This window comes from Olea europaea, unplaced genomic scaffold, assembly GCF_002742605.1.
Source record: "Olea europaea var. sylvestris unplaced genomic scaffold, O_europaea_v1 scaffold309, whole genome shotgun sequence".
NCBI classification, from domain to species: domain Eukaryota; kingdom Viridiplantae; phylum Streptophyta; class Magnoliopsida; order Lamiales; family Oleaceae; genus Olea; species Olea europaea.
Window position 1 is genome coordinate 252,125 of NW_019249636.1, and position 72,089 is coordinate 324,213.

General features: G+C 35.7%; 6 protein-coding genes across 6 annotated transcripts; 4 read left to right on the top strand and 2 right to left on the bottom strand.

Annotated features, from left to right (window-relative positions):
• Nucleotides 1-1,416: 1,416 nt before the first annotated feature.
• Nucleotides 1,417-4,482, top strand: LOC111385116 (zinc finger BED domain-containing protein RICESLEEPER 2-like). The gene is made up of 6 exons (XM_023009487.1): nt 1,417-1,459; nt 1,566-1,612; nt 2,011-2,762; nt 2,854-4,124; nt 4,199-4,266; nt 4,354-4,482. Exons 1-6 carry the CDS (start codon nt 1,417-1,419, stop codon nt 4,384-4,386), a joined length of 2,214 nt encoding a protein of 737 aa, XP_022865255.1. The 3' UTR covers nt 4,387-4,482.
• Nucleotides 4,483-7,356: 2,874 nt separating this feature from the next.
• On the top strand, nt 7,357-7,749 carry LOC111385117. Its single transcript, XM_023009488.1, has one exon. It carries the CDS (start codon nt 7,357-7,359, stop codon nt 7,747-7,749), a length of 393 nt encoding a protein of 130 aa, XP_022865256.1.
• Nucleotides 7,750-14,293: 6,544 nt separating this feature from the next.
• On the top strand, nt 14,294-14,788 carry LOC111385118 (cyclin-dependent protein kinase inhibitor SMR3-like). Its single transcript, XM_023009489.1, has one exon. The coding sequence runs from the start codon at nt 14,294-14,296 to the stop codon at nt 14,786-14,788; it is 495 nt and encodes a 164-aa protein (XP_022865257.1).
• A 1,565-nt stretch (nt 14,789-16,353) lies between these two features.
• On the bottom strand, nt 16,354-17,250 carry LOC111385119. Its single transcript, XM_023009491.1, has 3 exons — nt 16,837-17,250; nt 16,597-16,729; nt 16,354-16,511 (listed from the first exon to the last, which is right to left on the bottom strand). The coding sequence occupies exons 1-3, from the start codon at nt 17,248-17,250 to the stop codon at nt 16,354-16,356; spliced, it is 705 nt and encodes a 234-aa protein (XP_022865259.1).
• Nucleotides 17,251-25,023: 7,773 nt separating this feature from the next.
• Nucleotides 25,024-30,170, top strand: LOC111385120. Its single transcript, XM_023009492.1, has 3 exons — nt 25,024-25,652; nt 25,730-27,269; nt 27,351-30,170. Exons 1-3 carry the CDS (start codon nt 25,024-25,026, stop codon nt 30,168-30,170), a joined length of 4,989 nt encoding a protein of 1,662 aa, XP_022865260.1.
• A 24,829-nt stretch (nt 30,171-54,999) lies between these two features.
• On the bottom strand, nt 55,000-56,771 carry LOC111385134 (dof zinc finger protein DOF2.4-like). Its single transcript, XM_023009513.1, has 2 exons — nt 56,562-56,771; nt 55,000-56,385 (listed from the first exon to the last, which is right to left on the bottom strand). The coding sequence occupies exons 1-2, from the start codon at nt 56,682-56,684 to the stop codon at nt 55,435-55,437; spliced, it is 1,074 nt and encodes a 357-aa protein (XP_022865281.1). The 5' UTR covers nt 56,685-56,771; the 3' UTR covers nt 55,000-55,434.
• Nucleotides 56,772-72,089: the final 15,318 nt, after the last annotated feature.

Sequence of the window (72,089 nt, forward strand, 5' to 3'; positions counted from 1 at the left end):
AAAAAATTAATAATAATTATTGGATTTCCACTATTTTTATCCAGCCCAAAATAAAATTCTGCCCAGCCCAATACATTCACTATACCAGTCGTCCAGCCCAACTCCCCACAGCCCAGTTACCATAACCCAAAAGAAATTATAGAATCGGGTTCGGCCTATATGACTTATGAGAGTGTAATTGTAACCCTACTCCTTACCCTTAACCCTTACTTCACAAATCAGTGAAATCAAACAGACAAACACAGACCACACTCACGCAGCCGGCAACCACAGCTCCAGCCTCCACACCTGACGCCTCACTGCCTCCAGAGTCCAGACAGTTAACTACTTAACTTCACGACATCACCGGTTCAACGCACACAGCCACGGCTTCATTGCTCCTGCCTCCGACAGTCCGACAGTCCGACCACTATTTGAGGTAAATGAAATACCGAATCATCTTCTTCTGCTTTCGCTGTATTTGAGTTTTTCTATATTTGAAGGAACTAAAGTGCACGCCCATGTTGAAGTATGGATTTAATTCATTGCATTAGTATTATGGGACATTAGGGAAAATGGGTTTTGCAAAGAAAGTGTTTGATGAAAGGATTGAAAGAAGTTAGGCTTTGTTTTCTAAGTAGTTAACTAGTTTCTGTTGCATTTTATCTATGTAATTTTAGCCATTATATCATTTGGCTGAAAAGTCAGAAATGCTTTTGTTAATGTAGACAAAGGCATTGCAACTTTGGACTGATTAAAGCATTAAGGCAACTATATGTTCCTGACATTCAAGATTTAATTGATATGTCACGAATTCAATCCTTATTCCCCTGATTCTGCATGTATTTTTGCCTTGTAATGCAATTGAATTCTTAATAATATTGGATATAAACACACACACGTCCATTAGTTAAGACTTTCTTAATAATTGATATGGTTAAGACTTTCTTTATGGAACCAAGTCCATTAGTTGCTTCTTTAATTGGTTTGAATGGCCATATAATTTTGAATTGGTTTGGAGTGACTTGGTCAGCGTGGGACTGTATTAAGTTGCTGGGTTTGGAATGGCTGGGAAGGTGGTAGTGGAATACTGGAATTGGGTTCAAGAGGTGGCAACCGTGGCATCTTCATTTTGGAGGATTTTGGAAAGTCACGTTTGGGTGTGGCTTATTCACTTTTGGGATTTTGTTGTATTTCAATTATGTTAGTCTATAAATATGTATTCATTACGTGCGGGGGTGTTGTGTTAGCTCTCTTTAAGTTGGCTTATAGATAGGTAGAATTTCTGGTGCATATTGTCCTTTTTAACATATTATCCAAATGACTTTGCTGTGCTATGCAATTTATTATTATGTTTTGTATATGCCTGTCATATCATCTCAACCTTTATAACCTTATATTCCTATGCTCGATTCGAATTTTTGTGTTTTGGATTTGATGGTTTTGGATACGCTAGTGGATGCTCGTATGTATTTTAAAGGTAATTAATTTCATTATGGGTAGTGAATAGAATCAATTCATATTTTTTAATTTAAGTACTTTCAGTGGCTAGTCATTTGAGGATTTGTCTTTTGATGTTTTCTTAGTAACAAAGGAGGAGCTTTCTTATGATCTTTATGAAATTTATGACTTTGTTTCAATTTCACTTGCTTGATTTAAAAAATCTAGTGAATTTCTTGTCCAGAAATGTACAAGCATATTTCAAAATTCTCGTGGTCTTCAATTTATTATTATGTTTTTGTCATTATCTTGTGTTAGTCATTATCTATTGTTTATTTTTTTTATCCGAATTCTATTTACTGCTTTAAATATAAGTTGAAAGTCTAGAGGACAAAAAGTTGTTTTTGAACTAAAATAAAATAGCCTCCTCACATATAGTTTTAATATAATTATTGAGCCTTCTAATTTATATTGATATATAAGTTATTTCTCTATCGTTTAGCATTCCACTTTTGTAAATTTTTCACCTAATGAAATTGATGAATGCCTAAGTTTTTGAGTTTGTTGATTTTTTTTTTTTTTTGAAATTAGATGTCTTGCCAGGGGTCAGAATCTTCCGTTCCTACTCCCCCCGCTTCAATTGGAAGTGCTTCTGCTTCAATTCAAGTTGGAGATACATCAACAAGTACACCAGTTACTTCACAAAGTCCAAGTGAGGTAAATGCAAATCCTATTCATATAGATTTAGGTGATGATGAGGAGATGACTGTGGAAAATAGAAAAAGAAAATTAACCTCTTCAGTGTGGCAGCATTTTAAGCTACAGAGAATTAATAATGTGTCCAAAGCAATTTGCAGACAATGCAACAAACAGTTAGGGGGTGAGTCGAAAAATGGGACAAGTCATTTACATGCTCATTTAAATAGATGTCCTTTTCGAGGTCAGAAGGATGTCAAACAGATGTTTTTGAATCAATTTAAAGAACCTAGTGGTAGGATTGCAATGGGAGCATTTGATTTTGATCAAGAGAAAGGTAGGACAGAACTTGCAAATATGATCATCCTACACGAATATCCTCTGTCAATGGTTGAGCATACTGGGTTTAGAAAGTTTTGTAATACAATTCAACCATTATTTAAAGTTGTTTCTCGTAATACCATCAAGGCTGATATCTTGAAAATTTATGATTATGAGAGAACAAAAGTAATGGGCTTGTTAGAGAGGACCAATAGTAGAATAGCAGTCACCACTGATATGTGGACATCCAATCAAAAGAAGGGATTTATGGCTATCACTGCACATTACATAGATGATTCTTGGAGGCTTCAGAGCCGAATTTTGAGGTACAATAGTTTTATAAAATAGACTTTAAGCTACTATCGTATTTTCTGAAATTTTAAGTTATCTTACAAACTTTTTTTCATATCCATACAGATTTATATATGTCCCTTGTCCCCACACTGCTGAGTCACTGTCTACTGTGTTAATGGATTGTCTATTTGATTGGAATATTGATCAGAAATTGTCTACATTGACTGTTGATAATTGCACCACGAATGACGCTATGATTAACATTATGTTAGATAAGCTTTCTCTTGGTTCTTTATTGTTGAATGGTGAATTTTTCCACTTGCGGTGTTGTGCACACATATTGAACCTGATAGTAAAGGATGGTTTGGATGTCATTAGCCCGAGTGTTGAGAGAATTCGCGATAGTGTTTCATATTGGTCAGCAACACCAAAAAGAGTTGAAACTTTTGAGGCAGTTGCACGACAAATGAAAATCCCTTGTGGAAAAAAGTTATTATTAGATTGCAAGACTCGATGGAACTCTACGTATCTAATGATTCATACTGCTTTGCTTTACAAAGAACTTTTTCCTCGACTAAGGCAAAGAGAGCCTCATTACAGAAGTGTACCGAGTGAGAGCGATTGGGAATTGGCTACAGAGATTTGTGATAAGTTGGAGATATTTTATGAAGCGACCGAATTATTTTCAGGAACAAAATATCCTACTGCCAATTTGTACTTTCCCAATATTTGTGACATAAAGTTGGCAATCCGTGATTGGAGCACATCATCTTGCGATGAAGTCAAATGGATGGCGTCAAGCATGAAGGAAAAGTTTGATAAATATTGGAGTGGCATGCATGAAATTCTAGCTGTTGCAACTATATTGGATCCTAGATACAAGATGAAACTAGTTGAATACTATTTTCCTTTGATTTTTGGAGATGAAGCTCAGGAAGAGGCTGAAAAGATTAGAACATTTTGTCATAAGTTGCTCAAAGAGTACAAGAGACCACATCGTTCGACAGAAAATACATATTTGTTTCCATCATCTTCACAATCAGAGTCGTCTACTACTAGTGAACATTCTCGCATGGCTGGTTTTGACACATTTGTTAGCCTTTCTGTTACTGCTGATCATGTAAAAACAGAGTTCGATGTTTTTCTAGATGAGCCAGTATTGCCTAGGGTGGACAGTTTTGATCTATTGACATGGTGGAAAGCAAATTCAATAAAATATCAGACTTTACAGAAGGTTGCAAGAGATTTATTAGCCATTCCAGTATCTACTGTTGCATCCGAGTCAGCATTTAGTACAAGTGGTAGATTTGTGAGCCCACATAGAAATAGGCTTCACCCGAAGACTTTAGAAGCTTTAATGTGTGCTCGAGATTGGCTTTGGTCTGATATTCATGGTAGGATGTATTGTTTTATGTTTGTTATTTATGCACTTTCTTTTATTGCTAATTTTTTCCTCTTTTGTGTGTAGAAAATTCTGGTCCTTCATCATATTCCGGAGCTTGTGCAAAGTTTGATGACGAGGATGTTGACGAAGAGGTACATTTTTTTTGTTTAAATATTTAGTTAAAAACATTATGGATTATTGATTTATTACTCTACTTACATTTCTTATATACTATATAGGAATCGACTTTGAGTTTTGACGGATGCCAGTAAGAGTTGTGGAGAAGAATGAAGATTGAATATGAATTGAAGTTGAAGCTTTTTGAGTTATTGAATATTGTTTGTTAAATTTGGATTTTGCGTTTGAGAATTGGGATTTTTTTGCATTTTCATTTGGGATGTATTGTTGTTCGTTACATTAACTTAGTATCATATTTTTGTTTTTATTTTAATTCGACGGATGGACCAATTAAAAATAATTTATTTTCGTGGTTATTAACGACCCGAACCGAGCCGAACCGAGATACGAACCGAAACCGAACCGAACCGACTTTCGTGGTTATGGTGCGGTTATGGTATGACCAAAAAATTGATGGTTCGGTGATGGTTTTGGACGAACCGACCCCGAACCGAACCGTTGCCATCCCTAATACACACAAACATACGAATTGAAAGAGCTTCTTCTTTTTCATCATCTCCACTTCATCATCAACAAAGAAACAAGGAAAGTCATTGATCAATTTCAAAGGTGAGCTAGTAGAAAAAAATTCTTCTCATGTCATACTTGACTACTTTAAATGTTCAATACAACATGATCATATTTAAATGACCATTTTCAATCTTTTATTCATTGATGTGTTTTATTTTTGGTATATTTTAGAAAGAAAAATAATACCAATATTCTTTAGAAAATGTGAAGGATTCCATATTTAATTCCACATTTAATGAAGCATCGAGTGATACCTTCTTCATTCGTAGAAAGATACAGTGATGTTGTAGTTGAGAATTGATTATGGCCTTTAATGTTTTCAATAAAATCTTCAAACAGTGAAACACATGATATTTATCTTCCCCGAAATTTATGTCAGTTGAACTGTCGAGCAGTATTTTCGAAACTGTCGGGTTAGACATTTTAACTGTCGAACTCGACTTTTAGTGACCGTCGAGATAGAAAATTTGATTGTCAATTTCGACACCTGAAAACTGTTAACCTTTTATATCTTTGGTAGTAAATGGATGTAAGTATTCTCATGCGCTAATTTGATGTTATGAAATGTCGACATATGAATGTGCAGAATTCTTACTTTTGCAGTACCAACATTTCAGGTATGACTCATGATTTGAGATTCATCGTGTCGTATGGAGGAAGCTTCGTTCATTTGGATGATGAATGGAAGTGAAGAGGGGATAAAACCACTTCCATTTTAGCGTCGAGAAGTATTACCGTAGCAGAACTTGTGTTACGGTTGAAGGACAAACTTGGTATCGTTGAATCCCGCAATGAAATCAAATTGAAGTTCAAAGTCCCGAACTTGAATATACCTCTGGCAAAGATATGCGACGATGAGGACCTACAGTGGTACATATCTGTTCATAAGGAAACTGCACTCTCGTCACTATTTTGGAAACTAAGCTCTCGAGTGTTGATATGGCAATGGATGCAAACTGTACAAGGAACTTGTTCAGCCCAACGGAATGTCTGCAGAACGTACAACATGACGAGATCAATCATCAACACAGTGTGTCACACACCCAAGCACTCGCACCTCCAATTGACCGTATAGAGGCTGCAACATCCGATGAACACTCAGACAACCTATTACATGGTACAGATGGTGCTATTATTGCTAAAATTGACGAGACAATGTCATCAAATTCTGGAACTTCGTGCAAGGATGAGTGGATTACAGCTGCAAATACATCCGTTCTCGTCGAGAAGCAAATATTATTTAGCAAGAAACAGTTGTACTCGAAGTTTCGTGTACTTGCTTTGCAAGAGAAGTTCCAATTTCGGGTAAGTAGGTCAAGTTTGAAAATGTTAACAGTTGTCTGTGTGGACGATAATTGCAAGTGGATGCTACGTGCTTCTACTGTCAAGCAATCTGCAATCTTCATGATCCATAAATTCATTACAGTTCACACATGTTCCCTTGATTTTCGTCGTAATGCACATCGGCATGCCAATAGTTCTGTAATTGCGGAGCACATTTTGGGAAAATTGGATACTCCATACCGATCGTATCATCCTACTGATATTGCACGTGATATGGAACGTGAGTTTGGTGTGTAAATCAGTTATAGCAAAGCACGTAGGGGAAACTCCATGCCTTAAATATGCTACATGGTACACCGGGGGACAGTTTTCAGAAATTATCTTCGTACTGTCACGTCGTAGGAGAGAGTAACCCGGAGACCGTAACTCACATCAAAGTTGATTCTCTTCATAGGTTTCATTACTTTTTCGTAGATTTTGGTGCAAGCATTCGTAGTTACATACAGTACTTGAGACCCGTTATTTGTGTTGATGGCAGTCATTGAATGATCCATACAAAGGTACACTCCTAGTGACAACTGTCCAAGATGGTAACAAACAGATTTATCTGTTGGCATGGGGGATCGTGGATGCTAAAACCAATAAATCCTGGAAGTGGTTTATGTCAAACATGAAAGACCTTATAGGAGACTCCGAAGAACTCGTGTTTGTTTCGGATAGGAAAAAAGAGTATTAAGAAAGCTATTACTCAGTTGTTTCCGTTGTCTCACTATGGTTGTTGTATATGGCATATGGAAAAGAATTTAATACAGTGGTACAACAACGCAAGCCTAATATTTCTATTCAAACGAGCTACTACAACTTTTCGGGTCGAGAACTTCGAACGACTCATGGGACAGATTCGTAGAGTGAGCGAAAGAACACACGGGTACTTAGAGCGAGCGGGTTATTCATTTTGGTCCAGAGCACTATCTATTGGACACCGTTACAACTTTATGACAAACAACAACGCAGAGTCCTTGAATTCGATGTTGAGAGAAGCTCGATCGTTACCTATAACCTGCTTGGTTGAACACATTTAGAGTACTATGCAAAAGTGGTTTTACGAACGTCAAACAAATGCGGAAGAATGTAGTACCTTATTGACGCCGAGGATGGAAAACGAGTTACGAACGACGTTCGAAAATGGAACTAGGCTTCGAGCCCATGTCCTGACAAACAACTTAACGCAGGTTGGAATATCCAACGACATGGATATAGTTCACTTGTCCGAAGATACCTGCACATGTCGTGAGTTCCAACTAAACCATATGCCATGTGTTCATGCAATTCGTGCCGCTTGCTTTAGAGGGAAGTCTATGTACGAGCTTTGCTCCCCTTATTACACATCCAAATATTGGAGGGGTGCCTACAACGAAGCTATATATCCTGTTCTGAGGGAAGTAGATTGGGTTGTTCCGAGCTTAATTATATGTACTCCTACTTTGCCACTACTCGTACGTCGTCTTCCAGGTAGACCACCAACCCAATGTAAGCGTTCTAGGTACAAGTCTGCATGGTCTAACAGAAAATGTACTCGCTGTGGTGGAGTTGGTCATAACCGGACCACATGTTCAAACCCCCATGCATCACATATTCCTTAGAGATTTGCGGTGTAATAGACGTTGTATGTTCATTATTCCGTACTACATCAAACATTTTGAAGTTATGTTTTAAAGTTTGTGATAATTACTGTTCTTGTATGTTGCGCAGCCTTTCGTGCACATATAAATTTTAGACTCTGTTAAGCACCTACTGAACATCCCGCCCAATTAAATGTCGATCTCGACTGATGTGTTACTTATTCTCGACAATTAACGGAACCTTGCATTGCACTCACAGTCTGCTTCACAGATCTTGTAAACTGTACATGGGAACATAAAACAACATAACGGAACCGGTTGGACACTGTACATGTATTTTTGTTTTCCATCTAAAAACACAATCTTCAATCCCCAAGATATTTACTATCATTTGTATCATCGTAAATAGTGGACTAAAGTTAGTGCATGATAAACACCATTTCATAACACCCGTTCAACATATTGCAAAATACAGATCCATTTACAAACATATGATCCTTAATGCCCGACAGTTAATATGTCGTTCCCGACAGATAGCCTCAGTAATTCTCGACAGTTGGATTGGAACACACAAAATACACTACCTGGATTACATTTTAGGGACATGTTTACGTAAACTTTTTGGTTTTATCTTAACCAAAGTCATCCCTACAAAATACCTAACTATACAATACTTATTCATTACATTCCATGGGTGTCACTTCAGTCGTCGTCGACAACTGAACCATCTTCCCCGCTATCCTCACTTGATTCGTCCGACGAGATGATAATTACCTCGTTTGGTGCCTCGTACGCCATCCAGTCGTCTTCGTCGGAATCCCCCTTGTATCCTGCGTCGCGCTTGAACACCTCATCGAGCACACCGTTCGGTGATTGCTCACTCTCGTTGGAAACATCTTCTAAGTTGTGAAAAAGAACAAGAGAAATGGCTCTCCTACCAATACGAGGGTTAACTTCCTCATCATCTGACGAAATGTAGATTGAAAATAACGGAGATGAACCGAGAACTGGCAGTGGCTCGTTGATGTTCAACGGTTCGAAGCTTCCTGTGGAAGAACTCATTACGTGAACGTATTTTAGTATTGATGGAACGATAAGTGTCCGTGAGAAGTTGAATGTCTCACAATGCTTTTCAAGTAGCTTGTTTGTAAGTGAGAATGAACTCCCACAGTATTTATAAGCTACTTGAAGGAAAAGTAATTATGGTCTTTATCTACCCAACCATCAAGTCCAATTTCCTTGTAAATTTGAAAAGCAATTGGTGTGATGGTTGAATAAATGAAGTGTACCTTTATCGTTCATTTTCCCATATTTAGTACGATCTTAAACACTCTTTAATCATGTGTATAATTAAGGAAATATCCATACCAGTAACAGAAAAATTCCTCAATCAAATTGCTAGTTTTCAATTGCCATGCTTGTGATGGTATAGTTTCTCACACTTACGGGTCATCATCGCAACCCACAAGTAAGACGAAGAACGGGAAATTTTTTTCATATATATAAACTCAATTCATTTCCACTTAAAGGCCTACGAAGAAAGTAATTTGTCTCGACATAAAAATAAAAATAAACTAAAATAAGACATGATAAAGTCCCCGATTTTGTATGAGCAGGGAGCATCTAGTGATGGCTTATTCTTCTTCTTTTTTTTTTTTTTTTCAATCATTGCTTTGCTTTTTTAACAAACTCGAGTGGATTGGAGTCGCATTTATTACAGTGAATCGGAAAGAGAAGCATCCCGAATTTGTTAGCCCACCGTTTTTCCCAAGTATTCATTAGCTTAGATATATCATGACATGAATGAACCACCCATTTGACATCAAGCAAGAAAAGTGCACTTCAGTTATCAAGAAGATTTTCTATTTTGCCCAAAATTGAAAAACTAATGAACCTGCAAGTTATCGTCTTAATTTGACCGTAGCAATGCTTGTGAATCGAAAACCTTCTCGTAAAGCTTGGGGGAAAAAAATAATAAACAAATAAATAGAGGAAATGCATTGACTTTTCATCATATCAGATTAATATTCCAAACTTAAATTTCAGTGACCAAAAGATACAATTAACTTTACATTTTGGTGATTTGATTTGTAAATATCTTGAAAGCGCACATGACACTACCTGGAAAGGAACATCATTAATGGTCCACATATGAATTTGGATTTATCTATAATATATTAAAGTATTACATCAAGGAAGAATAATTTTTTGGACGATTTCATAAACGACAACAATTATGTAGTATTTATTTAATTTTTTTGGACGATTTTAGGAGTTAGGATTAAGCTTTTGAAGTTTGTAATGTGCTCCTTTTAATTGTGGATTTCGACAGTAATTAATATGATCTTTAATTTCTAATTTAAGAATAATTTAAGAGGGTGGTTGGTGGGATTAAAATTAGAATTTTTTAGTAGATTATGATAAAAAAATTTGAAATGTGTGATTAAAAAGTTGTAGTACACATGAAAGATGTGGTTAATATTGCTTATTTGATTTTGACTTAGATTAAAATTAGGTTTTAATCCAAACCAAATATCTTTTACAATGATTTTTCAAAAAAGTTACCGATTTTAAGTGTATTTGTGTAATTACCCCAACAGTAAATGGGTTTGGGCAGGTTTGAACTTTTCTTACTGGGGTTATAATCCCATTCTATGTGACTCTAATGTGGTTAATGAAGATAAATAGCACTATTCTATTTAATTCTACCCTATTTGATTTAACTAAAAAATTGATAAAATTTTAAGTTAAAGTCAATAATTAGCCCTTATTTGAGCTTCATTATTTGGAAAACTCATTTTTACAAAATTCATTTTCAACAACACATTTTCCAATAAAATGATTTTATACGTAAATCGAGAACTTTATTTTACTTTTTAATCACATATTCTCCAAAAATATCACTGTTCAAAAATACTTTTTTGACTAAAATGAGGTTCAAATGAGGGCTTAATTTTAATCCCACATTGCATAGAACCTATAACTTTTACCAACTTTTCGATCTCACATTTCATCAACTTGTAACAAAATTTACTAAAAAACTATTCTTTTGTTAAAACAAATAGATGCTCTATGTTATTTTGAGAATGTCATCAACTTATGCAAAAAAACTCATTAACTTGCACAAAGTATCAAGAATTTAGATTGACCAACCTTGAAACTCAACCAATCATATACAATTCAACAACTAATTCTAACTAGATAATTATGTAAACTAACTTTCTAAGATATCAAACTTAACAAGCTAAACTACTCTTACCGTCGAGAAATTAAAGAAAAGATCCACTTAACATCTATGAACAATGGAATTTTATCTCGATCATGAATGCTCATGCTCATGACTCACAGTTTTGCAGGTAAACTATTTTCAAGATTTAGTTTTCACTTGAAAAGTAAGGTCAACTATTCAATTATGACGACCAAATTAGGTCAATGTTTCAGTTATACCTCAAATTGATTTTGATTTCTAAAAATCATGCAGTGATGCAATCATATGTCAAACAAATGTGATAACCATTCACAAATCTCATCTTTCCAACAATATGTTATATTCTAAGAAGATGACAATAATTGTATAACTCATAGATAAGTTTAGAAAGTATGCAAATCAAAAGGCTTTTCCATTTTCAGTTTGGTCACTAACCCTGAATTTAAGTGTTGTCCACTTATTAATATGCAATTAGGTACACAAAGATGCCCAGGTGTCTAAGTAAGGTCAACTAATATTTCCACTATGAATATGTGTTAATTTATTTGGAAAATTGAGCGAGGGCACGTTAAGAAGTGATAAGGGCCACAATGTACCAAATATATAGTGCATGGACCATTTTTAATTAAATGGTTTATTCATTGCATTTAAATTAGCATTTAATGTGACAGTCACTAGCTAGCCTCTTTTTTGTTGAGACATTTGAAGTTTGAACCAACCATTACAATTTTTCGCTCGATAATTTAAATAGAGAAAATTGAATATTCAATCGACAAGTCTCTTACTATTTCATTTGACTTGTTAAATCTCCTCGACCCTTGGATTCTCGAAATTTTAACCAACTGCATTTTTGATAATTCTATTCCTTTCAAATGTACGACTTCTCCAAATTCTTACCTAGACATCATCTTTTGGTCAAAGTTGCTCTGAGAAGTAGCTAATAAAAAATAAATAATACGTTGTATCACTCACAAAAGACGTGTATTCACAGGCAATTGGATATCCATTTTCAAACAAATTATTTGACTTAATTGAACCATATAGTTCTTTAAAAATATTTCAAGTAAAAGATCCTTATAACAACTTGTTTGACTTAATTGTACCATATATTTTTAAAGGGAAATTTATAAAATACATCCTGTATATAGAATATAATTACTCTCATATACCGTATTTTACAAACTTACATTTTACATAATGGTTACAAAAAAAAAAAAAAAAAAAAAAACACCATTTACTAATGTGCCGTTAAAAATAGTTAAACGTACTCTTAATTACACCATATAATGCATATTAATTATTGATTTTTTATTAAATATTTTTCTTTAAAAGATTTTTTTTAATAAAATATATAAGGTTTGTTATCTTCTTTCCTAAACACTAACTTCAAATCAATAAAAATTAATGTTAGTAAGTTAATAAAATAATTTTAGAAAATACTTCATTGGAGTCTAATTTCTACATTTCCATAACAAACAAAAATTCGTAATTGCTATATTCTTATTAAAAGAAATTTGTTCGATGAATAATAATTAAACACAATCAATTTAAAATTTTTTTTACATTATTTGTTATTTTATAACTAAAATTTATTTTCTTATTCAATTTAATCTGGGGTAATTTTGCACCTTAAAAATTGTTAAAAATGCATACGTAATTTTGTTGATATCCATTGCTGATGAATTTTTTCTTTTATGTGAAAAAATTTCATAGAAGAGAAGAATCTATAAATAGAGCTAGTAAATGTGTATAATTTTGGGTGAAAAATCTACATGAAGAAAAATCAATAATTTTAGATAAAATTAAATAGTAATTGAATTTTTTGAGAATAAAATAATTGATATGTAAAGTGTTATACATTATGATGTAAAGTGTTATACATTATGGTGATCACATTTTGATAAACACTACCGAAACATGCTATTAATTTTATACATTTTGGTGGCCACATTTTGATAGCAAATAGAAACTTATAGTGTGATATATTAATGAGAAGTAACGTGTTGAGTCATTAATGACAAACGGCTCTCAATGTAATGACAGAGAATAAGGGATTGCTTGATAAAGATTTTTAGATTTAGAATATTTTGATAAAAGTTAGTGTTAATATTCTGATTGAAAGTTAATAAAAATTATGGTCCCTCCGAAATATGTAGTTAAAATTATTGCTTAACAAATTGATACTCCCATCGTCCCAAATATAGAGGCTGTCTTTTCTTATTTGCTTGTTCCAATTATATAGTTTTGTCTATTTATTGATAATTTTTGTTTTGTTCGTTTATTTATATATTATCATTTAATTTGTTTAGTTATAATCAATTTTTCCTATTTAATCTTGAAATTGTATAAATATAAACAAGGGTAGATTAGGAAGTTTTTGACAAAAAAATGATAAACAAAATCAGTTTATATAAATGGGACGAATGGAGTATATCTTAGATGATTTTTATGAAACAAGCACTAAAATTTAGTTCTTAGCACTTGAATAAGCCCCTGTTTGAGCCCTTTTTTTTCATTTTTTTTCATTACTTTTTATACAGTACTCATTTTTAATCACACATTCTTCATAAAATAATATTACATGTAAATAAAAAAAATTCGTTCTTTTTGAATCACACATTTTTCATCAATTTACTATTCCATAATACGGCCTCGTTTGTTTTCCATTTTTGTGAGAATGAGAATGAAAAATATAATCGTTATGGGCCCCATACAAGAGATAGATAATCAAATTTTGTGGCTTAATGTGATGAATAACAGTTATATTTTTCATTTTAATAGGGAAAGAATGAAAAATAAACAGAGGCTACGTTACAAGAAATTAATGGGATCAAAGAGGAACTAAATGTAGTTGCTTGCAACATAAACTAAGCAGGTGATAAAATAGTTGAAAAGATGTGAAGAGAAATTAAAGATTTGTCGATGGGCCCCATTTATCAACCACGTGCATAGGTTGCATCAAAGTGCGTAGAGATTAATCAGAAAACAGGAAAAGCTGCTTATTTTCATTAAACAGAATATAAGTACTACCACGAGAGTTTGTGCGCATTGGATCCTTCTAAAGATACTGTTTTAAACCTCCTCTACCGTCATTACTAACATTTCTCTTTCTCTCTCTATCTTTCTCTCTCCACTTCTTGCTTCAAAAGCATAGAGAAAAACGCCAAATATCTAAAGAAACACAGTGAAAATAATCAATTAAAGGAAAACAAAAGATGGTGATCTTGACGATTATATTTCATGTAGGAATTCTCTAACAACCCACCATTTTCTCTTCTTGACTCCCTCAAACCCCCACCCCACCCACCGTCCTTTCATTTCATGTGCTCAGAGGTTGAGCAGTCTTCATACGTGAGAATGTCAAGTGCAGAGTATTTTCTCGTCAAAGAAGAGCCAAAGGAGATTAAACTCGACATTATTTCAGAATCTAAGGTGGACGATCCAGATTATTCACAGGATATTGTGTCAGATGGTGGTCAAGTTAATGTAACAAAACAAGATGATCAAGATACTCATCACAAAGATGAAGAAGAAGATGAAGAAGAAGAGGTTAAGGCAATATTTTCTTCTCGAGAATCTAAAAAGCCATGTTTAGCACAGTCCGAGGTAGAAGAATATGATAAAGGGTTCAAAACGCCGACGTCTTCGGATCACAAAATCCCAGTGGTCAAGCAGTGCCCGCCAGCACCAAGAAAAACCAGATCATCTACGAAAAGAAAATTATCGCCATCAAGAATTCGTAGGCGCCTCCAGCTTGATGTGTCGGCCGAGATCGAATCAATGTTCCCTCCAAGGCCTCGAGATGATAATGAACACAAAATCAAGAAAGCTCGAAGCAATGATGATGAATAAATGTTTACGACACCTCTCTCTCTATACAGTAAGATTATTTATTCTAAAAAATAATGAGGTTCTTTTTCTTAATGTTCATGGTTTTCTTGACTATATATATTGAAAATATAAACATATTTTTACTTCAAAGAATTCATTTAACTTAGTTTTCTTGTAGTTATATCTGGAAATTTTCGAAGCGGGATTAATATTTTAGTAAATTTTTATTTTATTTCAACTATGAAGATAACAGTTTTAAAAAATTAGAGGTTAGACTTGCCAGTACAGACTATGGAGTAAAGGAGAGAATTTATTGCTTCCATTTCTTTTGTAATCAAGGTGTTATGTTTGTGAAAAGAAGAGAAGGTACTTTCAGTTACAAGGATTTTTCCTTTATTTATTTATTTTTTTTCCATTTGGAATTGAATGTGGAATAAAAATATTTGTGTATAATTTACTTTCTTCATTTTTTTTTAATCAAAATTAGAGATGTTAAAAGCCACTGGCCTCAACCTTATTCCTATCAACCCAAAAAAAAAAAAAAAAAAAAAAAAAAAAAAAAAGGGAAGAGAGAGAGACACTGCCTTCTTAATTTAATCCATGCATTTGTTTTATATTTTTGGCTTTTTAGCAAGTTCCCTTGAAGTCATGAACTGCTGAGAATTGAAAATATATAAGGGTGCGTTTAATTGCAAGTAGGAAAATTGCATGGAAAGAAAATATTTTTCAGGTAATTCAATTGCCTGGAAATTATTTATATGGAAAATGTTAATTACATGTGTGTGATTGACTTAAATTTCAACCTAGAAAATGTTGCAATTTTCCAACTTTTGATATTTGATAGCCATTATTTTCCATGGAAATAATCATTTTTTCCAACTTTATCTGTTTGACAACCACTATTTTCCATGGAAATTGTCACTTTTTCCATGAAAAATAGTAGTTTTTTCCCATGAAAATTTGTCAATGAATGATTCAAATCTTAAACAAATTATAGACATAAATGCAGCCAAATCCTAATCAATCATAATTAATATAGCAGTTAATTTGTGGATAAAAATATGTCAAGATTCGGTACGAAAGATGCATAAACACTGTTGAGATGAAATAATTATCCCTAACAATTCAGATTTCTACCATTTACATATTCTTCTTTGCAGTCAAAAATAATAATAAGATAATCAATTCAATAAATAATGATGAAATTTCGTCCAATGTATTACATAAAACGAAAATGAAAAAACCCGAAAAATCTCTATCATAAGAAAATAGCAAATAAAATCAACATAAATGTCATACTTCCACATATGTTTGTTAAATTATCCAAGCAAGTCATCTTAAAATAGTGGAGGCGGATCACGGCCTAGATTCTCAAATACTAAATCACGCACGAATTCTTCATCAATCAAACTCATAAATACTCTAGCCAGACTCTCATCCGATCGAAATATTTTAATTACTTGCATTATGTCACGCTTTTCTATCTCATGCCTTGTAATTTTTCTAGAACCAACTACCAATTGATGTGGTTTAGCGTATCTAATGTTGCTTGAGTCTCCATAGCATTAGCAATTTTTTTTAGATGATTAGGCAATGCTTGATAGGGCAACGAGACTCTCATCATTAGGTTGGGTACGGCGACGGTGAACTTTGTTAGCTCCTCCTTCTGCATTACGCTTAGGAGCGCGAATGGGGCTTGGATCCGTATCCTCATTTTGACTATCAACTTCATGCACATTTTCATCTAAAAAAATAATAAAATAAGAATTTGTTAGAATCTCTAATATAATACGAATTATATAAATTTTTATGTACAATCTAGTACGTACCATGATCGGGGGATAAAATGTCATTGTCGGTTATAGCGCGATCTCCTGTAGCATAATCATTTCCAAAGATAGCCTCCAAATCATCATAACGAGAACAAAATTTGGTCCTCCACTTTTCAAATTCTGGTTTGCTCTACAAGAAAAAGAGTGAAATATGTTTTACGCTAGTCAGTGGGCAAAATAAATTATATTAGTAATATTTAAGGAATAATACTTTCATTGGTCAATGAAATTTTGTACCTTCAACAACTCCTCCCAAGCTAGTACATTGGTTGTGACACGTCCAGTGTGAGGATCTAACCCAAAACCACTCATGCTTAACAACTGACGAACTTCAACATATTCTTTTTTCAGAGTTTTCAATCGCGCCCTCACATTCTTATCAAACACCATGACTCTGCATCCATTGTGCACGCTCTTGATTGCTTTGGACAAATGATATGATGAAAAGCCATTGTCACTTCTTTTGTGACTAGACAACACTTCATGCAGTAGTGCAGTTATCATACAACCGTCCATTGCATCACTCCAACGTATTTGACGATTCCTAGAATTAGGATCCACTTGGGTTGAGCTTATTTCCTCCACATTTGAATGGAGGGTTGGTCTAGGAACTCGAAAAGGTGCCGCAGAGCTTTGTCGAATATTTGCCATGAATTGTATAGTGCAAGATTAACTGTTTATGGTCAACCAATAAATAAGAACATTTAAGAAAATTGCATGTCAACAATGTCTCCGATAATAGCAATTCCAATTACAATATTTAAAATTCTAACAATTTTATGTCAACTATTATAGGACATGGAAAAAAAAAAACAAAAAATCTGCTTAATGTCAATACGTCTTCAATTCAAGCAATTACTACATATGAAAATCTAGTAAGTTTATATGCATTACATAAACGAAAAACAAATAAAAAATAAAAAACAAGATGAAAAAGAAAAAAAATCAGATTTCAATCGAAATCAATTCCCGCATTCTGATTGGGAAGATAATCAGCCCACATTAAATCAGCAATCACATTCCTCTTATTAGACCACACTTCCTGATTTGTGAAAGATATGTGAGCATTTAGAGTTTCATCTTCAGGTACATCAACATGCGTAGGGTTAACGTCATCATCATTACTATCTAAGTCGTCCTTCTCACAAACATCTTCAACGTCATCAATCCTCAAGAAGCCGTGGATGGCAGAACAGGCAAGGACTATCTTTGCTTGTGTGTCAATGTCATGATATGATTGATGTCTTAAATATGCAAATCTTTTTTCAACAAACCAATTGTATGCTCAATAACATTACGTAGAGATGAATGTCAAAAATTGAACAACTCCTTTCAGGACGTTGACCTTCAATGTCTTTATGATGATAACGAGTCCTACGGTATGGTGCAAGAAAACCCGAAACCGATGGGAAGCCAGCATCAACAAGGTAATATTTACCTAGAAAAGAGTCGTTCATAAGATGGTAGTTAGGTAATTATTATAACTTATATGGGGAAGAAATGTTTTCAAAATAGTGACACAACTTACCAACAGGAATTGTTAGCTTATGTCCTTGGCATAATATTGCACTCCGTAACAATCGACCATCTTGTGCGAATCCCTCCCAACTGGCAAGCACGTACGTAAATTTCATATCAAATGTGCAAGCTACTAAAACATTTTGGGAAATCACTTGCTTTCTATTGCGATATTTACCTATTTCCTCTAAAGGCACATATGCAGCTATATGTGTACCATCGATTGCTCCTACGGCATCCTTTAAAAAACATTACTTTTCAAAATAAATGTGAATATTGAAGTTTGAAGAAATATGATGAAATAACTACAAACCACTAACCTGAAAAAAGGAGTATCATGGCTGTACATTTTCTTTTTCGTATGGTGAGTTATGAGGAGTGGCATTAATCACAACATCTCTATATATTCCAAAACAAGTGTGTAAGACTCTGTAAAAGTAAAAGCTCACTGTTTGACCAGAGCGAAAGAAAGTAAAATGTCCAGCGCGATTACATTGGTCATGCCCGACTGTATACCAAAAAATTGTGACTTGTTCCTCAATTCGAACGTATTTACTGTCAACCAATCCATAAGTTCGCAAACGAGCACATAATCTTTGAAATGGACCTATTTTCATCCTAAGGAGATCACGACATATTGTATCACTCATGCCAAATATTCGTGTAAGTGTTATTTCTCTTTCAGAATTTCAATTTGTATGAGGAGCTCTTGGAAGATGTTGTGCATGATGCCTAAGTTCGTTATATATCACAATCGCTTGTATGACCATCGCCCAAACTAAGCCTAAATGTTGTCGTTGGCATCAACATTGATTTGTTGTTGTAGCCATGTTATAAACTACCACAGTAAATAAAAATTCAATAAAAATTGGTTTAGAAAGAATAACTTAAAAGTATTACAGAATAAAAAGTTAACTGTAGCTACAAGGAAATAAGCACAATGGACAACGGTTAAATTATTGTGCATTATATTGGTAATAGATCCATAGATACACACACCCAAGCCAATCAAAACACTAGCGTTAACACACACATATGTAGACGTATTAACACATGCATTAAACAATTGTTTCAATAGGGCATTTAATGAGAGAAGAGTAAGTCTTTCATATGGTTTTTCTCATACTTCAGTTACAATTTAATTTCACCCTTCCACGAAAAAAGAGGTGTAAAAGCAAATCAACTCCATTGCAAGTTGATTGAAGACAGTGACTCTCCTTGCCGCCTTGACATCCATTATAATACTATACACACAGCAAATCATGGGTTAGTCAAAGCAGGCGCTTGCTTCCATTCAGACAAATCTTGCCAAGATAGGAAATCCAAATGCAAAATTACAATTCAGTATATCCATCAAATTCAAATTTCTGATCTCCAAATACAATTCCTCTATTGCATGCCACAAAGAAACAAGTATCCAAATGTGCAAAAATTGAGCTTCGAAATCCAACCACTTGGATACCATCTGAGGCTGTCTCAACCAATATCTGAGATTCTACTAACAAGTACTAGATACCAGCGGTTGAAAAGAACATATAAAAACCTGTAAATCATAACCATATTCGAGAGGCAACAATAATCAAACTTCACTATAGCCAGAAATTTCCTAGAATACCCTCAGAAAACCTACTTTTCATGTAGCAGAAACCTTATATTTCTGATTCTGTAAAACCAAAGATAAGTCCAAAAAACCCACCTATTGTTGAAGATCCTACTTATTGACCGATTAAAAAACTAAAGACTTAGATTCCAAAATGGGAAATAACAATTAACAAATCTTCTCTAAAAAAACTATAGACTTAGATTCCTAAAAACTACATCACTCTAGACGCACCGCTACATGTAATCAATGTGCATTTGTATCAAAACACCATAATTCCAATACTTCAAATGGAGCCAACAGCTTTAGGCACTTTCATGATGTAATTTACACATTGTATTAGCAAGAGTTAGATTTCAATCTAGGCTGGTTGGTTATTAATAGAAGTTTACAAAATTTGAAGACTTGCAATCCTTACAAATGGCATTAAATACAAACACAAAAAAAGCAGAGAAGCACGGGGTAGCTGTATAAATGGACCGCATTTGTTTTTTAGGCATTAAACTGGACCACATCTAACACTGAAGATTGAAGATTGATATGTTTGACCTACTTCAAAATCTTCAACTATCCCTCGACCAGATCACTGCCTAGATTCTATTAGCAGCTCCACCTCCACCTTGCAGAACCCATCACAGAAACATAATTGGGGGTCATTACAGATGAGAAAAATTATGGAATCCGTGTTCGCATATAATCATGTGGAATCTCAAAATCAAGAAAATCAAAAACAAATTCTGGAATCCGTGTTCACTTTGTACCCAGTTTAATTAATAATTAAACATATAGAAATCAAATATTGTGGTTTGATTGTTAAACTAACCTCAATCTATGCAGTCACCGTCTCGTTGCCAACCTTTTGCAGTGATTTCCCCGGAGGTAGATCTGGAAGCAGAGAAGGGTCGTCGATTTCTTCTTCCTAGTCGGTTGAATCGATGAGAGAGATGCCTTCTTGGTTGGTCGATTTCTTCTTCCTGCTTCAGTTGAATCGATGAGAGAGACGCCTTCCTGTTTGGTTGAATCGATGAGAGAGACGGTAGTGATTTGTACGTAGGTGGATAGATATGAGAGAGAGAGAGATATTCACGTGGTTGGTTACCTAGAATTTTTGGAAAGGTTAAATTCCATAGAAAATAAAATCCACCTTCCCCCAAGGAAAATATTTTCCTTGTTTTCAAGGAAAATGTGGTCACATGACCAAAACAAGGAAAATATTTTCCTTGGAATAAATTATCAATCAAATAAGACAAAAGTAGGAAATTAGGTGGAAAAAAATCATTTTCCATGGAAAATGTGTGCAATCAAACACACCCTAAATGTTTCGTAAGTTGAATTGAAATGAAATGCAGGACAAAAACTTCCTATCGTTGACATGACAAGAAACCGTTTTGGCATAGTAAAGCTGTCTCTCTTTTTTTCTATTTTTTTGTTTTTTGAAGGTTATAGCATATAGCATTGAACAATGTGCAGAAGTTCTGTATGGAAAATATATCCCAATCAAACAGAGACTAGAGAGAATTGGAAAGGTCCCATTTTTGTTTGTCTCAAAGACGAGTAGTGAAGGAAAATGAAAGAGAAATAAGGCCCTGTTTGATAGGCCTTATTTTCCATGGAAAATGGAAATTATATCACCATTTTCCAAGTTTTAGCCTGTTTGATAGGTAATATCTTCCTGGCAATTGTTTTTCTCACGTTCACTCACGTGACACTCCATTCCACGAAAATGAGGAATTTCAATTCCCATGGGTGAGCTGATTTTTCATCTTCTTGGCAATTGAAAGTGAAACATACCCAAATAGACATGCCAAACCCTATTTCTCTTTTTCTTTCTTCTCACACCACTCCCCCATCCCATTTCTCACGCAGAACCACCCCACTTCTGGAATACCGACGATGTCGACCTAAAAAATCTCCACATAATCCATACCAACAATACACGCTCTTTGATTTTGATCTTATCTCTCCGTCTCTCTCTATTTTCCCCTTTGAAATCTCGAATTATGTATGTACTGCATAAACATAATATTTGCAAGTGTATACGTTCCTCTCCCCCCTGCCCCTGGAAGTTGAAGGGTTGGGTAAATGCTTGTAATTTGCTTTGGTTTTCCAAAAAGCTAAACACAAGTGAGTGAATATGCGTTATTTTTTTGTTATGAATTTCAAGATTTTTTATTTCTACTATTTGCTGTTGACGCTTTTTTGGCCTAAAACGTTGTTGAAGAGATGGTTATACGTCAAGAGCAAATCGAGTAATTAATGTTATCACATTCATTTCTTTAAATAATAAAAAACTGAATCATTTGCTTCTATATTAATTATTAGGATTTAGATTAAAATATAGATTAAGCAATTATTGTTGCCCTTTTGACTTAATCAGGAACAATTTTGTGTATGTCTGGATCAATTCTCTTGATTAACCTACTTTTCATATATGTTTGTGTATGTCATTTTGAGCATTGAAATATCATTGTCTGTTTCAACAGTTGTATTTTTTAGCCTTTTAGGGCCAAAATTGCATCATTTCAAACCAAGTATCTTAGTCCAAAATAATGTGCACGGTCTTTGAAATGTAATTATGCTTAGACTTAGTCAAGTTATTTCCCTCAAAAAAATTTAATCGAGCTAATCACATGTAAAACAATTTGAGGGTCCGTTTGGAAGAATTATTTTACCTCTGTTTTCTACAATTGTTCCGTAAAATTATTATTTAGTTGTGGGCTATCCTTCTAGGAAATACATTGAAAATTAAAATCAACCAATAATTGCAAGAAAATATACAATTATAAATTTATACTAAAATATTAATGTAAATATACCTACCATTTTAGGAACATCTACAATATTAATTCATACTTCCAATAATTGCATTGAATGTATACACCTTGATATTACTTTTGAAGAGCCATTTTGAGTTGATAACTATATGTGTATTAGCTCATTCGTACTTGTATTTTCACGTTGACCATATATGTTTTCATTTTTTGTTCATTGTCAACAATAATTTACATTATATTAACACCTTTTAGATGTTGTTCTAAGTACCATGGCTATCACAAGGAACCAACGTCGTCGCTAAAGACAACAATTAGGACTATTTTGGATGGTAGTTATGCAAGCAATTGTAATATATAATACCGTCACGCGTCGTAATCAACAACTTCCTAGAGCTCCACATAGAAACTGAGATTCTGAAAGAGAAATGACACTTACATGAATGTTCGGTATGAGTGGTAGGATTTGTCATGATCTACTGAGGATAAAGATAGTTCAGTTTCAGAGGTTATGTGCTCGTTTACGAACGTATGGCTTGGTAGACAGTAGATCTGTCAAAGTAGAGAAACGAATGGCTATATTTCTCAACACCATTGGACATGACCACCATAATTGAATTGGAAGTTTTACTTTCTTCAAGTCTAGACAAACAGTGAGTTAGTATTTTCATAGAGTTTTACAGGCTTGCCTTGAATTGTATAGAGACATCGTGAACAATGCCACTATTCATAACTCACCATACGAGAAGGATAAGGTGAAACCATGGTTCCAATATTTTTAGGTAGGGTGGTAATATTTAACTTCGTACATTTTTCCTTCACTGTCAGTATTCCTTTTGTAACCAAACTTTTTGGTTTTCATGTCAGGATTCTGTGGGAGCAATTGATTTCTCTAATATGGTATTTACGTCGATACATGATGAGTATGATGATCCACAATCCTTTCGAATTCCAAGTGAACGGTTTGTGGAGAAAAGAAGCTGTAAATGCTAAGATAGACAAGAAGGGAGATAAGTAACATTTCAACTACAATGTAAAAATAATAGTATTTATATTTACACGAGATATATTGTAGATACAATAAACATCAAAGATTATATAGCAATGAATATATGTATAATATGAGAATAGTTGGAATATGATGTTACTTAAATTTTTCTTGGAATATTGTCGTGCTATAAAACTAGCAAAACTTTTCGAGGAAAATTTTTAAAAATTACTTTTAAACACGGTCAAACTTTTTTTGTCAAACGTGTTGGATTGAGTAGTCTATGTGGTGAGCTAATATGGGCTATCTATGAACTTAGCATGACGTGCATTTCTTGGAGGCCCATCTTGAAAATGGGAGCTCGATTAGGTCATTGGTATAGTATTTCCATTTGGTCTTTCTTTTGTTAAGTCTACTTCAAAATATATAAATAAAAAAGTAAAATATTGTCTCTAGGTGAGCCCTGGGTCAAGCTGAATACAGGGCGGATAGCCTCGCCTATTCGACACCTGTAACTCAATAGCATCTGTACCTTGTCGCTTTGTTATTAAACTAATCCATAATTTAAAAGATTCAAGTTTGTGTAACATGCACATTACAATGCTTGAAGCTGAGATTGGTAGTTACGATGATGTTTGGAGGGGTGTGGTGGGGAAGATTGTGCAATTTTGAAAACATGGTGGCAACATTGATTGTTGGAGGTAGATCTGTGGCCTTCCACGTCAGCATTGTGATAAAATGTTCATAACCTTACACATTATCTCAAACTTTTATTTCATTTTTATTTTATTTTCCAATTAACATAAATTGTTCATGATTATGATTTTTCTCCAAAGTTTTCATTAAAATAGGGTAAAAAAAACTCATTTGCTCATTATATTTTTAAATAAGCAAACAAATAAAAAATAAAAATATGTATTAATATATTCAACACTCATTTTAAAGCATGTTAACAACATTTTTGGACGAATACTAAGTGATGATTCCAGATCTCGTTATTATTGAACCCTGACCACTTGACCCCGATCACATCCTCCAACCCTGACCTTATCATCATCTAAAAACACCAAAACCAGCTCGGGTATTTTAGGTCGGGGTAGATGTGTTGACTCGTCAACTTCCATATGTGACCTATGGAAGCACTAATCCTACCTTGAACACAATCCCTACCTTCTTAGACTCCTTCTTTGACTCAAACAGTGATTTGAATACATGAGGTGAAACACCAACTCCTTTTCCTACGAGGACAAGGATTGTGGCAGAATCAGTCATCCTAGGACTCAACCACTAACACCTATAAATACACAACCTGTGCTCATTCCAAAGGTACGTTCTTCATTATTATCCTCAGTTTATAGCCTCACGCATAAAATTTCCTATCTGACTTAAGCATCGGAGAGGCGACGAGCACACACCTCGTTACCTTTGTTTCAGGTACTGGAAGGCGCAGTTCGTGTTCCATCCCAGTCATCAAGCTCGAGATTTTCAGGTGATATTTTTTGGTAGCATCATTGGCGCCGTCTGTGAGAACTTCGCTACCAAAAGCCATGGTCAATACACGTTCAGGTCTTCCTCCAGTAAGCTCATCCATCCCGGATAACCCTCCACCTCCTGTGGAACACCATATTCCTCAAGAAGAGTCGTCGGAGATGCTAGCACCTCCTCAAGCTATTGTTTTCGCCGGAGCTTTTGAGGAACTTCGCCAGCAGGTGGTTGCATTGACCCAACTGCTAAGTCAGAGAAATTCGCATCCATCTCACACCCCAACACCTGAAGGTAGCTTTATGACAGATGTCCGGACTCGAGTTCATCATGCAACCCATGATGACAGTGGGGTTGGAACCTTAGGGGTACCACAAGTTGCATCAGGTTCAAGGTCCGTTGCAATAGACTCCGCCGAACTTGCAAGAATTATTGAAGAAGGGATAGCAGCGGGCATGCAACAAAATACTCGGGCAGCAACAGGGTTCACCCCCAATACACCATTCACTCCAGAAGTCCTCTCGTACCTCCTTCCCGATAGGTTCAAGTATCCTCGGATAAAGGAGTACGACGGGACAACCGACCCCATCAACCATCTCAATGTATACACGGATATCATGAACTTACAAGTTGCACCAGATGCGGTAATGTGCAAGGCATTCCCTCAAACCCTCACGAATGCGGCTAGAGATTGGTTTTCCACATTGGAACGAACTCCATCACCTCCTTTTTAGATTTGGCTGACAAGTTCTCCACTTTCTTTGCGAGCAGCAAAAGAATCAGAAAGACAGCTGTATCGCTCATGCAGATACATCAAGGACCCAACGAAACACTGCGCAGTTTCATGACCAGGTTCAACAAAGAAAGGCTTCAGATCCTCGATCTACATATCACAGCTGCAGTCTCAGCTCTGACTTACGCCATTAAGTGCGAAGCGTTCAAAATGTCCTTATCTAAAACCCCGTCGAAGTCAGTAACCGAGCTACTCACACGGGCTAAGAAATACATCAATATGGAAGAAACCATGGCCCCAAAAAGGGAAGTTACCTCATCAGGGAGGTTGGATCAGAAAAGGCCACATGAGTCCAGCTTAAGACAAGAGATACCTAGGGTCAAACCAAGAAAGGATCCACCTTCAACGGCTTTCACCCACCTGAACACTTCGAGGTCCAACATCCTGATGGAAATCAAGGACTCTAGGGAACTGAAATGGCCTCCCCGATTGCGGTCTCCCCCCCCCGATACTCGTGACAAGAGCAAATACTGTGATTTTCATAGAGATCACGGCTATACCACAGAAGATTGTCTGGCCTTAAAGCGGGAAATCGAAGCTCTTATAAGAAGAGGATTTCTGAGCTCTTACATTAACAATGACAAACGCCCGAGGAATAACCAGAATGGGGGAAAAGGCCCAGAGGATCGAGGAAACAAGCAATCAACTGCAAGCACTATCAATATCATTGTTGGAGGAACAACCTCGAGAGGAGACTCTAGCAGTGGGCGAAAAGAGTATGCCAGACAGCCACCGATCATCTCAAGACAAGATCTTGGTCGTACAGAGGACATCAGTTTTGGGATGGATGACTTGGAAGGCATAGCATTCCCCCATGATGATGCTCTTGTCATATCGGCCATCATCGCCAACTTTGAAGTCAAGAGAATTCTGGTAGATAACGGAAGTGCAGCAAACGTATTGTCTCACGAAGCTTTTGTTCAAATGGGGATCTCGTCAGAACAACTAAAGCCAGTGAAAACACCCCTGCAAGGGTTTGGAGGTGGGGTCATCACCCCGGAAGGTATCGTCGGGTTACCCTTAACATTGGGAACCGAAGGTAAGCAGGTAACACAGATCACTACCTTTGAAGTCGTTCGTACGTCGATGGCTTACAACGCCATATTGGGAAGACCAATGCTCAACAGAATTCGAGCTATTGTCTCAACTTTTCACCTGGCTATGAAATTCCCTACTCCTAATGGCATCGGGGTAGTCCGAGACAACCAAACGGTGGCCCGACAGTGTTATGTAACCAGCGTTCGAAAAATCAAAAATGACATCATGCAAGTTACAGAGCTCGAGCTCGAGCATGAAAATTACGAAAGGCTGGCTCCGGTAGAAGGATTGGAGGAGGTCGAGATCAAGTCCGAAAGAAAAGTGACAGTTGGTCGAGGGTTAGATGCAGAGATCATGGCTGAACTTTTAAGCTGTCTCTCCCGGAACATTGATGTGTTCGCTTGGAATGTTGAGGACATGCCTGGAATTGACCCAGAGGTTGTAGTACATAGACTTAACGTGAACCCAAAAGCAAGACCTGTGAAGCAAAGGAAGAGACAGTTTGCACCGAAAAGATGAGAAGTCATAAAAGAGGAGATTACCAAACTCCTTAATGCACAGTTCGTTCAAGAGGTACAATACCCCGAATGGCTTGCCAATGTGGTTCTTGTCAAGAAAGCTAATGGAAAGTGGCGAGTTTGCATTGACTTCACATATTTGAATAAAGCATGCCCCAAAGACAGTTATCCACTGCCCAGAATTGATAATCTCGTAGATAGCACGTCAGGTCATATGCTGTACAGCTTCTTGGATGCTTTCTCGGGGTATCACCAAATTCTTATGGCAGAAGAAGATCAAGAGAAGACCTCGTTCATGGCAGATTCAGCCATCTACTGCTATAGGGTCATGCCCTTCGGTCTGAAGAATGCTGGAGCAACATATCAAAGGTTAGTGAACAAAATCTTCGCCAAGCTAATTGGGAAAACAGTCGAAGCGTATGTGGATGATATGGTGGTCAAGAGCAAACAGTCGAGTAGCCATGTTTCTAATCTAGAGGAAGTGTTTGCTACGTTAAGGAGGTACAGCATAAAGCTCAACCCGGCAAAATATGCATTTGGGGAGGCATCTGGAAAATCCCTGGGTTTTATGATCACGCACAGAGGAATAGAGGCAAATCCCGATAAAATTCAAGCTCTGATAAGTATGGAGGCCCCTAAATGCAAAAGGGACATTCAGAAGTTGACAGGTCGCATAGCAGCACTAAACAGGTTTGTTTCCCGGGCAGCTGACAGGTGCTCCCTCTTTTTCAAACTACTTAGGGGAAATAAAGGGTTCGACTGGAACGAGGAATGCAACTTAGCCTTTCAGGAGCTTAAACAGACATTATCAACACCTCCAGTCCTTACTAAACCTGAACTCGGTGACACGCTGCTATTATACTTGGCAATTTCTCAGAACGCAGTAAGCGGTGTCTTGGTAAAGGAAAAAGGAAGAGTTCAGCAACCTATCTACTATGTTAGTAAAGTGCTCCTTGATGCAGAAACACGATACATACTTGCGGAACAGCTCGCCCTTGCTTTAGTAGTGGCTGCTAGAAAACTACGGCCATACTTCCAGTCACATCCAATTGTTGTGCTCACCAACCAACCTCTCAGACATATACTTCAGAAGCCGGACGTCTCAGGAAGACTACTGAAATGGGCAATTGAACTCGGCGAATTTGGCATAGAATTCAAGCCACGGCCTGCAATCAAGGCCCAAGCTTTGGCCGACTTCATAGCAGAGCTCACTCTGAGATCCTCAGAAACACCAGCAGAGAGCCTGAACTCGACCTCAGGAATATGGGAAATTTTTGTTGACGGAGCATCCAATAGCTCGGGCTCGGGCTCGGGGGCCGGCATTATTATTACAAGTCCGGACAAGATTACGGAGATACAATGCGCTCTCAAATTTGATTTCCAGGCTACCAATAACAAAGCAGAGTACGAAGCCATTGTTATTGCCCTAGAACTCGCGAAAAATCTTGAGTGCGACCACGTCAAGGTTTTCAGTGACTCACAGCTAGTGGTCGGGCAAATCGAGGGGTCTTTCGAAAGAAAGGATGAAAAAATGAGCTTATATTGTTTGAAAGTAAATGACCTCCAGAGGCAGTTCATAAGTTGTGAAATTCGAAAGGTAGCCAGAGCCGAAAATGCCAAAGCCGATGCATTATTCAGACTCGTCTTCATAGGTGTTGACGGGCTTGATAGAACCGTGCACATCAAGATGGTTGCAGAACCAAGTATAGCCCAGAAACCAAGTATCATGGACATTGACCTTGAGCCCTCCTGGATGGATCCAATAGTTGATTACATAAGTAATGGCAACATTCCTGTAGACCCTCGGCTCGCCCGAAGCATTCGGTATAGAGTTGCTAGATATTGCATAATCGAAGGAGTTCTGTTTCGCAGAAGTCTCACACTCCCTTATCTAAGGTGTCTCAGACCCTCCGAGTCCCATCAAGCAATAACTGAAATTCACGAAGGCATTTGTGAGAATCACCAAGGAGCCCGAGCTCTGGCATATAAGTTGATAAGGTATGAATACTACTGGCCAAGTCTAAAGAAAGATGCCACAGATTACGTCCGGAAGTGCGACAAGTGCCAAAGGTTTGGCAACATCATACATACTCCTGCTGAGGAACTGACATCCATTTACTACTCAGCTCCCTTCGAGCAATGGGGAGTTGATATTCTTGGGCCTTTTCCCTTGGCCCGAAGACAATTAAAATTTGTAGCTGTGGCGGTGGAGTATTTTACGAAGTGGGTAGAAGCCGAACCTCTAGCAACAATTTCAGAACCGAAGCTCAGATCATTTATATGGAAGTCCATCATATGCAGATTCGGGATACCAAGAGTCCTCATCACAGATAATGGAAGACAATTCGACAATCCCCAGTTCAAGAACTTCTGCGCCAGCAATGGGATTGATCATCGCCTGACTTCGGTCTCACACCCACAAAGTAATGGGTTAGCCAAAGTAACTAATCGGATCATATTGCAGGACCTCCGAAGAAGGATAGGGGACGCCAAAGGTGATTGGTCTGACATGCTGCCTTCGATACTGTGGGCATATAGGACTTCACACAAGACAGCAATTGGTGAAACACCATTTATGCTAGCTTTTGGACTTGAGGCTAGCATTCCAATTGAGGTTAGCCTCCCCACAATAAGAAAGCTCGAGACAAATAAGAAGACACAGACTACCGAACATCTCGACTTACTTGAGGAGGTAAGGGAGCAAGCTTCCCTTAGGACTGCAAGTTACCAAAACAGAACGGCAAAGCACTTCAATAAGAAGAGCCGGCGATCTTGTCCAAAGGAAAGCAGAAGCCGTCGGGCACCAACCAGGGAGACTTGGGCCAACATGGGAAGGACCCTACGAGGTCATAAGAAAACTTAGAGGGGGAGCTTATAGCTGATAAGTGTGTTTTTGCACACTTATTTAGGTCACAAACATGACTTAATAATGAGAAAAATGATTGAATTGTGACTTAATCTCGTCATATTTGTGAATTGTAGGGAACACCGATGAACATGGTGAAATTCAGAAGAAAAGAGCCGAAAAAAGACTAAAATGGAGCAAAGTGATAGTTCGAGGACCAAGTTGCAAATAATTCATAGATGAGACGGGAAATGGAATGAAGATTCAAGAGTGTTAGAGGTTAATCGGATGAGGAAAGGAGTCAAGAGGTGAAATATAACCGAAGTATTATCAAGTATCAACTTTCAGGCGAAAAAGCTATGCTCGTGAATTTTAATTTCTACTTTAGATCCATTTTTGACATAGTAAACATCAGAATTTGAGGAAGCCTATGTCTATAAAAGGTGTAGATCTTTGAGTTTTCTTCACAATTCACCTTCAATCACTTCAATCGGAGATTAGAAGAGAAAGTTATGATCAAAATACTAAAAGTTGTCCAACGAAAAGAATGGTATAACTATGCGGTCGCATAGTATAAATTCTATGCGGTCGCATAGAAGCCTCCCGAGAACTTTTTCTCAAATTTTTTTTACTCTATGCGATAGCATAGAAATGTATTATGCGGTCGCATAGAACAAGATTCAGGGCCGATTCAGCAGTTTCCTTATTTCGCCGAAACTCTTAAGGAAAGGAGATTTTTAGGGTTCTATATAAACTAAAACTCGACCAGAACGAGGGGACGCCACTTTTACAGAATTGGAGGGGATTATACACAATTTTGGAGGATTTGGAGAGGAAGAACAAGGCAAAAACAAGACAATCCACTTCAAGATTCAAGATTTCACTTCAAGAATCAATTGGGTGATATTCTTCCTTGGTTTTAATTATTGCTTTTCTTTATTTCCCATTATGTTAGGCTAGATTTTCATGTGCTAGGATTTGCGATGAACCTTACATTATGAACCCTTAATCTTGAATTTTATTTATTTGACGTTAAAACGTGTTTTTAATTATTGAATGATTGGCATGGATTTTATTTTCTCTACAATTATGTGCGCAATAGTTGTATGAGATTTGTGGCTTGTTTTACCCTCGAGAGATGGAAAATGAGTTAGACATTATGTTAATTGTCGTAAAGTTCGATGGGGGATAGAAATATACCGCTATGCTTTATGTGATCTTTAAGTATTCATAAATCTTTAATGCATTTTTATATGTTCGCATCCGTCATAGAAATATAGTCGGATCGCATGTGAAAATAGGTTTAATTCTACTCGAGAGAGATTGTTAAACAAATTAGGAATATTGGTCTTCATAATTGAATCGTGTTATCAATTTTATAAAATTCGGATTAAAGAGGATTGATATAAGGGGATTCGGGATCCTAGTACACATTTCATTATCATATTTTTATAAAACTTGCATTTAGTTATAATCACGCATTTAATTTAGTTAATTCAGGCTTTATATTTATAAGTAGGTTATTAAATCATAATTTAGTTAGCGAAAATATCAAGAATTTCTATTGTTTCGGTTAAGGCGACGATAGGTAAAATTGAACTAATCAATCTCTGTGGGACGATATTCGGACTCATTTAATCCACTTTATTACTTGTTAACGAACCGTACACTTGCGGTAGTTTAAAATTGAAAGGAATAATTTCGCGAACAAGTTTTTGGCGCCGTTGCCGGGGATTGAGTTCAGTTTAATTTTATTTTTCTATGCACTAATTCGAAATTTAATTTTCGTTTCTCTTTTAGTTTTTATTTTATTTATTTATTTATTTATTTTTTTGTCTTTGTTTTGTTTTTATTATTCGATCTATCTTTTTAGTATCTAAGTGCTACTCTTATTTTTCTCTTAAATTTGCATGCTAAGATCGACTGGAGGAGAATTGATTCCAGCCGATCCTGAAATTAAACGCACTTTTTATCGACTACAAAAGAAAATCGAGAAGCAAAATTGTAAATGGCTAACGAACTAAACAATCCTATTATCCCAGCCAATGAAAGAGAGGCAGTGAACGAAGGAAATGAGATTTTGGGCGACTTCTTGACTTCTCAAGTGATTCAAAGCCAGTCCAGCATTGTGTATCCACCGTTTGGGCAACCTAATTTTCAATTGAAGACGAATGTGATACAGCTGTTCCAAAATGGACATCAATTTTATGGCAGAGCCAAAGAAAATCCACATACACACATATCTCGATTCTTGGATATGTGTCAACACTTCAGATATCAAGAAATCTCGGACGATACTATTAGGTTAAGGCTTTTTCCACACACCTTGTGGGACAAGGCACTTGAATGGTTGGATTCGCTTCCTATTGCAAGCATTACTACTTGGAACGACCTGGCTCACAAATTCTGCACAAAGTACTTCTCACCAGCCAAGATAGCTAAAATGAGACATGAAATATCCATTTTCAGCCAGGGAGAATCTGAATCATTTGATGAAGCCTGGAACAGATTCAAGAATATGCTCCGGAAGTGCCCTCAACATGGGTTCGACAAAAAGACCAAATCTGATTCTTTTTATATAGGGTTACTCCCGTACTTCAAAAGCATGGTGGACTCATCATCAGATGGCTCAATTTCTACACGAACAATCGATGGAGCACTAGAATTATTTGAAAGAATGGCAACTACTTCAGCGATGTGGGCATCTGAGCGGATAACTCAGAAGAAACCTCAGGGTGTTTATGAGGTCGATAATTATTTAGCCATATCTGCGAAGATTGACTCGTTGTTTCACAAGGTAGAAAGCATATCACAAACAACACAAAATAAGAAGTTTAGCTGTGAGGAATGTGGAGCTGAGCATAAAACATCAGAGTGTCCAATTTTAATGCAAGGAGTTGAGCAGACAGATTTTGCACAATGGGGCAACGCCAACAGAATAATCAATATGGGGAAGCATACAATAACAATTGGAAGAAGCATCCCAATTTCTCTTGGAGCAACCAGAATCAGAATAGGCCGCAGGGTCAGTTTCAACAGCAAGAGAAAAATCCTCAATTGGAAGACATGTTCAGGAAATTCATGGAGAGGACCAATCAGTACATGGAGAAAACCGAAATCACTCTGCAAAACCAGAATGCTGCCATCAAAAACTTGGAAACTCAAATGGGACAGATGGCCATCGCTTTGATTGGAAGAGCACAGGGAAATTTGCCAAGTAACGCGGAAATCAACCCAAAAGAGCATGCCAAGGTCATCACAACTCAAAGTGGAGTGCAGGTACCTGATATGCATGTCAAAAGGCCAGTCAAGAACAAAGAGAATACACCTTCTATAGAAGAAGAAACTGTGGAGCAGGATGAACAACCAAACACATCTACCGTAAAGGAAAGCTCAGAAAAAGCAGGGAATAAAGAAACAGTTACAGTTAACCCATATGAACCTCCAATTCCATTTCCACAGAGGTTGAAAAACCACAAAATGGAGCAACAATACAAGAAATTTTTGGAAGTCTTCATAAAGCTCCACATCAACATCCCGTTGGTCGATGCTCTATTCCAGATGCCCAGCTATGCAAAGTTTCTGAAGGACATATTATCAAATAAATGCAAGCTGGAGGATCATGAAACAGTAATGCTAACCGAAGAGTGCAGCGCAAGAATTCAGAAAAAGCTTCCACCAAAATTGAAAGATCCAGGGAGTTTCACTGTTCCTTGCACAATTGGTGATTTTTATTTTAAGAAAGCATTATGTGATCTTGGTGCGAGTTTTAACTTGATGCCACTCTCTATTTTCAGGAAACTAGGATTGGGAGAGCCTAAAGCAACTACAGTAACTCTACAACTGGCTGATCGATCACTTACACATCCACGAGGGATTATTGAAGATATATTGGTCAAAGTGGATAAACTTATATTCCCAGCGGACTTCTTAATTCTGGATATGGAAGAAGATAAGGACGTGCCTATCATATTGGGGCGACCATTTTTGGCAACTGCAAGAGCTCTCATAGATGTGCAACAAGGACAATTGACTCTGAGACTGGGTGAGGAGCAGGCCACTTTTAATGTTTTCAAAGTAATGAAATATCTCACCGAGCCAGACAACTATTTCCAGATTGATGTGATTGACATAGGAATCCCCTACAATTACGAATTGAAGAAACCGCCAAACATACAGGAGGCTGATATGATGCACCCTCAATCCATTCTCACTGACTCAAAGGAGATCGAGGTATACACCATGGAGTCTCAAACGGATGATGAGGGAGAGTCACACCACGTGAAAAAGGACAGGTTTGAAGTGTGGAAGATAACTGCTATGCGGAACAAGACCATATTGAACAGACTATGCAGGACCTCCCAAGCCATATTTAAAGTGTCATAACACACCTATGCCAAAAGTCGGGCTATCGACTATAAAATAGCGCTGGTTGGGAGGCAACCCAACGTTCTATCCTTTCATTTACTTCGTTTTGCAATAGTTTAGGAACTTTTCATTTTTTTTAGCATTATCAATAGTTTTAGGTCATCGATCATACATCCCTATCACATGGAGTCTAGGCATGGTCTACACGAGTCCCAATGCACTGAGCACGAGTCATGAGGTTGAAATCCTATTTTAGTCAATCATGTGTCAAATTGAACAAAGTGCATGTTTTGAATGAAATTTCTTTGGTGATGCACAATTTTGTGATGTAAACCTTATGTTGAGACATAAATTATGCATTTTGCACATCAACAATGTACACATGCACCTTGAAGCAAATTTGGGAGATTTGTGCACTACGTAGGTTATTTCTTGCCTCAATTGCATCTGTTTACACCATAAGAACTAATACGCATACTTTGCACTTTTATAGGATGTCACTAAAAAGAATGTCACAGGGAAAGGAGAAACACTGCGAGTCATAGTTTTCATTCACCACCTCCATATAAATTAGGGAAGTACTTGTACCCCATCTTGCGCTTTTAGTTTATTATTGTCCTTCAATTATGTCTGTTTACACTTTTATTTCATCTTCACATTGAGGACAATGTATTATCTAAATTTGAGGGTGGGTGACATAATACTGGACACGAACATCTTTTCATCATTTTGCCTATATTCATCAATATATATGTTTCATGACTGCATATTATGTGCTTGATGAGTGTTAAAAAAAAATCTTTGCATTTTATTCAGTCTACTATATTTCCATTTTTGCATGCTTGTGTGAGCTTGATAGCCTTACCGGCTATGATGTGATAATTGGACTGGTATAATTCATAAACTTTGGATGTAGTGCTGAATAGATTAACCAATACTTGTGATGCAATACTTGACATTATCTATGCACGCTATTCATGCTTGACATGTTAGGTGAATGACTGGATTTTGAGCATAAAGTTGGAAAAGAATGATAACCCTCTATTGAATTAACACGTAAACCACCTTAAGACAGTTTGGAATTGGTTGAGCTATTATAGGGAACATTGAGATAAGCGGGGGCTCCGTGCATGAAATTTTATTGTGTGGATTGCCTAGACCAGTGAGGTGAAGATTAGGTGAAAATCTTAAATTAGGGGTTGGTTTTGGAAACTAAATTTCTAGAACAATAAGGGCATAAAATTAATTTGTGAGAATAAGAGACTTCTTTTCATGCCTTTATGACCCGAGCAAGTAAGCCTATAAGTATATTTCAAAATCTGGTGCCCTAAGGTCAACTGATCTGGGAGTCACCGGTCCAAAACTCGATACATGGGTCATATAGAAAGCAAGAGGTAAAGAGGTTAATAAAAAGTCATCTGATCGAGCCTTTATAACTCGGGTGAATAAGCCTGCAAGGGTTTAAAACCTGGTGCCCTAAAGCCAACTGGTTTGGGAGTCACGGGCCTAAAGCTCATTACATGAGTTATATAGAAAGCAAATGAGAAGATGATACTAAAAAAAAAAAAATCAGAGAAAAGTGAGAAAAAAAAAGACAATAACAAGAAGAAAAGCCCTTGGACAATTGGTGGAAGAAACTATACCTTTAAGACGAGGCAAGTAACCTAGTTTAATCTTGAGTGTCGAAGCAATCAAACGTAGAAGAGCCTTCACTTGTTGACATGTAAACTTGTGATAGTGAGATCAATCCAAACTACGAGAGGGTAAGGACTACAACTATGTAAATTCCTAATTTTAAAACACAATCCCGAGATAATTGAGTGAAAAGAATAAGTTTGGGGGGTTGTGTATCTCTCGAGTGAGTAAGGATACATTTGACCACTTGGGGTCAGGACTCAAATTCAGCATGAACCTGATATGTTGGCATGAATTCACACACACACACGTCGATTTGCATTTAACAGGTAAAGGTTGATGTCATTTTTGCACTGATAAATTTTCATAAAGTCAAATACTTAGTCCAATCCTGAGCCACAGTAGGGTATTAAGTCATGTTTGTTCAGAATTAAGTCACTATAAGTTTGGGGGGTTTGATAAGTGTGTTTTTGCACACTTATTTAGGTCACAAACATGATTTAATAATGAGCAAAATGATTGAATTGTGACTTAATCTCGTCAGATTTGTGAATTGTAGGGAACACCGATGAACATGGTGAAATTCAGAACAAAAGAGCCGAAAAAAGACTAAAATGGAGCAAAGTGATAGTTCGAGGACCAAGTTGCAAATAATCCATAGATGAGACGGGAAATGGAATGAAGATTCAAGAGTGTTAGAGGTTAATCAGATGAGGAAAGGAGTCAAGAGGTGAAATATAATCGAAGTATTATCAAGCATCAACTTTCAGGCGAAAAAGATATGCTCGTGAATTTTAATTTCTACTTTAGATCCATTTTTGACATAGTAAACATCAGAATTTGAGGAAGCCTATTTCTATCAAAGTGTAGATCTTTGAGTTTTCTTCACAATGCACTTTCAATCACTTCAATCGGAGATTAGGAGAGAAAGTTATGACCAAAATACTAAAAGTTGTCCAACGAAAAGAATGGTATAACTATGCGGTCGCATAGTATAAATTCTATGCGGTCGCATAGAAGCCTCCCGAGAACTTTTTCTCAAATTTTTTTTACTCTATGCGAAAGCATAGAAATGTACTATGCGGTCGTATGGAACAAGATTCGGGGCCGATTCAGCAGTTTCCTTATTTCGCCGAAACTCTTATGGAAAGGAGATTTTTAGGGTTCTATATAAACTAAAACTCGACCAGAACGAGGGGACGCCACTTTTACAGAATTGGAGGGGATTATACACAATTTTGGAGGATTTGGAGAGGAAGAACAAGGCAAAAACAAGACAATCCACTTCAAGATTCAAGATTTCACTTCAAGAATCAATTGGGTGATATTCTTCCTTGGTTTTAATTATTGCTTTTCTTTATTTCCCATTATGTTAGGCTAGATTTTCATGTGCTAGGATTTGCGATGAACCTTAAATTATGAACCCTTAATCTTGAATTTTATTTATTTGACGTTAAAACGTGTTTTTAATTATTGAATGATTGGCATGGATTTTATTTTCTCTACAATTATGTGCGCAATAGTTGTATGAGATTTGTGGCTTGTTTTACCCTCGAGAGATGGAAAATGAGTTAGACATTATGTTAATTGTCGTAAAGTTCGATAGGGGATAGAAATATACCGCTATACTTTATGTGATCTTTAAGTATTCATAAATCTTTAATGCATTTTTATAAGTTCGCATCCGTCATAGAAATATAGTCGGATCTCATGTGAAAATAGGTTTAATTCTACTCGAGAGAGATTGTTAAACAAATTAGGAATATTGGTCTTCATAATTGAATCGTGTTATCAATTTTATAAAATTCGGATTAAAGAGGATTGATATAAGGGGATTCGGGATCCTAGTACGCATTTCATTATCATATTTTTATAAAACTTGCATTTAGTTATAATCACGCATTTAATTTAGTTAATTCAGGCTTTATATTTATAAGTAGGTTATTAAATCATAATTTAGTTAGCGAAAATATCAAGAATTTCTATTGTTTCGGTTAAGGCGACGATAGGTAAAATTGAACTAATTAATCTCTGTGGGACGATATTCGGACTCATTTAATCCACTTTATTGCTTGTTAACGAACCGTACACTTGCGGTAGTTTAAAATCGAAAGGAATAATTTCGCGAACAATAGCCTCAGAGATACATCAGGGAATTCACTCCCAAGGCCATGGAACACCAACAATCTGAAAATATATTACAAGTGATTAGCTATAGCTATTAATTTTCCTTTAGGGCTTGCATGCCCGCTTCATGTTTTCTTAATTTCGTTTTTACTTTTCGAGCTCTAATGCCCAGTTAGCTCATGCTCAAATAAGCTCGGGTATGCAACACCCTTGAGCCTTTTAAATAACACAAGAAGTTTTCTTTTTGATATTGATCCCCTATTAACCTAGCATAAGGCCGTGCCCCGCGCATGCAGCTAATACCTTTATTAAATTAGCATAAGGCCGTGTCCCTCGCATGTAGCTAATACCTTTACTGAAATTGGCATAAGGCCGTGCCCCGCGCATGCAGCCAAAAACCTTTTACTAAATTAGCATAAGGCCGTGCCCCGCGCATGCAGCTAATACCTTTACTAAATTAGCATAAGGCCATGCCCCGCGCATGCAGCTAATACCTTTACTAAAATTGGTGTAAGGCCGTGCCCCGTGCATGCAGCTGATATGTTTACCAATACCACACACGACCTCAAGCTGATGTAGGTCAAGCGTATAAGCCGACCTCATCGATCCCAGAATGGCGTGAAATGAATAAATCTTTAGCTCGAGGTCGGGTTATAATGCATATGATGCTACAGTTATCCCCGACCTTAAAAAGATCCCAGAATGCTTGGCAATGCATAAATTTTAAGATCGAGGTCGGGTCAATATTAATATAGTTGCCCCCAACACTACCGAACTTGGATGTTACCCTAAACCCTTGATTTGAACAAGAACTAAACACTAGTGCATGATCTTGTTCCTCCAAAGGTACACCACCGAACTTAGATGTTAGGATCTACCCTTGATATGAATTAGAATTAAACACTAGTGCACGATCTAGTTCCCCCAATGGTACACCACCGAACTTAAATGTTGGGGTCAACCCTCGATATGAACAAGAGTTCAACACTAGTGCGCGATCTAATTTCTCCCAAAGGTACATCACTGAACTCAGAAAAAAGACACCCGAAATACTCTACACGCACGTGCTATAAGTTTAAAGACTAGGACACATTCCCTAACAACCGAACTCTAAACTATACTGTAAACTCGAATTCAAAATTACAATACAAGATCAACACACGATCTGAATAATAAAACGCATGAACTAATAAAAGACAGAGGCCCAATTCGGGCAATAAACTTGCATATATTAAAAAACCAAAGTACATAAGCCCAGATCGGGCAGACAACATCAGCAAAAGAAAAATTATTACAAAACTCAGGGTCGGGGAAGGTCTAGTCTAGGTCGATGTGGTCACTACCCCCTCCATTGTCGGGGGTTCCAGCATCGTCATCCTCATCGTCCCCATCACCCTCGGAGGAGGATAGCTCGAGGTCCTTAGCGAGCTCGTTCACAGTCTTTAGCTCCTCCACTATCGGCTTCAAATCCTCGGGGAGCTTCATCCTAAGGAACAACCGAGCAAGCCACAAACCATAGTAGTACAAGCTAGACCCATACTGACCCAGGAGAGTCTTGAACTCATCAGACTTCTTGAAGTCATCGATGGCCTGAGCTCGGGTTTCAGCTTGAACCTTCGCAAGCTCCGCCTCAAAAGAGCTTCACGACTGAATGAGCTCGAGCTTCGCTTCCTCTGCTTCGCCCTTTGCAAACTCGACCTCGTCCTCCACCTTCTTGAGGTCTACCTTGGCTGCCTCCAGGGCCATTTCCAGCTCCTTGGCCCTCTTGAACGCAACCTCGCTCTTGACTTCGAGCTCGGCTATGCCATCTGAAGAATTCAAACCCTTGAGCCCAAGGCCTCGAGCAATACTTAGTGTCTGCAAAAACATGTATAAAGCTCAACGCGAGTACAAATTACGAAACCGATCAGGGCTACACGAGCATTCATATGAAAAACGTACCTTCAGTGTAAGGAGCTCTAGAGTCCGAACTCCCTCGTTTATATCGACCTCCTTCTTATATTTATCAACTATGCCCTGAATAAGGGCACATTCGGCGTACTCCTTGAGCGACTTCGTGGGCATATGGTCGTCATCAGCAGCCAAGAGGTTCGACCCATAACAAGGGGTTCGAGCTCGAACTTGTGGTTGAGGGGTTGGCTGCTTCGGAGGGGTCGGGTTTTGTGAACTCTGCCCCAAATCCACCATGGTTGGACGAGCGGCCTCCCGTGCCCGCTTCTTCCCCTTGGACGAAGCCGTTGTCGAGGCTTTTGACTTCGGGCCCTTGGCCTTTTTGTGAACGTTCTCCAAGAGGGCTGATGGATCGAAAGACATCTCGAATTCTACAAACAAATATGTAAAGGCATTAGCTCGAATTATAGGTCGATGATTATCCATAAAATATCAAATAATGCATAAAAAGAAAGATCGTACCCTCGAGGCCTTTCACGTTAGCAAGGTCGAGGGTGTCATCTTCAAGCAAGAAATCGATCTTGTCTGCAAGGGGGTCGTGGTTTACTAACCTCAACCTATCTCTCTCTAAAACCTCAAAATAGGCCTGACCTTCATTAACCCTATCTTTGTCAGGGATTTCCCACCTCGGGCTAAATGGATGATCGAGGTCTTGAGGTTTCACAAAAAAGAAACGCTCCTTCCAACCTCTAAGTGAGCTCGGGGTATCAGGAGTTCTAACCCCCCCCCTTTGTTGATAAATAAACAAAATAATTATACCCCGGGGAAAACTTCATATCAAACACCATTCGAAGTAGGTCGACCCTAGGCTCAACCTCGAGACATCTACATAATATGAAGAAATACACTAATAACCTCCAACCGTTCGGGGCTAGTTGACCCGGACACAGGTAGTATGGGTCAGAAAATGAATGAAAAATGGGTGAAGAGGCCACCTAAGCCCGGCCTTAAGAGCATCCCTAAAAAAGGTCATCTCCTCCTCTCGAGTTCCTAACACGGTCTCAGTTGGCCCTGGGGGTTCTAATATCACAAATTGGGATGACCCCGAACTCTCTAACTATTTTAATAATTACATGTTCTTTATACTTAGTCGGTTCCTTGGGGTAGGTCAGGACGTCGCTATGGGAGTTAATGGGGATGGCCATAGGTATAATGGATGTATTTACATCTTCAGGCCTATCACTATGGTTCGAGTCCATGGGAGCCTGACTACTGTCACTACTACTTGACCCTGTGCTACCACTACTCGACATTATGCTATAATCAAATAAAACAACTTAAGGGCTCAAACTCTTACCTCTGTGGATAGTCGCTCACAAACCCTACTAATCCCCGAACTCGAGCTCGATTTACTGGGAGTTGAGAGTTAAAAGTGAAAAAATGAGAGTGAAAATTGGATATTTATAAGGAACTGAGGAATACCAACGGTCATGCAATCTCACCCCTTGGACTAAGACACGTGGCGAGAATCTAAGGTCGTGCTCTGACATTACACGTGGCGGCCATCTGAGATCGTTCACTGACATCCCATCCAACACTCGACACGTGGAGAAACATCTGGACGTTCGTGCCTCTACATCTTCGCTCGTAGACCAGAATGAAACGGCCTCTACGATCTCGATGCACGGGGGCCAGTGATGATTCCAGATCTCGTTATTATCGAACCCCGATCACATCCTCCAACCCCGACCTTATCATCATCTAAAAACACCAAAACCAACTCGGGTATTTTAGGTTGGGGTAGATGTGTTGACTCGTCAACTTCCATATGTGACCTATGGAAGCACTAATCCTACCTTGAACACAATCCCTACCTTCTTAGACTCCTTCTTTGACTCAAACAGTGATTTGAATACATGAGGTGAAACACCAACTCCTTTTCCTACGAGGACAAGGATTGTGGCAGAATCAGTCCTCCTAGGACTCAACCACTAACACCTATAAATACACAACCTGTGCTCATTCCAAAGGTACGTTCTTCATTATTATCCTCAGCTTATAGCCTCACGCATAAAATTTCCTGTCTGACTTAAGCATCGGAAGGGCGACGAGCACACACCTCGTTGCCTTTGTTTCAGGTACTGGAAGGCGCAGTTCATGTTCCATCCCAGTCATCAAGCTCGAGATTTTCAGGTGATATTTTTTGGTAGCATCACTAAGATTAATGACAAGATTTTTTTAATCAATGAAATGTTAAAATAAGAATGTAATGAAGAAATAATTTGGAAATATAAGTGTGATAATAAATAAAGGTTAATGACATTTAACGTAATTAAAATGTGGTGTTTGTAATAGAAATGTTGCATTGGAGAGAAACTCTTGTAGATATATAATATAGCTTATCTGAACATTTTTTTACTGCTATCTTGGACTTTGTATTGGACATAGTCTTGAACATATTGCATTGGAGACGAACTTTTGTAAATATTATCTATTTTAGCTTGTCTAACAATCTTTTTAGTACAATTCACATTCATATTGGAGATATATTTATTTATTTATTTATTTATTTTTGAAAGAGAAATGTGAAATTAGGTTCCAAAAATCATTTTATTATAATTTTTAAAATAAAAGGTGAGTTAATACTCTACATTTGGATCTTGTCCCACTTAAGTCGCTTGAACTATGGGCCGATAGCTTAGGGTCGTGGGGGTCAATTGCAACATTTGATGTTGGGCTGTAAGCCTGCGTGAGTGTCACGGACTTGTTAAATTTGAACCTGAATGTAAAGTCCACTGTCCTCCCCCCCCCCCCCCCCCCCAACAACCAAAACCCCCCAAAGGGATAGTCAATAGACCTTAAAAGATGCTACACCTAAAATGGGCGCAACGATTGGGATGGAGTAGGCATGTCCATGGTTTGATTTGTCCTGGTTCAAAGAAAATCGAATGGAATCGAATTAAAAATTATTGAATATCTTAAAAATAAAATTGTAGAGTTCAAGTTAATCATGGAACTGAACTGAACCGAACCAGACATCGAAATCCAACCATTCAATTCAATTCTATTCCGTACTGTGATTAAATTTTTCCATTTTTAAAACAGCACAACATTAATGTAACAAAACCCATTCTCACGAATGACAAATAGTCTAATATAATCCAAAGTCAAAATTGCAAATAAGGAGTTTGTCTAATAAATCTAGTCAAAAATGTATTCAAATGATCAAAAAGTAAATAAAAACACAAAAATATAGGCGAATCTCGTTTTCAACTTATTGATTCCTTCACTTCAAGCTCAAATCTAAGCAAAATATATAAATAAATATATGAAAAGTAATAAATTTTTTTTTTTTTGGTATTACTAGTACTCATTTGATGGATTATATGTTACCGAAATAATTTTATTTAAATGAAATTAGTTTTTGAATATAGCCCTGCATTGTTAACTATCTCACAGATTTGAAATCATGAGATTTCATGACTTGGACATCAAGTTATACCCATTTTAATAAATTTGTAATGGTCGAATGAAAAATAGGATGTTCGTTTCTTTGATTCGATTTTTCGATTCTTAGTTTAGAAGTTAGAGCCGAATTGCACCATCATTTTCGGTTCTAATTCCCATTACTCAATTTAATCTAATAAACAACAATACACTAACTCAAAAGTTAAGACTATATTTGCTCTAATACCATATTCAACGTAATTTAAAAGGGCAAACCAACATTTGAACTAAAAGTGAGTATTTGTTAAGGACAATTTATTCATCACAATGAATAAAGAATTAACTTTGCCCGGAATTATTTATTTACCATGGATTAAAACATTACTCTTCATAAGAGTGATGCAATTGAGTAAAAAAAAAAAAAAAGAGGTTAGAAAATAGAGAAATATAGAATTCAAGCAATTGATTTCAAATATAGAAATAATAAACATTTTCTTTTAGATGATACGAGGTAAGTTACAATTCTATTTTTGACATTTCCAACTCTTGCAAGGTATGAAGGTCTAAACTTCTTGTCTCTTAAGGAAAATTACAAATGAACAATGTTTTGTCTTTGTCAATGTAAAGTAAGTTAAGCAAAATGAATTTCATATTCATATCCAAATTTGGCTTTGCAATGTTCCACTTAGTTTTGTCAAAAGATGTGTGCTGTTTCTTCTCCTTTGTTGTTAAGTAATGAGAAGTCAAAGAAATTATTTGGTAATGCCTATTTTATGTATATGAAATAGTGCAATGAATATCTGCCTTAGTGCAAATCAACATCAGTCCAAAAGTTAATTTGCCACTATAACGATAGGGAATCTATGATTATTCAATTAATTGAGTTGGGACTCCATATGGTTTTGGTTTGATGGAGAAAAGTCACACGGCTTTGTTTAATTTACTTTGTAATATCGTTTTCTGACTTTTATTTAGAGGGTTTCTTCAACACCAGATTCTCTGGCTGGAAATTTGCAAATGTCACAACTAGTAAATGGACAATTATGGCTGCTCGAAAAAAAATAAGATTCGGGCTATTCAGCGCTTACATAGAAATGTGATGAACAATTGGTAGGGATTAAAATTCGATTTTTAGTAAATTGTGATACAAGTTTTTGAAATTTGTGATTAAAAAGTTATGAGACCCTTGAAAGATGGGAATAATATTGATTGTTTGACTTTAACTTCGATTAAAATCATATTTTAATTCAAACCAAATAAGGGCTTTATTTTTGTTACACAACATGTTTCTCATAAGAAAAGGCTTTTGTTTTTACTATTCGGGCACGTTTGATTACCACTATTTTCTATAGAAAATGTGTTTTTTCTATTCAAATTTCTACTTTTATACTGTTTGACCGATTTTTTTTCCTGGAAAATATTTTTCTACTTCTGGTCACGTTATCATATTTTTCTCAAAATCAAGGAAAATATTTTCTTTAAAGAGAATGAGATTTTATTTTCAAGGAAATTCACTCTCTTTCTCTCTCTCATCTATCACCAAAAAAATCGAACAAGTATAATATTTTCTAGATTGAAAATTAAATCAATCAAACACATTTAATTGACAATTTTCAAACAAATAAGTTCTAAACAATTGAATTATTTAAAATTTATTTTCTTGTTATACAAAATTCATACTTCCCCAATCAAATGCACCCTTATTCTTATATTTTTCTCATTTCCCAATACACTATTAGTAAATCATTTTACTATATTTTTTAACTCCTACTAATACTTTTAAAGGTCATGAATTACTCATTTGAAAAAAAAAATGCTAAATCTTTCAAAGTAGAATATAGTATCTCATTCGTAAACCTCAAATGAACAATTCAATGTTGGATTAATTTTGTGGACTAATATAATATAATGACAATTGACATTTTTGGGTTATTTATGGGATGCACAACATTACACTATTTGTCATGCTTTAGGCCCTTGGGTCCATTCTTCTTTCTTGACCATATATATATATATATATATATATATATATATATATATATATATATTTATAAACTCTCTTGGGTGTGTGAATAGTGAATGAGATTGAAGAATTGGATTCAAAAGAACCCTAACCTCCCTGTTCAATTTTCTATCAGATCCGTAGATTCTTTGTTGATCTCTCATGGCTTCTAATCAAATTTTACTAACCATTAGAGATATGTTTTCTTTTATTATTGTTCATCACATGCTATGATTATGAGAATAAATTATCAAATCTGTTGAATTTTTTAGCAAATGGTATCAAAGCCAGCCTTCTCATTTTTATAGTTTTTTTTTATTGCAAAATTGATTTAAGATTTTTTTTTTTTTTGGGAGATTCGAGTACACACATAGCAAGAATTTGTGAAAAATCAATTTCAAAATGATGTTGAGGGAGATCAAATGAAAACAGTCCCTTATACTTTTGTTGTTGGCAACCTAATGTATGCTCAAATATGCACACATCCTAATATTGTCTTTGTGGTTAGTGTGTCTGGTAGATACTTGAACGATCCTGGTCAAAGCTACTGGAAAGCGGCTAAGAAAGTTTTGAGGTACATTCGAGGTACCAAGGATCTCATGTTGACATATCGGCATACCAACACTCTTGAAGTGGTTGGTTTCAGTGATTATGGAGGATGTGTAGATGATAAGAAATCCACTTTTAGGTATATCTTTATGATGGAAGGAGGAGATGTTTCATGGTAAAGTATTAAACAGACACTTACAAGTTCTTCGACCATAGAGGCAAAATATGTGGCATGTTATGAGACTACTTGTCATGCAATGTGATTATAGAACTTCATTTCAGCATCAGGAGTTACGGACTCTATTTCGAGACCGCTGAAAGTATATTGTGACAATTCCACATCCGTATCTTTCTCTCGGAACACTAAGAGCACTTCTCGCTCCAAACATATTAATATCAAGTTCTACTTTGTAAAAGAGAAAGTTGCAGAATCCCTCATTACTATTGAGCACACACCTACGAGAAGAATGTTGGCGGACCCACTAATAATAGATAAGTGGATAGTACTTGCGAACTTTACAATATAAGAGAATACAAAGTGATTCGACTGTATCAAGTGTTTGTATATATAAACATATAGACAAACACTTGCAAAACATAATTTAAGAAAATGATAATTGACATATAAGAGTATAGTTTATTTCTTTTGACAAAATCAACGTTATAAGATAAAATCCAAATTCTCAATAATGCTCTAGTCGCAACTATTAAATCAACTTTCTATAAGCGCGATCCATGAGTTTAGAGCTGAAGCTAAACCATTCTAACCAAAGGTAAGTAAGCAATTATAATTTATGCAGGAGATACCTTTGGCTATGTTTTTGAAGTGGATCAAGCAGTAGATATTCTAAATTTGGGGTATGACCATAAGTTCACACATTCACCATCTAGTAGTGAATAAGAAAGCAATATCGAATCATACTCGGCGTGTGACAACATGAAATATGATTAAGTCCATGTTTGACTTTCATTTTCTAAATCTCATTTTTCTTTGTGGCTTTGTTCTCTTCTTGTGTGTCATTTTATTGGTTTTTCTTCTTTATTTTGTGGCTACATATTATCGCCGTTATCTTGTACTTTGTGGGTGATATTGAGAAGCTACCGAGATGAATATATTAGTTGTAGATAAGAACCGTTTGAATTGGTTGTTTGGTAAAGATAGATACGTAAAACTGAACCCGAAAAATACCGATTTGATGATCCTTGAAGCAAACTTCCACGATAGATATTCAAAATTTGGGGTATGAATATAAGTTCACATGCTCACCATCTAGTAATGAATATGAAAGCGAGATCGAACCCTATGGATTTCACACTTGGCATTTGATAACATGAAATATGACTCAGTCCGTGTTTGACTTTCATTTTCTAAATCTCATTTTTCTGAACTTAAATTCAATTCCAACCATTCATTTTATAAAATCCACAACTTTTATCAATTATTCAACTACACATTTCATGAACTTTTATTAAAATCCACCAAAAATCTGATTTTTATATAAAATCAGATAGGGACTAAATCTCACGAAGTATAGCATCATTTTTTTTTTCTTTTCACTTGACTAATTAAGTTTTCTCTCCTTATTTATCGTTATTAGGCATCGACAAAGCACCATCTAAAATTGTACTTTTCAAAATTTCGTTATGAATAAAACGTGTCACCCGGATGACATGACTAAATAGCTAGCGTTGAGCTTTGCACAAGATAAGATGAAATAATGTAAGAGCAATAGAAATCAACCCAAGTGCTTGTTAACGCAAGCAAACATGCCATGCAGATAATGAACCACGAAACAAAACAGACTAATCGAATCAAATCCTGGACACCCTAATCGGCAAGTGGGCGACGTCGTTTTTGAAAATTTTGAAAGTGATGGCATCGACATTAGGTTTTGGGGTACGTATCCACAATCAACAGATATTTGTTTTGCATGAAGAACGCGACAGCGCACTTTCAAAAAGGTTAGGCCTCAATAAAAAACTTCACCAATCTTCCATTATCCTCATTTATTTATTTATTTATTTTATTAATATTTATTCATTCTCCATCACCACAAATTTATTAAACCATTTTTTTTAAAATTTTAATTGGGAATTATATATAATTTTTTTCCTTTTACAACTTGAACACCTATATCTGCATTAATTATGAACTAGAGAAACTTCATTGAATTTTCGTTTCTAACGAATTCCCAAGATGATTTTCTGTTACGCTTCATCTAACGAGGCTCCTATAATTGGTCAAGTGACAATCAATAAAGAAAACAACAAAAATCACCCAAGACGTGCGCTCCACATTTCTCACTTATTTGTTCTTGTTGGTTGTTTTTCCTAACCGAAAATCGAGGTAAACTCTTTCTATTCTTAAAAAGTAAAATTAGTATTATCTAAAGAAATTTGGGACACTAGTTAATATTTGTATGTAATTATATATAGATGGAATTGATAAAAAAAAAAAAGAAAAAAAAATTAGGTTAATTATACATAGATGGGATTGTGAATATACTTGGGGTCAATTTAATCTATTAAATGGAAAACAATTAAAGAAAGAAAGAATCATAGGATGCTTCAAACTTACCTTTCGACAGTGACTAGATAGCTTTTTACTTTGTTGATTAATAGCTCAAGCTTTCTCTCCCAAGCCATAAAACAAAACAACAAAAGAAATTGAAGGATAAGACCTAGCCACTGTGATTGAATAAGTACAAGCTAGCCCATCCGGATGGAACATTGTAAGGATTATTCTCTAGAAATTGGTACAGATTCTTTATTTTTTCTTTTAAACTAACTTTTAACTATATATATTCCTTCAATAAAATAAATTTGTACATGAATCCTTAATTTTTCCTTACTTTTTAACCACATATTTTTTGAAAGAATCAATTTTATCAAAATCTATTCTTGTAAAATCTACGCCAAATAAGCCCTATATAATATAATTCAACGGTGTTAAAACCGATTAGAATCGTTACAATTTGCATCCCTTCAAGACGTTCACGACAAGACATATTTCTAAGTAGCCAACTAGGTGGTCGATAGAGCCTTCAATTAGACATAACCCTTCCCATTTTATGTCCATAATGAGGACATTCTAGGGACTAAGTTGCAAAGAAACCTCTAGAGTGCTAGTTTTTTCATTTTGGACACATTTTAGAAGGAAAAAAAATCTGTTCTTTAATTCAAATTTGAACACTGTCCAGAAACATTATTGAAAATTTTAGAAAACTTTTCATCAAATTATTTGGAACTATAACTAAAAAAACGATCACCTTAGAAACACAAAAATTTAGACACACGAAAAGAACCACGAAAATTTGGAAGGACTTTCATTCAATTATGCTACACGTATATTATGGTGTACATTATGGACAGTACCATAATGCACACGTAGAATTATCTTTTTCATTTTTTTTTCGGTTTCTGATTTCGTGCAATCTAGAGGAAATTAACTCCAATAGGGTAATTATTCTAGCCATCTGGTGTTCCTCCAACAGTATTTTAGTTATGGATCAAACTTAATCGTGAGATTCGGGTTATAAATTATATTTTATTTTGCAGAGTTGCCAAGAATTATCTCCTGCATAAAACAGAATCATCCCTTTTCCAGATAATGAAGATCAAATCAAGCATTCGTTTAGTTAACTAAGCTCGCACGGTGATTGGTAAAATAATTATTAATTATTATGTATGATAATAACTGAGGCAGGTGGGACATGAAGATTGAAGACAATTTTCCTAGAAATAAACGCGGAATCTGATTCCCATGACAACAATTGTATATGATTAACAACGTGCGAGTGTGCACAACTTGGAATCTCAACTCAATCCTCATGCAACTTTATTTCTCCACCTTTATACATTTAGCCCATGTTTAGAAGAAACTAAAATCAAAATTTTAATTTAAGTCAAAGTCAATAATTAATTTTAATCATACATTTTATGGGATCCTTAACTTTTCAGTAATACATTTAATCAATTATTATCAAAATATAATAAAAATATGATTTTAATCCTTACTAGATAGGGACTTAGTGTTTGTTGGATAAAACTTTGTTATTTTATCAACTTTTGAACTGATACGTACATCGATGGAATGAGGCTCCAACGTGGGGGCAACATGGTTTGTACCGCCCACCCTCCCTCATGAGTTAGAATATGTTCACCGATCTAATTTGTACAATGATCTTTCTGTAGATTCATCTACGAAAATCTTGTTATGACTTCTCAATCTTCTTAATGACAAGACTCATTGTATTTCTCGTGATGTCACAAATAGCAAGCAATCTAAAGTTACCGCGATCTGAACACTTCACTGAATTTCAATTTTAAGTACACATTTCACAGGATTCACAACTTTAATTCACTTTTTAAGCTCACATTACATCACCTATAATCAAAATCTACTAAATTCTTTATCAAAAATTGTGTGACAATCCAATTATTAATTAACAATAGCTTTATATATCCAAAAGTGAAAGCTGCAACAGTGTATAAATAGTGTAACAGAGAGAGATTTGTAGGGTTGTGAAGTGGGCATGCATCACCCAAGAATTGATGAACATGGCAAGATCTAGCTTCAATTTCCGAGCCAATATTCCAATGTTCTATTCGTACTACACACGCATATATAAACAAATTTTGCTCATCGACAATTTCGGGATCACTATAGGGATACATCCAATAATTACTCTCACTACGTGACTAAAGATTGAAGACAACCAACCGACAAATAATCAAATCTACATGATTATATATATATATATATATATATATATATATCCTATTTTGACCACTCTATATAATTTTTGAGTTGAATTTTTTTCATCACTACAGTATATACCAAGAAGTTCTGCTCGATAGCACTTGCCGAGATTTGTGCGCAGCATTCAGATCTATGATTCTCTGCATCACAATTGAGACATTACTGCAAATTTAAGACCAAGCGGCGTAATATATATATATATATATATATATATATATATATATAGAGAGAGAGAGAGAGAGAGAGAGAGAGAGAGAGAGAGAGAGAAGCTTTATTTATGTAAGAATTGCTTTATTCGTTCTTGGTAAGCAGCTTTGATCCTCACAAAAGTAAGATTCTTTTCCTTCAAGATGAGGAATTCCACTTGTACTAAGACAGTACTAGTAATCAAAGGGGGCCCTTCTTTCAAATATTTTTTTGCACGTTATCTTAGGTTTAGGCCGAAATAATTTTCTTGTTGAAGCTTAAAATTTTCATAAATAACTAGGTAGCTTATTGTTTTAGTTTACACAACCCTTGTGTGTATACCGGAATTATAGAGTGATTTCAATCGAGATCTTTTAGTCAACTCATTTAAAAGCTTAAAGTTATAAGGAAAAACATGTATTCATTTCATTCACTTGCTAAAGAGCATAAAAACTCTCTTAATTTAGAGTCTATTTGATGCATAAAAAGTGATATATTTGAATAGAGTAATACCATTTGCAGTCGCTCATTGTCATAGTCATTCTATGTGGCATATATATGGCGATTAGTGATTTGATACATTAATATGTTAGTTTTTTATTATCTTATGTAACAAATCACTAACCATTACATGTATATCACGTAAAGTGACTATAGTATTGAATGACTGCAAATAACATTATTCATTTGGCTAACACTGGTTAAAAAGTAAAGGAAATTTGGGGGGTCCACACGCAAGAACTTGTAATTAGAAATAAATTTTGAAAAAATGAGTTTTAAAGAATGTGGATCGGAGTGTAATCAAATATGAAGGTTTATATTTTCATTATCTTGTTTACTCATACTTTAAGTTAATAATGCTTCTTTAATTTGAACCAGAATTTGTCAGTTAAATGCACATATATATAGACAAACTAGCAGTAGCATCTATATAAAGTTTAAGCGAATATTTTTTTCTCTATATATTATTGGATAAAGCTATAAAGGGAACTCAATAACAGCTTGAATTGGATTCTTCCCCTGTCAACAGCTTCAGCAAATTTGACTAGTGAAAGTCTTGTTGAAGCTACTCAACTCAAAAAATAAAAAATAATCACATTAAAATTTTAACATCTTCAGAACTTACGCGTGGGATGAATTTTGAATTTCAACATATTTTATATGACCCACAATTTTTATCAACTTTTCAATCATGCATTTTATTAATTTTTATCAAATTTTACTAAAAATTCTAATTTTTAACCAAACCGAACATGACTAACTTTTCTGAATTAATTTAATTCGAGCATAATATATCCTAACATCATCTTGAATTAAATTATCTACCATATCTAATAAAATGTGTTGAAATGCACTCTTCTAAGAGTCTTCAAACCTTATTTTTAATAATTATGAGTGATTTATGCACAATCATATTGGTATATTGAAGTTCTCAAAATGTTTAAGCTTTGGAGGGTTTGATTCCCAACAAATTCATAACAAAGTAGTTCTCATCATCTTCAAAAAATTTCTTCAAAAAATTTCAAACTATTCACTTTTTTGAATGCCTAAATTTTTCAGACAATGTACCTAGAGTTGGTTATAGCTACTTCCCCAAGAAAACTTCTCACTCAGAATAGTACTAAATAATCATTTTCTTAAATGACAGAGAGTGAAATCCTTGTCCGGTGATAATTAATGTTAGAATATGTAGACTATTAAGGTATTTATGTAAAGAGGGAGAAGGTAATGCGCAACATGGGTTGGCTCACTAGGCACTTTGGTAGTTCAGTTGGAGAGGCGCTCGGACCCTGATCAGTAGGAGGCACATCCCGCGGTTTAATTGGTCTGTATGAAGAGGAGCCGAATCATAGACCCAATGAATAGTCGTCAAAGACAGACACCTTGATATAAAAAAAAAAAAAAAAAAAAAAAAAAAAAAAAAAAAAAAAAAAAAAAAAAAAAAAAAAAAAAAAAAAAAAAAAAAAAAAAAAAAAAAAAAAAAAAAAAAAAAAAAAAATTAAGTTGCAGATGCATATTTCTATTGGACCAATGCATACAGAGATATTGTGTCAGAAGCAATGACCAAATACAATATGGAAAGAATTGCTTACCCTACTTCATCACAATCAACGAGTCAATTAAACGCACACAAGTACATCAATTTATTGATGGTGCTTTTGCTTACACTTCTTATAGAAGAGTTTTATGAAAAAGTTACCTTAGATCAATTTCATCTAAAAAAAATTCTAATAAAAAAAATGCACTTTAAAAAATTATCGAAATATGTTTAAAAACAACTTCTTAATATCAGAAGCAGTTTTTTAATTTTTCAATAGTCTCATTACAAGTTTTTGGTGAGCGGATTAAATCATATTAGAAAGTAAAAGATATAAAACAAGAAAGCTAAAATCTTCATATAAGCTAATCTTTGTATAAATTATAAATAACATTCAATATTGTTTAATATTATGTAGCAAACATGCACTTAAAATTCTCTGCAGCCTTGATTTGAGCAAAATCTGTCGTCTTTGATTCTGAAGCATGCAGTCTTTAAGAGATTATTGGGCACAAAATTCAAGAATTCTAGTCTTCAACACACTTTGTTTTCTGGGATAACTTTAATGTTTGGAAGGTATAATTTGCATGAAATTGAGAGGGAATTTTCGAGACTTTTCAGACACTGCTGTTAACCTCTCCCTCTTTACATAAATACCTTAACAGTCTACATATTCTAACATTAATTATCAACGTACAAGGATTTCACTCTCCGTCATTTAAGAATATGATTGTTTAGTACTATTCTGAAAAAGAAGTTTTCTTGGGGAAGTAGCTATAACTAAACTCTAGGTACATTGTCTGAAAAATTTAGGCATTGAAAAAAAGTGAATAGTTTGGAATTTTCTGAAGATGAAGAGAACTACTTTGATATGAAATTGTTGGGAATCAAACCCTCCAAAGCTTAAGCATTTTGAGAACTTCAATACACCAATATGATTGTGCATAAATCACTCATAATTATCAAATGAATTGTACATTTGCAATCTAACGTTACAATCTTCTAAACTCGATCGGCACCAAGGAAACACATGATCGTGAAATCATTCGATTATTATTATCTAAGAGGCTTGTCAATGCGATATCCCCGCGTAAACATAGTTGTTTTTCAGTTTAAAAAAAAAGTAATGACTGAATTATTTTGGACAATATTATCATATAATCTGGTCATTGGCTACATTCACTCTAAAATATTAATCAAGTCACTTGAATACTATTTTATAAATTTTGAGACATTTAAGGATTTTATGACTGCATTACAAGAAAAATCAATTAATGTGTAATTGATACTTTAATTTGTAGCTCGAAGATCTCATATGATCTCTTATAAAATGTATGCATTTTCCATGAATATGGCAAGAGACATCAAATAAAATTATTTGTTACCAAACTTAATTACTTAATTAGTTAAAAAGTTCCATCTCGAAAAGTCCTAATAAATCAATCTATAACATAATATAAACTTTCGAGACGATAAAAATCTGAAGTTAAACTTAGATTTTAGGCTAAAAAATGTACCAAAATGCTTAATATATATGAATTATTTTTCTACCTCGGCTTCAAGTTCATTAATTTAGTTCTTACCATAAAAATTAAAAAATTAAATTAAAGAATCAATACTAGAAAAAAACTGAAAATTAAAATCGAACTATAACCATATAAATATATATAAATAATTGTTTCTCCACTCCAAAAGCTCTACATTTAAATAGTCTTCTGTAATATTTTAAATAATCTTACCAAAGGTAACTCTATACATTGAGCAAGTTAATTAATCAATACAAAATCTAAGCATGCATTCTTTTGTAAAGCTTCAGCATATTAATATTTTGGTGAACTGGAAAAGAAGGAAACCTAATTGACCATAAAAATACTAAAATTCGTATCCTGTACAAACATACATAATTTAAGAAACTCAAATGAGAATGAAAGTTTGGAACATTCTTTAAAAACATTAGGCCTTCATCTCTAGAATGTGTAAAAAGCTAAAGAAATCCAAACACTCACTTGTCTAACATTCTAATCAAGCATCACAAAGAAAGCTGACAAAAAAAAAAAAATTACCATTAATCCTAGGGTTTTCAGTCGATCTTAGGCAGATAAAGTCTTCGATCATCCCTTAATTATAGTTCGATCGATATTGGTTTAGATTCTAGCTAGCCATACTACTTCATGATCTTTGTTCCAAGAGTAAATTTCTGCACTTGAAGCTCTACAGATAAGTTCTTAAGCTTCGTGATGAGACATATGCAGATCATAAACCAAAGACGATATAGATTTTACAAGGGATTGCTTGTGGAGGAAGAGTTAAAACTAGAGAGATCTGTCCAAGCAGCACCAGCACTCCACTGATCATTTCCCATAAATTGCCTTGACAATCTGGGATTTTCTTCCAATTTCACTGATGCAAGTTGAGTCAACATTGAGCTAGAAAGTCTAGGCCTCATGGTATGATCACCAACAAAACTCGACTGCTCCATTCCGCCTTGAAATTGGTAAAGCCCGGAAGGAGATGGATCCAAACCACCCAAGAAAGGGAATTGCTGCTGCAGCCGCCACTGCTCAATGCTACCACTTGATAATACAGAAGTCACTCCACCACCCATCTGACCACAAAGTAAGTTGCTTTCTACTGGAAAATTCCTATCGTTTGTTCCCATCGCCGGAGCTGCATTTCCACCGTAACTTAAGCTAATATCTCCTGTACTGTAGTTATCAGTGAACTGACTCAAATAAGGAGACATAAACCGAAGAGGCGGAATTTGAGGGGTGAGGCCTAATGGATTGGTTGTTCCATTGTCAGAGGAAACGGGATTTGTAGAACTGGAGGAGGTAATTTGCCCCTCAGTGTTGACAGGAGACTTTGTATTAGTACCTTTGCTTCTTTTATTTCTCCTACAACCACCTCCAACCGGGACGTTTCTCAGAGCGCCGCCTCTAGTCCAGTACCTTCTGCAGCTCTTACAAAAGTGTCGAGGCTGCGCAAGATTATAGTTGTTGAAATAGCAAAACTTTGTATTTGTGGATTCACATCGAGGGCATTTGAGGGCAGCTTCTGGCATCTGTATGCTGGCTAACCGGGCTCGTTCAGCCATGCTTCCCAGCCGAATAGATCCTGAACCACCGGTGGCATGTGGCAGCTGCCGGGCTGGTGGTGGAGGCGGCGCAGTCTGTGGTGCAGGTGGAAGTAAAGAGTTTGTGGAACTACTTCCAATTTGATGGTTTTGATGCTGAAAAAATCAGTAAAAGCAGAAGATGAACATCTGGTATATTCAACAAAATTAAAGAGGCAAGAAAGACGTCAAAAAAATAAAGAAACAAAAAGGGATTGGAATATTTTTCTTTAGAATTTAGCTTTTTTAGCAAAGAAGCCATTGAAACTTGCGAAATCAAAGAAAACCGTTACCTGTTGCCAGTTGGCTGAATCAAGATAAGCTGGAATTGAAGAAAAATCCATGGTTAACTCTTGATCTTTCTTCTTTTGTAAAGGTTTTTGGAGAATCACATCAACTAGCCTGAGGTTTAGCATACACAAAAACAGAGAGAGAGAGAGAGAGAGAGAGAGAGAGAGAGAGAATAAGAAGCTAAATTAATAAAGTAGGAGCTTTATGAGCGCACATATATATACACACACCATTCACAATACTTGTTTGTTTTCATTCTGTGACTTTTTATGTTTTATTGCTTTTTAGGGTTTCGAGAGGGCCAGGTTTCTTAATTACTTAACCTTTAAGCTTTTGGTTGATCTTGTGTAGTGCATTCCTCTTATTCCTGTATAATTTAGAGCGAAAGGGAATAGGTAATCAAAAGTGGTTCCCAGCTTAATTATTCCACAGTCTTACACAAGCATTAAGCAAACTTAGCTTAATTCTAATGGCAAGTTTCAAGAGAATGATTAAATAAATTTAAGAAATTTCAAAAAGATGAGCGTTGGGAGTGCTTGGTTGGAAACAAGAGTGTCCCGACCGAATAAAACTTTTTTCATATCCGGTCTGTTCCTTCCCCACTCCCCATTTTCTTCCATTTCTCTATCTTTTTTCTTTGCATGGAACTGTTTGTACATAGTGCAGTATACCCATACCGTATATTCATAAATATATATAGGATAATATATTCAGCCATATATATACACATTTATAAAGGAAGGGAAAGGTAGCCTGGTGGTTTCTTTGGTGAAACATTTTACTAATGGCAAAATAAATAAAGTACAACTTAAGATTGATTCTGACTAAGCTTTAACTAATATATTGAAAAACAAGGAGAGCAAATTTATCCAAGGATCATGCATGAAAATTAAGAGAATATAGCGTACTTCATGGAATCTAGTCATACATTCCGTATATATAGATAGATTAGCTTTAAATTCAACTTATATATAAAAAGTTGAAAAGGGGTTGAAATAGGGAAAAGGAAATTTACGTATTCTAGTATTTAGGTTGGTAACTATCAAGAATGAATCTCTTGTGCGTCTCAACGTTAAAATTCGATCTATATAGTAGGAGTGGATTGAAACATGTCAGGGCAAGGTATCTGTTCAAGGAAACATCTTTTGAATTAAATCACCGCAAGTGTATGATTCGTTAACAAATAATAAGTGAATTTTGAGTCCAAGTATGGTTCCCACAAGGATTGACTTAGTTCAATTTTTATTATCACGACCTTAATCGAAACAAGAATATTAAGACATGATTGTTGCGATGAAATTATAACTAAAGTAAGTTACGTATGCAATTATGAACGAATTAACTAAATTAAATGTAAATTATGCTAAATGAAAGTTGATGTGTTCTAACGAATGACGAATGCACTGGGATCCCAAAATCCCATACAATAATCATTTTTAATCTTTGTTCTACTCCTTGACAACATGATTGAATTTTGATGAATAAATTTCTTATTTTATTCAACAATCTCTCTCGAATAATGTCAAACATATTATCATATATGACTTGATTATATTTCTATGACAAATGCAAAAATACTAGAATGTATGAATTTTTACAAACACTCAAAGATTCACACAAAGCATAATGGTATATCTCTATCATCTATCGAATCCTATAATGATTTATACCATGTTGAGCCTATTTTCCTTCTTTCGAATGCATAAAATAAGCCACCACATTCACATAACCACCGTGCACAATAATTATGAAGAAAAGAAATTCATATAAATCATTCAATATCCAAAAATGAAGAAAAGAAATTTATATAAATCATTCAATATCCAAAAACATATTTTTAATGCCAAATATATCGTTCTCCTAGCATAAATAAATCTTGTCAAACATGTTCGGAAGATCAAAAAAAATATTGAAGAATCGATATCACCCAATTAAATCTCGAATTGAATCTTCAGATCTTGGAATCAATCTTCGTGTTTCTTGCCTTCTTCTATGCTCTAAAACCTATATGAATGTGTTATGATGCATTGTCAACATTTATGGACAGCCCTAGGTCTTTAAAAGAAGTCTCAATGTTTGTTTTCATAAGAATTTGAGTCATATAAAGAAACCAGAATTTTTTAGTCGGAATTGTACTATACTATAGCATAGTTGAATGGAACTTGGCCCTAAAACTTGCTGAGAATGGACATGCGACCACATAGGCAAACAACTGTGCGATCGTATAGTGTTAACAAGATTCCAAAAGTTGCGTTTCAATCCTCGAAATTCGTTTTCTCATTTCTTGACATTTTTTCTCATTTCTTCTTTATCAAATACTTCATGTCTCTACTAAACTAGTCATTAAATCTTTCATATCTTCATTTCCACTTCAGGGTCATCTTTTGACTATTTGCACTTTGGTCCCTAAACTTTGATTTTCTTCCATTTTGGTCTTTCTCCGCTTGTTTTCCTAAATGTAGGCATATTTATCAATGTTGTTCTGCTGCAAAATATAATTTATATAGAATTACACTTTGGTCCCTAAATTTGATTTTCTTCTATTTTGGTCTTTCTTCGCTTGTTTTCCTAAATTTAGGCATATTTATCAATTTTGTCCTACAAAACATAAGTTATATAGAATTAAGCCATATCCAACATATTTTTCAACAATTATCCATGTTTTTTTGCCAAAATAAGTATGTAAAACGCACTTATCAATATCCTACATTGGTTGTCTATTGCTATAGACGTGGACGACTATCCCTTTTGTTCCTTTTTTTTGCCAACTTTTTGTAGTTAAAACTTGACACAAATGTTATTCATCACAATTAGTAGTAGTCTAGGTAGCAGTGTGTCCCTTAGTTTATAGTTCAATGGAGTTATGATGCATTTTAATATAATAAATTGAGAATCCCACTGTCACGTAAACTGGTACTCAGTCACAATTACAACGAGCTAGTCAACCTTGCTATATTTCAATGACTTTTACGTACTACGTATCAAATTGAATAAAGTTAGAAGTTGTGTATATGATTTGACCAAGGACCTATGATAAGTGTGGTTCCTAAACTTATTCGGGGTTCTAGATGATAACATTTTGTTATTTCTTTGGATGAATTAGTGTGCAATTCGTTATTTATTGCTTTACTAGACAAAAAAACTCATGTTAAGTGAAAATTTGGAAGAAATAACATAAAATGGGTAAAATAAAGCAAGTTCAAAGTTCGGGGACTAAAATGTAAATACTTAAAATTTGTTTCGAACCTCACGATGGAGATTCAAGAGTCCTAGAGGTCGGGTGGTTGAAAAAAGAAGTCAAAATGATGAAATATAATCAAAATATTATCACACATCAACTTCAATCGAAAAAGTTATGCTTCGAATTTTCAACCTTATATTTAGACTCAATTTTGGTATAGCAAATGTTTGAATTAAAAAATGATATTGCTAAAAGAATTATAGCACTCTGAATTAGTTTTCAACTCACTTTGAGCCACTCCAATTGGATATTGAAAGAAAAAGTTATGACAAAAATTCCAAAAACTGTTCAGCTGTCGGAGCTTAGGCGAAGCACGAGCCCTCTCCTGCAAGATAAGCGCTTGTCTCAACAAAAAAAGGCACCTCAACTAGGCACATTCCTCAATACAAAAATGGAAATAATTCGATTTTTCTTATTTTGTTTTGGTAACAATTAAATGCAAACTTTTTTGCATTCTTTTAATACCAAAATTCGATCAAAACATGGGAAAACTCCATTAGAACCTTAATTTCATCATATTCTGCATATCTTGGAGGTGAAAAACAAGTCTATATAATTCAAGACAAATCATATAAGGATTTTGAAGATTCATAGCCCGATTTCAAGATTTGGGAAAAAAAAGTATATTTCTCCAACTTCAATCTTTCTTATTTTCGGGTGATTTTTTCCCACTATTTTTGTATAATTTAATTATAAAAATGTTAGATTAAGTTTTTCATTGTATTGGATGAATAATGAACACCATTGTTTGTGTATTTTAATTCAAGACAATTAACTTAGTATTTCTTGATCTTTCTTGATTGGTTTTGCATTCCCATTGAACTATTTAATTGCTTGATCACCTATTAGATAGTAAGTTGTTTAGTGTTGGAATACTCACAATAAATCTAGAATGTGACAAAATCAACACATGGACAGTGGGTATTAGGAATAATATCTATAGCATATGCAATCACGTGTGATAAATCTTGTAAATCGATGCATGTTTTTCATATGAATTCATAATATGAATAGGATTCGGGTTGGGGTAAACATAAATCTAATATATCTTGGAAATGGATATTGAATAAAAATGGACTATTGATTATCTTGAATGTATGAATTTACTAGATCATGAATTAAGAATCGAATTAAATGGCAACAGGGAGATTCAAAATTCTAATACAAACATTCACATGAATGATTATATTGGACTACGAATCCGACTATTATTATTATTATCTATTTTCAATTCTCAACTATGTAATTTAATTTTATTCATGTGTTTTTTACAATCAATAATCTTATTGTACTTAACTTTTTTCCAAGATAAGGTAATTCGATTCTAAACACGACCTGATACAGGAGGACAAAATGTCTAGACCAAACCAAACCAAATCGAGCAGTTCGTTCGATTTCGATTTTCAAAAAATAATGGTTTCGATTCCTTGAACCTAGAACCATTTGGTTCTGATTCTGTTCTAGTTCTAAAATTGAGAATCAGAAACAAACTTAATGGTGAATTTTATATATGAGTATTCAAATTATAGCTATAATTTATTTGTTAGTTTGAAGTTTTGTGATCTGATTAATAAATTGAATTTGCTGAATGTTTGATTTTTTGTATTTACATATATATTACTAACTTATATCTTGTAAGTCCGAAAATTTAAGAAATAAAACTAAAATCAAACCAAACCAAAATCGAACGGTTCGATTCGGTTTGGTTCCATATCTTAAAAATCATTATCAAAAAATCGTTGGTTATTGGTTTGATTTTTTTGGAATTAGAACCATATAGAACCATGTCCACCCCCACGACTTGATCTTATTTCTAGTTCAAATTCATATGCATAACACGTATTAAAGCATACCATTGTCAAAGAAACTGCATACACCATACATGTTATTCCTAATATATATTGCCCGTGTATTAACCTTGCAGTGTTTTAAACTTTTTTGAGCATCTCAACACTACAACAATTAATTATTTAATTAGTAATCAAACAATCAAATAATTTAATTAAGCATGCAAGGTTAATCAAGAAATGCAAAAATTTCACTAAACTATATGTCTTGAATAAAAAGTAAATAAGCAAAAGGGTTCATCTTCATCCAATGCATGAAAGAATTTAACCTAGCATAATTGTATGTCAATTATACTAGAATAACTGAAAAGATATCACCAGGAAATAAGAACAACGAAAGAAAAGTGATAAATCAGCTTCTTCTTCTTCTTAAATCTTCAATTCCTTGTGTTTATTGCCTTTGAATCTCTTGCTAAACCTTTTCTTCCGCTCTAATGTTGTGTCCTCGTCCTTGATGGCCTCAATTAGGTTATATAGATGCTAGAAGTTTATACCGTAAAGAGTTGGACCAAAAAAGGAATCTAGCCCCTCAACCCTCGGAGTCACCCATGCGTGCACATCGGTGTGCCTATTACCCCACACATGAGCAGCATGATTTTTTCTTGATTTTGGAAATTTTGTGTCACCCATGTGTAGGGATGGCAATCGGGCTCGCCAGCTCGGGCTGAGCCCCATTTTGGGGACACGAGCTTTGCTCGAGCCGACCCGTGAGCTCGCGAGTTTTTTTAAAAAAAAATTGAGGCTACCTTTAAAAGGCAGCTAAGTGCTGCTTCAGGCAGCAGCTTAGGAGAAAAAAAAGGGGGGGAGGGAAGTGGAGAAAACGAGCCTGCTCGGCTCGGCTCGGCTCGGAAAAAGCCCGAGCAAAAGCTCGGGCCGAGCTTATTTTTTTTGGCCGAGCATCGAGCCCGCAAAAAAACTCGGCCATTTTAACCGGGCCGAGCCCGAGTCAAAACTTTAGGCTCTCGGCTCGGCTCGTTTACATCCCTACCTATGTGCTCATGGTATTGATAAATTTGGCCCCTGAACTTTCTCACATGTGTCCTTTGGCCATTTTCATTCATTTTCAATCAGTCTGACTTTAGGTTTTCGAAATTTTGATTTCTATCAATTTTTCGCTCATTTCACCATTTTGAATCAAGCTTTACCTACCAAGGAAAATATATACAAAATTGAGTCATAGTTTTTATCAAAATCAATAACAAATATTCTAATTTAGCGGCCCAGATAAGTGTGCAAAATACGCTTATTATCGACATTGAGTTATAATTTATCAAAATCAATAACAAATATTCTAATCTAACAGTCCAAATAAATGTGCAAAATACGCTTATTATCGACCATTCACACAATGCATTGACTCGCTTGGTTGACTTGGAGTAACACATTTAGCATCAAGTCAACAATGAACTATGTTGAGCTAATGAGCTTAGTAATAGTACTTGACGGGACGAACTATTTGCTTAGTCAACATAGTGACCCCTCCCTACTACATGCTTGCATTGGCGTCTCTGTTTCCTAATCCCCTTAATCGTAAATATGCAATAACAATTAATATTCCCCACAAATTGACTTATTTGGTTCGTCTTTTGGTAGGGTAACATGAAAGTCTATTTTTATTGGATTATTTAAGATCTTGGAATGCAATTTCTTCCTAGCGAATAAATATATACTTAACAAATTTAATAATGCAAGTAATGTGATTATTACGCAGTTTGTAACATGAACTATAAAAATAACAAACAAGTCATTATGACACAATTTATTACTAATAACTCAACTACATTTTCAATTCAAGTTGTCAAAATTTTACATAAATAGTGACATGATTAACAAAGAGTGCGAGTTACAATCATTATAATTTCCTCCCCCTCCCCCTCCCCCTCCCCCTCCCGGTGGTGCAAAGGACAGGAGTAAGATAGTTTCAGTGTGATGGTTCAATTCCTGAGATATAAAATTGGACTCTTTGCGGACGCTAGTGTACAGGTAAACTCTTGTTCCCTGGCCTGTTGGAGTATATTCTGCGATTACCTCCCTCACGATACTCCAAAGGCGGGGCGGTGGGAACCCTCAAAGTTGAGGTTCAGTCTTTTTACAATCATTATAATTTTGTTAAATGCAAGATTTCTCAAATTTCACCATTCAAAAATTATATACGTTGTAACATAGTTAACAAAGAGTGTAAGTTACAATCATTGTTCGAAAAAATTACACATAATGTGATTTGTCAAAAAATGCATATACATCAAAAGAACAACAGAGATAATTTTTCATTTTTTTAAGTCCCAATTTATGTTTTAATTTTACAAATTACAATATTTAACAAAAATTAATATTTTTCAGTTCACCGCATATTTTGTATTTTATAATTACCATAATTTAAGAATACGACTTAAAAAAAACAAAAAAAAACTTTCAAAAATCAGGTTATAATGCATATTTATCTTTCCTAAAAATTATATTATACAAATTTATATTAGAAATTATTGTGACTTAAATTAAGGAATATTATAAGATAATTTGAGTATATTATCTCACATTATCATCCCCAAAATTAAATAAATTATAAATTTCCACATTTCTCTTATCTGTATCGATCTTCCCTCACCATTCAACAACAAAAATGTCAAAATTTAAATATTTGAAATCTCAATTTTTCGATCTTCTTATATCTTCCAACAAATAAAATCTCAATAATTTAGACACAATTTCAACAAATCCATTGCCTCGGAATTAACTTTAAGGTTTCATAGTCACTGTATCTTCGCCAATTGCATTATCTTACCTGAGTTTTAGTCCTTCGTTAACTGAATCATCTCTTCTGTCACAATTAGAAGATATTTGAGAGAAATTATTTCCCAATGTGGATTTCACTTCTCAAGCACAACTAATGTTAGAATTGAATGAAAAATATTGAATAGAAGTCTCTTCTTATGTTGTAACTCAAGTAATTCAAGTCCCTTCATGTTTTTAACTCCTTTATCAATGAATGGTTTAACTCCTTGATTAATGAACTAGCTTTTCCTCCATTGGTATAAATAGGAGTCTCTCAAGGTTGGAAAATCACAAGTGAAATGCAAGCTTCTTCCTCTAAACAACAATCTTCTTTTTCTCACTTTCAAGTTCTTCCTTGTACTTATAATTTCTTTGTGAGATAGAGTATATCACAGCAAGTTCGCAGGCGATTAACGTAGTGCAGCGTGAACCGACAACCAATTTTATCCTGAAAATCGAACACCGATCAAAACCTCTTGCACTCCGGTGAGGCGGCGAATTCGATTTAAGAAAACTGTGAAGATTTTATTTAATTCTCTAATATTTACCTACAAGCTTAAATCGAATTGACTTTAGTAAATCAAATTTTGTTCATTAGTTTTTGTCAATTTTTCCAGTTCATGGTTTTTGCATGATTTCTAATTCATTTTAAATGATTATTAAGTTGTTAATAATTTGACAAAATAATCTATTCTTCAACTCTGCAGTTTTATTTTCTGAACAGATAACTTGATCTCGAATTTATATACAACTTTACAAACTTATAATTATTCTAAATTATTTGTTGCTTGTTCCGGTACAATGGCGTCACATGGAAATAACGATGTGAACAACGGAAGCAACACTGTTGGTATCGATGTACCAAATCCTGTAATGACCGTTGTTAACCCTATGGAGACCACGACTGACATTTCTCCTATTGACGGGACAATTGGATGCGAGATTCCTCATGTTGGAGTGAACCCAACTTTGCCTTCGGCTACGGCCTCGGCATTCCAGTTTGGCACAATACCTTTGCCAGTGCTTAGGGCTGCGGCTTCGGCACCTTTGCCATCGTTTCCGGCTCCATTTTCGGTTAATCATGCAATTCGAACAGATAAGTTTGCTGGTACTGATTTTAAGACATGGCAGAATAAGATAATTTTCTATCTCACTACGCTGGGCATTGCACGTTTCCTCACTGAGGATGCCCCTATCGTGGCTGAAAACGACACTGATGTGCATAGGCGTGCAGCTTGGGACGCTTGAAAAAGTGCTAATTTTTTGTGCCGCAACTATGTCTTGGATGGCCTACAGAATTCTCTGTATCACGTATATGTGGTAAAGAAATCTGCTAAGGAGCTCTGGGAGTCCCTAGAAAAGAAATACAAGACCGAGGATGCCGGATCTAAGAAATTCTTAGCCAGTCGGTGTATGGACTTCGAAATGGTTGGTTCACGTTCAGTGGTGAGCCAAGTGCAGGAGTATTAAGTGTTTTTACAAGAAATGCATGCTGAGGGTCTGACCATGTCAGAATCTCTACAGGTGGCTACTGCTATTCACAAGCTACCTCCTCAGTGGAAGGCTTTCAAAAGCTATTTGCAGCATAAAAGAAAAGAGATATCTTTCGAGGATTTAATTATCAAGCTGCGCATTGAGGAGGATAACAAATGGGCTGAACGTAAGTCAGAGAATTCTTACTCTGAGAAGGCTAATGTATTGGAGTACGGCCAAAGTTCTGGTACTAAGAAAGTTCACTCCTTTAAAGCCAAACAGGGCAACAAAAATCGAAAAGATAAAAAAGGCTACGAAAGGGTCTCAGTTGAAGCCTGTAGATGGGGTAGGAAAGAAACCTAAGTTCCAGTTCAATGGAAAGTGCTTCAATTATGACTAAGTTGGGCATCGATCAGCAGACTACCGTCAGCCTTGGAGGGATAATAAGCAGCGTCCTCAAGCTAATATGGTTGGAAATGAGAGAGATCATCTCTCAAATAAAATGTCTAAGCTAAACCTCACGGCGGTGATTAGTGAGGTTAACCTGGTGGGGTCTAACCCAAAGGAGTGGTGACTGGACACTGGGGCCACTTGCCATGTCTGCTCCAACATGAGCATGTTCACTACTTTTGTACCAGTTACAAATGGTGAAAAGTTGTTCATGAAAAACTCTGCAACTTCTGATGTGCTTGGTAAAGGCAAGGTGATCCTGAAGATGACATCTGGCAAAAAGCTTACTTTGACTAATGTGCTGTACGTGCCAGAGATTCGCAAGAATCTGGTCTCTGGGTCTCTTCTGAGCAAGAATGGGTTCCGCATGGTCTTTGAGACGAATAAACTGGTGGTTATCAAAATAGGAGTTTATGTTGGGAAAGGCTATATGACTGATGGCCTGTTTAAATTGAATATAATTGTTTTAACCCCAACTGTTATGAGTAATGAGAAAACTCCTCTGTTTACTTGCCTGAGTCTCCTAATCTGTGGCATGGTAGATTAGGTCACGTAAATTACAATACTTTACATAGACTAAGCAAACTAAATTACTTGCCTAGGTTTCAAATTGATTCAAATCATAAATGTGAAACATGCGTTGAATCTAATCTTACTAGGTCTTCGTTTCATAGTATTGAAAGAAGTATCGAGCTATTGGGACTAGTCCACAGTGATGTATGTGATTTGAAATCTGTCCAAACACGAGGCGGTAATAAGTATTTTATTACTTTTGTCGACGATAGCACGAGATATTGTTGTGTGTACTTGCTTAAAAATAAAGACGAAGCTATCAATAAATTCATTCTTTATAAAATGAAGTTGAAAATCAACTTAGTAAGAAAATAAAGGTGCTACGGAGTGATCGTGTTGGTGAATATAAATCACAGTTTGGTGAGTTTGTGCTAAACATGGAATAATTCACCAAACTACTGCACCTTATTCACCTCAGCAGAACGAAATTGCTGAGCGTAAGAATAGACCTTTAAAGGAAATGATGAATGCTATGTTGATTAGTTCTAGATTACCACAAAACATGTAGGAAGAAGCTATTCTTTCCGCAAATTACATCTTGAATAAAGTGTTAAGAAAGAATATGGATAAGACTCCGTATGAACTTTGGACAAATCGGACACCTTCATATAAATACTTACGAATGTGGGGGTGTCTTGCTAAAGTTGTGGTGCCTCCTCCTAAGAAGGTCAAGATTGGACCTAAGACAGTTGATTGTGTGTTCATTGGTTATGCACAAAATAGTAGTGCATATAGGTTCCTTGTGCATTATTCGAATGTACCTGATATTCATCCAAACACAATTATGGAGTTTAGAAATGCACAATTCTTTGAGAATATATTTCTTTGTAACTCTCCTAAACAGTTAATTCCTATTAAACAGACAATGGAATCTTCTGCTTCTGGCAGCAGTAAAGAACCAGTTGAAGAAGGTGAGGATGAGCCTAGACGGAGCAAAATGACCAAAACTTCTAAGACATTTGGCCCTGATTTTCTCACATATTTGATGGAGAATGATCCTCAAAACTATAAAGAAACTATATCTTCTCCAGATGGTCATTTGTGGAAAGAAGCCATCAAAAGTGAAATCGATTCCATTCTACAGAATCATACCTGGGAGTTAGTAGATCTTCCACCGGGCTATAAGCCTTTAGGCTACAAGTGGATCTTCAAGAAGAAGTTGAAAGCGAACGGCTTCATTGATAAATATAAAGCTCAGCTAGTAATCAAAGGTTATAAGAAAAAGGAAGGCTTAGATTAGTTTGATACTTATTCTCCTGTGTCGAGAATAACTTCTATCCGGATGATAATTGCTATTGCGGCCTTGCGAAATCTAGAAATACATCAGATGGATGTAAAAATAGCTTTCCTAAATGGAGATTTGAATGAAGAAATCTACATGGAGCAACCAGAAGGGTTTACAACTCTAGGTTAAGAAAGGAAAGTTTGTAGACTGGTTAAATCGCTGTATGGTTTGAAGCAAGCACCGAAGCAATGGCATGAGAAGTTTGATAATGCTATGCTTTCTAGTGGTTTTAGAATCAACGAGTGCGACAAGTATGTATATGTCAAGGACACTAATGATGGATATGTCATACTATATCTATACGTCGACGACATGCTCATTGTCGGTAGCTCTGACAAGATTATCAAAGCCACTAAGAATATGTTAAACTCGAAGTTTGACGTGAAAGATATGGGTCTCGTGGATGTCATTTTGGGAGTAAAAATTACTCGAACACCAAATGGACTTGTGTTATCTCAATCTCATTACATTGATAAGATACTAGACAAGTTCAACAAGTCAGATACCACCGTGGCCAGGACTCCAGTGAATTTGAGTCTCGACTTATCCAAGAACACTGGTGATAGTGTATCACAGTTAGAATATTCTCAGATAATTGGGAGTTTAATGTATTTAATGACTTGTACGAGACCGGATATAGCATACTCAGTTAGCAGATTAAGTCCTACACGAGTAACCCAGGTGCTGTCCACTGGAAAGCCTTTTTAGGGTGCTGCATTATTTAAGGCACACTCGTGATTTCGGACTGCACTATTCTAGATACCCTGCAGTAATTGAAGCGAATGCTGATGCAAATTGGACATCAGATATGTCAGATACCAAGTCTACTAGTGGATATGTCTTCACTCTTGGTGGTACAGCTGTCTCTTGGAAATCGTCCAAACAAACTTGCATCGCAAGATCTACAATGGAATCAGAGTTCATAGCTTTGGACAAAGCAACTAAAGAAGCGGAGTGGCTTCGCCAGTTTGTTAAGGATATTCCAAGATGGTCAAAGTCTGTGCCTGCAATTTGTGTTTATTCCGATAATCAATCAACAATTGGCAGGGCACAGAGCAATATGTAAGTCTCGCCATATTCGAAGACGACACAATACCATTCGACAACTACTCTCATAAGGTATTATCACTCTGGACTATGTGAAGTCAAAGGATAATATTGCCAATTCGCTAACCAAAGGTTTAACTCGAAAGCTAGTTGTAAAAGCATCGAGGGGAATGGGCTTGCAGCCTATGACGTTGAAAGGTATCATGGTGGAAACCCAACCTAGCTGAGTGGAGATCCCAGGATCTAGGTTCAAAGGGACAACTAAAACATGTATATCTGTGTAAATCACTGAGAATGTTTTCCTTCTGCTCATTCCTATGGTGCTCACAGTGATTGGAAGATGCGGGTTAAGCTATACTTTTAATGACCATTAAGCGTTGTTGTGAAAAACTGAGTTAAGGGGTCACCTATGTGAATGTGAAGTGGGGTCGCTTCTATAAGGATTGGCAAGGCTACATCCTTGAAAAAACACTTGCAGAACCAGGCGACGTGTTCATGGCCAAAACGAACACAACAGTAAGAACTATGCTGTGACTAGAATGGTCCTGTGTGAGATCTATTGTCTTGGTTTACACAAATGGCGAAACAATTCAAGACATCAAATCCACTGGTTTGCTAGTAATTCCTGATAGGTTTCACAAGGGAAGGTTCAAAGCTAAATGCTACCTATCCTATGCAGGATTGATTCGTTTTACTCTCTCTTTCCTCTTGAGTCTTAGTTTTCATTTTTCATTCATGTGGGGGATTGTTAGAATTGAATGAAAAATATTGAATAGAAGTAATGAAAAATATTGAATAAAAGTATCTTCATATGTTGTAACTCAAGTAACTCAAGTCCCTTCATGTTTTTAACTCCTTTATCAATGAATGGTTTAACTCCTTGATTAATGAGCTAACTTTTCCTCCATTGGTATAAATAGGAGTCTCTCTAGGTTGGAAAATCACAAGTGAAATGCAAGCTTCTTCCTCTAAACAACAATCTTCTTTTTCTCACTTTCAAGTTCTTCCTTGTGCTTATAATTTCTTTCTGAGATAAAGTATATCACAGCTAGTTCGCGACGGTTAACATAGTGCAGCGTGAACCGACAACCGATTGTATCTTGGAAATCGAACACAGATCAAAACCTCTTGTACTTCGGTGAGGCGGCGAATTCGATTTAAGGAAACTGTGAATACGCAGGCCTTCGGTTTGATTTGATTATCTAATATTTACCTACAATTAATAGTAACATTTTTTGTCAAATCCAGTTGCAATCAACAGGTTGTTTAAAGGTATGTAATTTTGAAAACTATTACTACCAATTTGGTAAATGTTGACTGTGAGTAACAGTTGATATGTAATTCATTGTGCTCTCACCTTCTTACTGAATACATGTTGTGACTTCTCCAATCTCAATTTATGCATTACATATTTGTGACCAACAAATTTGTTTGTTATTATGTCGTGTGATTGTTATGAAGAATATGTTTAGTTTGTGAACTCAGATTATCAAACAATTATTTATGACTAACAAATATATCTGTGATTATTTCCTCTATATAATGTACACAGAATGTGATCTTGGAAAGTGGTAGCATATTTATGGTGGGTTTGTGATGTATGTGATTGTAATATATTGTCTAAGAACTGTGTGAAATGTGATGGAGGAGTTGTACATTGTGTTGACCCCAGAATATGTTGCCAACAGATACCGGACCCACCCGCGCACACGTAAGCCTGGTCCAACATGCTAAGACACGTGAACGGTCTAGAAATAATAGCAAAAAGGAGAGCGTGGGAGTGATTCAAAGACGTAGGACGAGAACGTTAGGAATCCGACGAGATGTTTGCATAACGATTGTACAATAATTACCAATCGATGTTTGTGGGATACATGTATGAATTCGTGTATGTTGCAAGTAAAATGTAAAAAATGTTGTATTTGTTCTTGTGTTGAATCTTGCATTACCCTTGTGAGAGATGCATGGGGGAGTATTTATAGTATTACAACTTAGATCGTGACTCTTGGTTGGGAGTACACATGGCCTCATCTCGTAAGTTTACATGTCAAATTATAGGTATCACATTTGACTTCCTAGCCTGCTGCACATTTATTAATTGGCGGCTCCGCCACTACATTGACAAGACAAAACACTTGTACTCTATGATGGGTATCTCATTAATCAATCAGGAAGGATCCTTGTGTAAGATCGAATCTCTGGGGAGGAGTGCTGCTTAGAGCCTCAGGACCTCAGAGTGATGGGCCTCGGAGTGAAGGGCCTCCGTTTGAACACCACTTCGACATATTCATTTGGGCCACATCATGGGCGTTGTAACGGTATGCTGGTCTACTCCTATTGGCTCGGGGCCTTGGATAAGATAGCACATGGTTCGATAGAAGTGGGCCATGGGCCACAATGGGTCGGCCAAGTACAAGTATGTCAATACGTAACAATAGTCTCCCAAGTCCAAGTATGGTCATTTATGTAATACGTGGGCTTTTATTGTGGTGAAGCACGTGGGATGAAAATTGAAAGAAATTTTTGAAGTTGAAAGAATTTTTTGTACCTTAACTAATAGTTTCCCAAGTCCAAGTATAGATATTTATATCATGATTGGAGTTAGAAGTGGTGGCGTTGCTGTTATTGAAAAAGGTGACGAAGGAGCCGAGGCGATGGTGATCGAACATGTTGAGGCTTGTGAGGATGTGGTTGAACTGTGAAGAAGCGGAAGAAGCCGAGGCGGTGAGTGGATCGAACCTTCCGAGGCTTGTGAGGATGTGGCTGAATTGTGGAGAAGGAGAAAAGCCGAGGCGGTGAGTGAATCGAACCTGTCGAGACTTGTGAGGAGTTATGATTGTCT

Coding starts and splice junctions, on each gene's coding strand:
- LOC111385118 (XM_023009489.1), top strand. CDS start 14,294: ATGTCAAGTGCAGAGTATTTTCTCGTCAAAGAAGAGCCAAAGGAGATT.
- LOC111385119 (XM_023009491.1), bottom strand. CDS start 17,250: ATGGCAAATATTCGACAAAGCTCTGCGGCACCTTTTCGAGTTCCTAGA. Junction 16,730..16,836: donor CTTGGGAGGAGTTGTTGAAG/GTACAAAATTTC, acceptor TTTTTCTTGTAG/AGCAAACCAGAATTTGAAAA. Junction 16,512..16,596: donor CATTTTATCCCCCGATCATG/GTACGTACTAGA, acceptor TTATTTTTTTAG/ATGAAAATGTGCATGAAGTT.
- LOC111385134 (XM_023009513.1), bottom strand. CDS start 56,684: ATGCTAAACCTCAGGCTAGTTGATGTGATTCTCCAAAAACCTTTACAA. Junction 56,386..56,561: donor ATTCAGCCAACTGGCAACAG/GTAACGGTTTTC, acceptor TGATTTTTTCAG/CATCAAAACCATCAAATTGG.
- LOC111385116 (XM_023009487.1), top strand. CDS start 1,417: ATGGTTTTGGATACGCTAGTGGATGCTCGTATGTATTTTAAAG. Junction 4,125..4,198: donor GCTTTGGTCTGATATTCATG/GTAGGATGTATT, acceptor TTTTGTGTGTAG/AAAATTCTGGTCCTTCATCA. Junction 4,267..4,353: donor ACGAGGATGTTGACGAAGAG/GTACATTTTTTT, acceptor TATACTATATAG/GAATCGACTTTGAGTTTTGA.
- LOC111385117 (XM_023009488.1), top strand. CDS start 7,357: ATGGATATAGTTCACTTGTCCGAAGATACCTGCACATGTCGTGAGTTC.
- LOC111385120 (XM_023009492.1), top strand. CDS start 25,024: ATGGTCAATACACGTTCAGGTCTTCCTCCAGTAAGCTCATCCATCCCG. Junction 25,653..25,729: donor ACGAATGCGGCTAGAGATTG/GTTTTCCACATT, acceptor CTTTGCGAGCAG/CAAAAGAATCAGAAAGACAG. Junction 27,270..27,350: donor TGAACCCAAAAGCAAGACCT/GTGAAGCAAAGG, acceptor CTTAATGCACAG/TTCGTTCAAGAGGTACAATA.